At 42.1% G+C, this 60,948-nt stretch overlaps 1 protein-coding gene across 3 annotated transcripts; it reads left to right on the forward strand.

Moving 5' to 3' along the window:
* The first annotated feature begins 10,504 nt into the window (after nt 1-10,504).
* On the forward strand, nt 10,505-60,637 carry CHODL (chondrolectin). Of its 3 annotated transcripts, XM_065576217.1 has the most exons (8): nt 10,639-11,165; nt 48,846-49,158; nt 49,958-50,115; nt 52,669-52,716; nt 53,141-53,224; nt 56,604-56,706; nt 58,689-58,767; nt 60,090-60,637. In XM_065576217.1, exons 1-8 carry the CDS (start codon nt 11,075-11,077, stop codon nt 60,090-60,092), a joined length of 879 nt encoding a protein of 292 aa, XP_065432289.1. In that variant the 5' UTR covers nt 10,639-11,074; the 3' UTR covers nt 60,093-60,637. The 3 variants fall into 3 exon arrangements, with proteins under 3 accessions (XP_065432294.1, XP_065432289.1, XP_023957832.2); XM_065576222.1 differs by lacking the exon at nt 58,689-58,767 and having other exon boundaries at nt 10,505-11,165; XM_024102064.3 differs by lacking the exons at nt 52,669-52,716; nt 58,689-58,767 and having other exon boundaries at nt 10,672-11,165.
* Nucleotides 60,638-60,948: the final 311 nt, after the last annotated feature.

Genomic DNA, 60,948 nt, shown 5'->3' on the forward strand with positions numbered 1-60,948 from the left:
AAACTGGCAGAAAGATCCAGGGACAAGTGAAGTAGTTGAAACTGTTTTTTTAAAACTGGCTAGAAATCAAATTGATAGTGTCCATTTAAAAGGATTTAATAGATTCTTCAGATGAGAGTTGGGTGAATTTGGTAAACATATGGAAAAAACAAAACAAAGGCAATTATGGACAGTGCATGATTTTGGGGCAGATTAAAGAAGAGCTCCGAAGTGAGTAGGGAAAACTAATATGAACATGGAAAATAATCTTTGATGATAAATAAACTAAATATATGGCAATCACTGGTGTTTCTAATGAACCTGTATGAAAATGACATGTAAGCCACCACCTTTTTGCTACATCCAATGGACATGACAAAATGGTGCCCTGACTAAAGAAAAGTCATCCCTTTTATATGAGGACTTCCTGTACAGTCACAATTTAATTTTCTTCCTTTTTAGGCTTGTTTAGTGATAGATACTGCCTCTGCCACTCTTCCTGACTGACATCAAGTAGTACCTTACTACTGAGGTTGGCAGAATCTTGTCTTTAATATGTACCAAATAAAAAGCAAGAAAGAGAGGAATATTATATTTAACCATAAATGTTATACAGTAAAATACTGTAATATGTAGTAAAATGCTAATTAATTCAAACACAGATTTTTTCTGAAAGTTACAGAAACAAAAGAGTGAGGTTCTTGTAGAGAAACAGTGAAAGCCTTCATGCCACCTTGTCAGTGCTGGTACTTAAAGTTAGTCACCTCCGTATATATTTAAGCACTTAAATAAGCTTTTATTTTGGGGTCAGCTTTAGGCATCCAAGTATGAAAGGTGTGAATGCCAGAAAGGGCCATTAGATTATTTAGTATGACCAGCTGTACAACACAGGCCAAGAATGTCACCCAATTTTTCTTGTATTGAGACCAATAACATGGGTTTTTCCTGTATTGAGACCAATAAAGTGGGTTTGACTACCAGAAAGGCATCCAGTCTTCATTTGCAAGTTAAGAACCTAAATACCTGTAAAAAGAAGAACAGGAGTACTTGTGGCACCTTAGAGACTAACAAATTTATTAGAGCATAAGCTTTCGTGGACTACAGCCCACTTCTTCGGATGCATATAGAATGGAACATATATTGAGGAGATATATATACACACATACAGAGAGCATAAACAGGTGGGAGTTGTCTTACCAACTCTGAGAGGCCAATTAATTAAGAGAAAAAAAAAACCTTTTGAAGTGATAATCAAGATAGCCCAGTACAGACAGTTTGATAAGAAGTGTGAGCATACTTACAAGGGGAGATAGAATCAATGTTTGTAATGGCTCAGCCATTCCCAGTCCTTATTCAAACCGGAGTTGATTGTGTCTAGTTTGCATATCAATTCTAGCTCAGCAGTCTCTCGTTGGAGTCTGTTTTTGAAGTTTTTCTGTTGTAATATAGCCACCCGCAGGTCTGTCACTGAATGACCAGACAGGTTAAAGTGTTCTCCCACTGGTTTTTGAGTATTTTGATTCCTGATGTCAGATTTGTGTCCATTAATTCTTTTGCGTAGAGACTGTCCGGTTTGGCCAATGTACATGGCAGAGGGGCATTGCTGGCACATGATGGCATATATCACATTGGTAGATGTGCAGGTGAACGAGCCCCTGATGGTGTGGCTGATGTGATTAGGTCCTATGATGATGTCACTTGAATAGATATGTGGACAGAGTTGGCATCGGGGTTTGTTACAAGGATAGGTTCCTGGGTTAGTGGTTTTGTTCAGTGATGTGTGGTTGCTGGTGAGTATTTGCTTTAGGTTGGGGGGTTGTCTGTAAGCGAGGACAGGTCTGTCTCCCAAGATCTGTGAGAGTAAAGGATCATCTTTCAGGATAGGTTGTAGATCTCTGATGATGCGCTGGAGAGGTTTTAGTTGGGGGCTGAAGGTGACAGCTAGTGGTGTCCTATCTCGGGGCCTCTCCTTTTGTCCCTCCAGATCCATGAATATGATACAGTTCTGCGGTGACCTAGAATCCTACTTTCGACGTCTCCGCCTCAAAGAATATTTCCAACATACCTCTGAACAGCATACTAACCCACAGAATCCTCCCTACCAGCACTACAAAAAAAAGGATTCTGCATGGACTCCTCCGGACAGTCGAAACAACAGACTAGATTTCTACATAGATTGCTTCCGTCACCGTGCAAAGGCTGAAATTGTGGAAAAGCAACATCACTTGCCACATAACCTCAGCAATGCTGAACACAACGCCATCTACAGCCTCAGAAACAACCCTGACATCATAATCAAAAAGGCTGACAAAGGAGGTGCTGTCGTCATCATGAATAAATTGGAATATGACCAAGAGGCTGCTAGACAGCTCTCTAACACCACATTCTACAGGCCATTATCCTCTGATCCCACTGAGGATTACCTAAAGAAACTACACCATCTGCTAAAAAAACTCCCTGACAAAGCACAGGAACAAATCTGTACAGACACATGCCTAGAACCCCGACCAGGGGTATTCTATTTGCTACCCAAGATCCATAAACCTGGATATCCTGGACGCCCCATCATCTCAGGCAGTGGCACCCTAACATCAGGCTTGTCTGGTTATGTAGACTCTCTCCTCAGACCCTACGCTACCAGCACTCCCAGCTATCTTCGAGACACCACTGACTTCCTGAGGAAACTACAATCCATCGGTGATCTTCCAGAAAACACCATCCTGGCCACTATGGACGTAGAAGCCCTCTACACCAATATTCCACACAAAGATGGACTACAAGTTATCAGGAACAGTATCCCTGATAATGTCACAGCTAACCTGGTGGCTGAACTTTGTGATTTTGTCCTCACCCACAACTATTTCACATTTGGGGACAATATATACCTTCAAGTCAGCGTCACTGCTATGGGTACCCGCATGGCCCCACAATATGCCAACATTTTTATGGCTGACTTAGAACAACGCTTCCTTAGCTCTCGTCCCCTAACACCCCTACTCTACTTGCGCTACATTGATGACATCTTCATCATCTGGACCCATGGAAAAGAAGCCCTTGAGGAATTTCACCATGATTTCAATAATTTCCATCCCACCATCAACCTCAGCCTAGATCAGTCCACACAAGCGGTCCATTTCCTGGACACTACTGTGCTAATAAGCGATGGTCACATAAATACCACCCTATACCGGAAACCTACTGATCGCTACACTTACCTACATGCCTCCAGTTTCCATCCAAGACACACCACACGATCCATTGTCTACAGCCAAGCTCTAAGATATAACCGCATTTGCTCCAATCCCTCGGATAGAGACAAGCACCTACAAGATCTCTATCAAGCATTCTTAAAACTACAATACCCACCTGCTGAAGTGAAAAAACAGATTGACAGAGCCAGACGAGTACCCAGAAGTCACCTCCTACAAGACAGGCCCAACAAAGAAAATAACAGAACACCACTAGCTGTCACCTTCAGCCCCCAACTAAAACCTCTCCAGCGCATCATCAGAGATCTACAACCTATCCTGAAAGATGATCCTTTACTCTCACAGATCTTGGGAGACAGACCTGTCCTCGCTTACAGACAACCCCCCAACCTAAAGCAAATACTCACCAGCAACCACACATCACTGAACAAAACCACTAACCCAGGAACCTATCCTTGTAACAAACCCCGATGCCAACTCTGTCCACATATCTATTCAAGTGACATCATCATAGGACCTAATCACATCAGCCACACCATCAGGGGCTCGTTCACCTGCACATCTACCAATGTGATATATGCCATCATGTGCCAGCAATGCCCCTCTGCCATGTACATTGGCCAAACCGGACAGTCTCTACGCAAAAGAATTAATGGACACAAATCTGACATCAGGAATCAAAATACTCAAAAACCAGTGGGAGAACACTTTAACCTGTCTGGTCATTCAGTGACAGACCTGCGGGTGGCTATATTACAACAGAAAAACTTCAAAAACAGACTCCAACGAGAGACTGCTGAGCTAGAATTGATATGCAAACTAGACACAATCAACTCCGGTTTGAATAAGGACTGGGAATGGCTGAGCCATTACAAACATTGATTCTATCTCCCCTTGTAAGTATGCTCACACTTCTTATCAAACTGTCTGTACTGGGCTATCTTGATTATCACTTCAAAAGGTTTTTTTTTTTCTCTTAATTAATTGGCCTCTCAGAGTTGGTAAGACAACTCCCACCTGTTTATGCTCTCTGTATGTGTGTATATATATCTCCTCAATATATGTTCCATTCTATATGCATCCGAAGAAGTGGGCTGTAGTCCACGAAAGCTTATGCTCTAATAAATTTGTTAGTTTCTAAGGTGCCACAAGTATTCCTGTTCTTCTTTTTGTGGATACAGACTAACACGGCTGCTACTCTAAATACCTGTGAAGATCAAGGCCATGTGAGTTGTCCAAGTAGGGACAATTAGCCTGCTATTTTTCAGCTAACCTGAAGTCTCTGCCCAAGTCTCAAAATGAGAAAAGTGTCTCAAAATGAGAAAATTAAACATGGTAATGTGGCAAAGTAAATGATGTAATATAAAGAGTACTCCAGTATTTAATATCTTTTAAAGAAGTGTCTCCTAGAGGAATTAGCTATAACAATTTTGGAAAGCACTAAGTCTGCATTTGAGATAGGTTAGATACCTTAAGCATTAATGAACTAGAATTGTAGATATCCTGGGTATTCACTTCTTGAAACACATGTGGTTAGTTTGCCACTCTGAATATAAATAATGCCATTCATTGAACTTCTGGGCTGCTCAATGATTTGGCAACAGTGCTGCGTGCTACAGTATGCATCAGTCAGAAGTTGATCAGGTTGTCGACAAAACTGAGACACCAGCACAGAGTGAACACATTCTGAAAGCAATAAGCTTAGTCTCTCAGGAAAGAAGCAAACTGCTCATCGTCCTTTCAGTAGCCCTAGCTGAACACATACAAAGCTATACAGTTACCAGATCTAGAAGGATCCTAATGTAAATCAATTTTCTGTCACTGAAGGTGGAATCACTGATCCTTATAAAACGGAATATGCCAAAATTATGGAGTGGAATTATGGGTTGGAAAGATGCAGTAATAATGGGCCAAATCTTCTGCTGATGTGAATTGACATAAATTGAATAGGTGAGTAAAACTCATTTGATACAGTACCAAATCCCATCTGCTCCCTTCTTCTATGGGAGGGTAGCAGGTAGGTGTAAACAAGACAAAATGGGCCTGGAAAGTTTGTGCCAAGGGGAAATATAGAAATGTGGTAGCATCTGATACTAGAGGACAGCCACCAAGAGTCTTCCTCAGGAAATATATGGGAGAGGAAAAGGGGTATGTGGCCAGCAAGAAGGGGGCGGGGCGGGGTGGGGGAAAGTCAAGGAGCAGTCACTCTATGTGGCAAATTCTCCTTACAAACCAGCAGAAAGCATGTCAAATCATCAATTAATGCTGCATAATTTAATAATTCCTTTTTGTAAAAATCAAATCCGTCCCAGATGATTTGATTCTTATAAGCGGATGATTTTTACAAGCGGAATTGCAAAGAATAGATGAAACTGACCATTATGTTTTAAATAACTGACTTTGTTTATTCAACTGAGTAATGTCTCATTTACCATAACTAAATTCTTTAGACTTTAAACATAGATATTCAACATGGAACAAAACCACACCAACATTCTAACTGAGCAACATACTATTACTATATTATTATTACCCAATCAGTTAGCAGGTGTGTTTATTCAAGGCAATTATGAATACTGTACAGCATGTTACAACTTCACTCAAAGTGTAGGTTAGCGGAGCTATATACCTCTAGAGGTAAAGATCCAAAGATACAAATTTTAAAAATTGTTCAAATAAACTGCAACAAATATAACATATGAAAGTGCATTACACTGAGTTGTATAGCATAAATATAAATGCAAAACAACAAATAGATGTTTAACAGTATTGACTCACATTATTATTTATTTTGTAGTGTCACCTTCTGTCCCTGGAGTGGCAGGTCTGGCACTGTGAATGCATAATGCAATGGCACAGTCGCTATTTGATTACAAACTTGTCGGCTGTTCCCTGGATCATTGCATGATCCACGACATTGTTAACCAGATTTTCAAGGCAATGGAGGAAGTTAAAATCATTGAAGCCCCTATACAAGAGGCCATTTGCCAATTTTTTCATCACGTCCTTCATTTGGGTCAAGGATGGGACAATTACCTTGTCGTTTAGAGTCCGCCCCTGCATTATTTTTGGGTTTCACTTCAAATTGGTCTCAGATCAAAGTCACAATGTCCTCATCCAAGACAGGTTGTATAACAAAAGCACTGTCATCAATGTCTATCCACTCTTCACATTCGTGTGCACTGAGTTCTCTTGATGGCTCAGCAACAATTGCGTCCCTTATGGTGCTATGACTAGACTTCCTTTTTTCCAGCAATTCTGATTTGTTGAAGCATTGACATCACTCCAGACATTTGCAAGCATTAGAATGGCATCTAAAAGACTGATCTTCATGGCAATTTCCATAACAGTAACCTGGCTGTCCTTATCATCAGTGTGATGCACCACCATGTGAGCCATTTGCTTGTGATAATTCCCTAATCACATGGCTGAAAGATGGAAGTTGTGTTCTTTGGGAAGAATTCAAGTGGGATATTTCTCAGTGCTTCATCTTTCGTCATGTGGTCATGTGGTCTTTCCAGTTGTCCCAACTTTCAATTCCAGTCCTTCAGCTACTGACCGAATAGATGCCCCATCATCCAGGCAGATGAATTGGCAGCGTAGTGGATTGGACGATGTCTCACATTTTTAAAAGACCAGGGGTTTTGACTTTTCCCAGTGATTAAAAGGTTTTTTTTTCTTACCAGTCATGGAACTGATGAACAGAGCAGTAATTCTTTCTTTAGACTTCTTTCCTTCGTTTATTGTCTAATTTAAAGGCGAGAGTCCCACCAGGCGGGGCTCATAAGTAAATTTCACTTTCATCTGTATTCAAATATCTTCTTCAGCGAAATCATGTCTCATTTCAATCCACTTGTTTTCTAACCATTCTTCACATGACATAATGTCCGTGTCTTTGGGCTTCAGGCTTCTCCATGTATTTTCTTAAAATCAATCCCCTCTCAGTTTTTTAAAGGGCTCAAACCAGCCAGTGCTGGCCTTAAAGTCAGTAACGCCCAGGGCCACCACTAGTTCTTCTGCTTTCTGCATCACCAACCGTTCACCGGGGGGCGGGGAGGGATTTCTCTCTCTGGCATTTCTGATCCACTTTATAAGCATCACCTCGACCATAGGTGCCTTGCCTGATCACATTCTTTTTCTATCTCCTTCATTTTGTATGATGCTCTCCTTGTCTTTGAGAATCTTAGACAATAAAGGTGGTGCAATGCCCAGTTTCCGAGCTATAGTCTTGGGAAGACTATCATAGGACTCCAGGAGGTGGCATTTTTCATCTGAAGAAAGCATTTCTTTTTCCTGCCATGTTGACTCACATATAAACAGCACAACTTATTTTTTCTACACAGGGATTATACTTTTTGCGTGCTATATGCCTATAACATGAGATGTAATCAAATTCAGATTCAAAACAGCTTTATTGGCTTGTTACATCATTGCACTTGATCAAGTATCATATTACATGTAGTCAGTTTGCCCTGAAATGATTCTTATAAGTGGATTGCTTGATTCTTACAAGCGGGGTATTTAGCACGGTTAGTACGGGAATGATTTTGTCCCAGTGATTTTGATCACTATATGCGGTTGATTGTTCTATACACTTATGACATAATCTACTTTAAACTTCCCTATGTGAACCCTATTGGAAGGGTTATAATGGGAACCAGTGGAAGCATGATAAAGAAGCTAACCCATGCTGTCAAGTCCTGGGAGTGTGTCTGGAGCTGTGCAGAGGCATGGCAGATACAATTTCAATTCATTGAGACTTTATTGGCATAACAAACTATGCAAGTGTTGTCAAAGCATAAGAAAAAGAAGTCAGAATCTTCAAGTATTGGTGGCATGTACAGCTCATCTTGGATGGAGCTTCACACAATTTTAGGGGTTTCATCCCCTGCATCAGTTTATCATTATCATCCCTTCTCAATCCAGTGGCAGGTGGCTAAGTAGCACAATGCCGCTTTTGACATCTCTCTCTCTCTCCCTTTTCTGAACCATTGCTCTTTGGCTTTTCCTCATTGCTCTTTGATGGGACATGCACTATGATTTCTGATAATTTATAGAAATATCTTTCCCGCAATCCTTCAAGTTTACACACATGTGATAAACCTGTGGGGGTTTAGCTGCCATCATTACCTAGATATTGTTATTATAGCCATGCGTGGGTGGCCATGCTCCATCTCTTCCACAATGCCAATAGTGTCATAAGAACATAAGAACAGCCGTACCGGGTCAGACCAAAGGTCCACCTAGCCCAGTATCCTGTCTACCGACAGTGGCCAATGCCAGGTGCCCCAGAGGGAGTGGACCTAACAGGCAATGATCAAGTGATCTCTCTCCTGCCATCCATCTCCATCCTCTGACAAACAGAAGCTAGGGACACCATTCCTTACCCATCCTGGCTAATAGCCATTAATGGACTTAACCACCATGAATTTATCCAGTTCTCTTTTACATGCTGTTATAGTCCTAGCCTTCACAACCTCCTCAGGTAAGGAGTTCCACAAGTTGACTGTGCGCTGCGTGAAGAAGAACTTCCTTGTATTTGTTTTAAAACTGCTGCCTATTAATTTCATTTGGTGACCCTAGTTCTTGTATTATGGGAATAAGTAAATAACTTTTCCTTATCCACTTTCTCCACATCACTCATGATCTTATATACCTCTATCATATCCCCCCCTTAGTCTCCTCTTTTCCAAGCTGAAGAGTCCTAGCCTCTTTAATCTCTCCTCATATGGGACCCGTTCCAAACCCCTAATCATTTTAGTTGACCTTTTCTGAACCTTTTCTAGTGCCAGTATATCTTTTTTGAGATGAGGAAACCACATCTGTACGCAGTATTTGAGATGTGGGCATACCATCCATTTATATAAGGGCAATAATAATGAGGAATGGGTGGAATTTCAGAAGCCATGGAGGTTTTGTTTATTTTTGCACAGGAAGAGGCCATATGACCCCATGTGACTATTTTGAGACTGAAACACTGTGGCACTATAAACTTGGAAAATACTAGAGACCTCACTGGAAACTTGAAAACCATAGTGGAAAAGTCTGTATCAGCCAAGTAAAAACACAAATCCTATTATTAAGTAATAAAAAAAAGTTGGGAACAAAATGCTGTATATTTTAACTAGATTTCAATTACTGTTTAGAAACCTAACACTGGGGTTTTCAGTATGAAAGCTGGTCTCACATATTTCTAAAGCAGCTAGGAAATCCCTTAAGTTTTTGAAAATCCATTCTAAACTGAGATATATGCCTACAAAACCAGTTATAATAACTGTTGAGAGGAAAAGATTTACAAATGCCATACACATGGTTAGTAGCTGGAATCTGAGGGACAAGTCCCCAGATAATTTGTATAGAAGATGTCCACTAAACATGATGGTCTATATTAATCGTGCCCTGTAATCAAATAAACCACTCACAAGAACTGTACACGCATAAGCAAAACAGTTGAGACCATAATCCCAAACGAAAAGGCATTGGAGGTGTTCTTTTAAAGTGTATAAATATAATTATACATAATGTATCAAAATAGTAATCTGGATGTGGCCACAGTAGCCTATCAGAGAACTGAGAGATTCTTTTGTAAAAAATAAGTAGAAAATATACGTTTATTCATATTCTTATGGAGAAAAACCTTTAATGGCAAAAAATCCTTAACCATTTAATAGAGATGATCACTATAGGGCTCTAGGGCCTGGTCCCGAATATAATGAACTCAATGACAAAAGTTCTCATTGATATTAATGGTACCGGCTCAAATCCCTGTAGTGTAGGGGATCTACAGACATTATTCCAAATCTATGGAATTTAATGGAGAGTGACATGCCTGCTGCAGAATTCTATAGTTTGGCTAAACACTCTCCAGCTAGGATTTCATTCTCTAGTTGTCTCTATAGGACATTTCCATGGTGGTATAGCACAGTATGACTTTAAGATCTAGAGATGGGCCAAATGAAAAGCCCTGATTTGAATCCCCCGTCCCTGAAATATGGATGGGGATGGGTGAGTATCTCTCTTGGGTGGCGGCTTACAGGGAAAATCCCACGTTGTTCTCTACGGTCTGTTTCCATAACCATTCAACGAGGAAACCTGTTTGGCGGAGATCCCAGTTCCAGAATGCAAGAAAATCCTGCCCGGTATTGAATTCCCCGAGTCGGTTCCCTCTTGCCCTATCCATCTTGCCAGGTACCCGAGTGAGTGAAGCAATACACAGCAGCTAGGAGTAAAATGACACCCCCTCCCCCCAGCCCGCCACTTCCCTGCACATTCAGCAGTTTGAAAACGACAGGGAGCCAGCCTCCTGCCAGACTTTTATGGCAAAGCTGACACGGGTGTATGCAAATCGACCCCGAAGCGCTGGGTTCCCGCCTGCCGCACCGGAAGGTGGAGGGGCTGCTGCCGAGTCCACCCTTCTGGAGCGCCCTGGGTCCCGCTCTGTGCCATAAGAGCTGCAGTGTTGCGCGTGGGGCGGTTCACACCGGAGGGGACTGGCGGCAGCAGCAGAAATCAATAGTCTGGGGCTGGTTTTTCCCAGGCACAACATCTCGGGCTGGCTATATAACAAGGAGCATCCACACCCCTCTCAGCATCAGCGGGAGCCGCAGCCCCCGAGAGCGAGGCACAGGCAGGGCAAGGCACCGGGGGAGAGAGCCCAGCGAGGGGGGAGTGGGGAGTGGGCAGCGCGTTCCTCTGGCCAAGGGAAATGTGCGGAGCTGCAGCGGCTTGGGCTTCGCAAGGCGCGCTGCTGCTCTGAGAGCTCGCGGTGCTGGTGCAAGGGGGGACCTGTGGCTGCTGGAGCATCTCCCAGGGGGGAGCGGTGGGTGCAGGTGCAGCAGCCCGTGCTTGGTGCCGCCTTTGTTTTCTGTTGGGACTCTCCCGTCGCTATGAGCGCCTCTCCCTCCAGAGTGATCCCCCTGCTGCTGGGTGCCGCGATGCTGTGGGGGCCGAGCTGCCTCTCCCTGCGAGTCCTCAGCGGTGAGTGAGCCAGAGAGGGAGGGAGGACGTGGGGAGCTTCCCTCCGAGGCTGCCCGGCAGACACTGGGAAGGGAACTATCTGCACACCTGCAGCCGGTTAGGGCCAAATCCTCCAGCCAGCCCCGATGACCCAGAGCTTACTCAGACAACACTCCCACTGGCTGCAGCGGGAGCTGTGCCTGACGGGGGCTGCTGCTGGAAACCCGGTTTGATTAAGGAAAGGGGAGAAAGCAGGACTTATTTAACGCGGTTAGGGCCAAATCATGCGTTCCTCACTTCGGCCGAACTTCCACTGAAGTTTTGGCGGAAGCAGGACTGGAGGAACTAGCCTGAGAGTTCAGTTTAGAAGAGATCCATCTAGTGCTTCTAACCCACTTCCTCATCTGTCATCGCCTTTCTAACTGCCCCCATCATCACAGGTGCCAAAGTTGGAAGACGCCGTCTGTTTAGGGACAAATCCTGAAGTTCTTCCTCCGTCCCTTATACAGGCAAAACTCCCCCTTGGAGTCAGAGCTAAGGCTGCGGCGGGAAGACTGCAGGATTTGGCCCTTAAAATTTATATTGACATTGCTCACAATAGCCCCAGAGAGTCTAGCCTGGGTTAAAGAAATCAGAATATGCTGTTAAATTAGTTAATGGGATAGGGACCAATTAAAAATAAATGTTGTGACAATTCACACTTAGGGTAACTAATATGAAGTAATTTTATAATTTATTTATAATGTGTTGCGTCTCGTTTGCATTCAATCATTTTGATCAATGAAAATAAGCTAGTCAGGTTCACCTTTGTTTATAGTTGTCTTCTAGTCAATTGCACATAAAAGTTCTCATGCGGTGGCAATTGCTGCGGTCTGGATTGTAAGTAGCAGTCGTTTTTTTTTTAAATCAACTTTCCACTGATTTTTTTAAAAAAGAAATAATTGAAACATCCTCCGTAAAATTAAGACAATATGATAATGATAGTGAAGTTTGGTTTTTAAGGTACTGAGACCATCAGTGAGTTAACTTCCTTTACTTGCTGCAAACATAGGGACCTTTTTTTCTAAAAAAAGAAATTGATCATACATCATACAGGAGAGGCTGGTTCTAGAAAAATAATTAAATCTGGAACTTTATTTTAAAATAATGTTGAAGGTTTTGCTTTTATATATAGACATAGCTATAGATGGAGGGAGTGAAAATGTGAATTTAGTGATTGATTTTTGTTTTCCCAAAAACTTGAGAAAGTCAGTCTGGAAGTGCTCATTAAAGTTGGATGCATTGTAGCCAAGATGTTGTGCAATTTTCCCCTGCACGAGTCTGAAATTCACCTCATGTCCACTTACTGTGCATCTTTTGAGAAGAGATTGTTTGTTGTAATTGTCATTTTTGTAATCTGCATAATGACCAGCTAAATCTAAACAGAAACTGCCAAACTCATTACACTCAAAAGCAAATTTGATTTCAGATCTTCAGAGATGAAAAGCTAGATCAGCAAATCATTATGATACATTATGATCTGCAACCTCCCCAACATAACGTTTTCTAAGGCATTTTTTCTGCAACCAGAAGACAAGATATTTTTAAACATCTTGCTATGCTGGAAGATGTCACTATTTTTGTACCTTAAATTAATTATTTTTAAAAGGATAATAAAAGGCACATGCTGCGGCACTTCTTTGTGTAGGATATCTTTATATGCACATCTGTCTTTAGTTATATAGGATTGTTCCTTCTTTTTATGGTAAAGTTAGAAAAGACTAAAAAGAAAACAGCATAAGCTTTTCTGTATTGTTTATGTATCTTCATTTGCATTATCTTTTGTGCTACCCCAAAAAGAAGAAGACAAAAGCATAACTGAAACGTGAGTTCAGCCACAGTTCAAGAGGTTTACGATCCAGTTCTGCATTCCTGGCACACTCAGCATCTGATCCAAAGTCCACTGAATTCAATGGAAAGATTAACATTGTCTTCAATGGGTTTTGGATCTGAAAGCTGAAGACAATAGGAATCTTGGTTGCACAGGAATACAGAACTGAGTCCACAGATTGATCCTGATGTATGATGATTTATACTCTTGACTACACTTAAGAACATAAGAACGGCCATACTGGGTGAGACCAAAGGTCCATCTAGCCCAGTATTCTATCTTCCAACAGTGGCCAATGCCAGGTGCCCCAGAGGGAATGAACAGAACAGGTAATCATCAAGTGATCCATCTCCTATCGCCCATTCCCAGCTTCTGGCAAACAGAGGCTAGGGACACCATCCCTGCCCATCCTGGCTAATAGACATTGATGGGCCTATTCTCCATGAATTTATCTAGTTCTTTTTTGAGCCCTGTTATAGTCTTGGCCTTCACAACATCCTCTGGCAAAGAGTTTCGCAGGTTGACTGTGGGTTGCGTGAAGAAATACTTCCTTTTGTTTGTTTTAAACAAACAAATAATGTTGAAGGTTTTGCTTTTATATATAGACATAGATATAGATGGAGAGAGTGAAGATGTGAATTTAGTGATTGAGTTTTGTTTTCCCATAAACTTGAGAAAGTCAGATTGGAAGTACTCATTAAAGTTGGATGTATTGTAGCCAAGCTGTTGTGCAATTTTCCCCTGTACAAGTCTGAAATTCACCTCATGCCCACCTACTGTGCATCTTTTGAGAAGAGATTTGAGAAGAGAACTTCTTAAGTTTTTAGTTATAGGAGTTATGTATCTAAATCTTCACGCATGCAGATGAGAATATGCTTCTATACACAGATAGCAGAATGGTGGAAATGGTTTTCATATAAGATGTTACAAATGGAGTAATAGTATAATGATGGCATGTTTATAGAAAACATGGTTTCATTTTTAGTTTTTATTTATTTTGCGCACATTTATTTCGGAGCTGAAAAGTTCAGAATCACTTTTATCTTATCATGGTGCTAAGTACAGATGCTGTGTACTGATACTTGCTGTGAGTCAATATGTACCTATTTGAAGTAAGATTATGAAAGTAACCATAGCATGCTTTCATTTTTTCACACCATTAAAGTTATTTTTTTTTCAGGAAACAAGGCCCAAGATGCCATACTTTGGAAGTTCTTCTTATTTGAAAAGTCACACCTAGCTAAAGTGCATTCTAAGATGCACATTTGCATTGAAACCAGAAAGTTGAACTAGTAGCGTCTGAGTATAGATATGAATAAACGACTATGTGTTCTATCATAAGTGCCATATGGAAACTGAATAATTATAACTGCATTTAGTTTTCATGAGTGTTTCTTTTGTGTTATTTTTTTCTAAGGATGTACCGTATGTCCCATACAAGATTTGAGCACATAATCTTCAAACAGAACTATATCTTTTAGTGAAATTTGTGGCTATAATTCATAAAGGACCTCTGTGTCAATGTTTTCAAAATCAGGCTACAGTACTTATATTTTTTCAAACTGTGGTTCAAACCATTGTTAGATTCCTATTGAAAGGCACACTTACATCACACTATTTTTCAAACATAAAATCAATCTTGTATGTGATTATGCTATATGGGGTTATTTGTGTAACAAATACGTAAGTGTTGAAGCCAGTTGGAGAAAGGAAAAAAAACATTAAGGGTTGTATTGGGGTATCAGTAGTCAAAGCTAGCTTAATTGTGCAGGGGAGCGCTATACCAAGCAGCAGTGGCCAGAACACAGTGGCTCTGGGGTGCTGAAGGGAAACTCCTCCTTTCTGAACAGGGACCAAACTCCTGCCCTGCCACATACACTAGAACTGTCTAGTCCTATAGGCAGTGTTAATACTCCTGGGCACTCAGGATACAGAAGCACCAGCAGAGGTGTGTAGGGTACACTGTGCCATCCTCCCCACTCCCATCTTGCATATCTGCCCATGAGCAGCAACAATTTGGTTTTAGACATGTATGTGTGTAGATACGCATTAGTCTAAAATATCACAGAAGCAGAACTTCAGATGGCGATGATAAGAGGAACTGGAAAGTTATCAACTTCTGTTTTAATATATCACATTCATTAGGAATTGTGAATTTCCCCTCCCTCCCATTCCCTCCCAACATCAGTTACATTTTTTTAAGAACTAGAATAGAGAACATTCTTCATTATGGGCTTGATGCAATGCCTACTGAAGTCCATGGAAAGACTCCCATTGAGTTCAATAGGTTTTGGATCAGACCTAGTAATAAGAGTTACATAGCCACAAAGTGGCTATGATAAATGGCAAAGACTGTGAGATATAATGACCCCTGCTGTATTAGCATAAGTGGTAGGGGTCACAAAAAAGAATGTTCTGCTTTTTAAAATGGCTTTCAGATTTTTGGCTAATTTAGTTCTGTAATGGTTTTCCATTTTTTATCCTTTTCCCTCTAAGTTCATGTCTCTTATCCACTTGTTAACATATTGTTTTGTGAATAAGATCTAACTAGCTAGAGAAAAGCAATTGGCTTATTACTGTTTTCAGCAGATTTTTCACATTATGATGGCACATTAGCCATAATTATTTTTGATGTGCAAGCCGTTAAAGAAAAAAAAAAGTAAGTGCTCTTTACTTTTTAATATAGATGTATTGAGATTTTTGTGCGCTATTCTTACATCCTCATATGTTAGGATGTCTGCAGTTGGCAGAAAAAGAGGTTTTAAAGGAAAGTAACAAAGTAGGGGTAGGAAAAACTGCTGAGTGTTACATAGTCTGCATTGCTGTCCCATGACATCATAAAGAACATGAAGTGATGATAATGCAGTTTGCAAAGATGCAATTACTTTAAGTATCTATTGGGCAGGAAAGAAGCAAACTAATCTTATTACTAACCATTTAACAACCTATGTATTAATCATAGTCAGTATACCTTAATGACTGATGTTTGCTGTCATTTTATGTTTGCTTTTTAAATTATGACATTTTTCTTTACTATGGCAAGGTATGTGACAGTAGATTAAATATTAACATGGAATTTTAAAGCAGTAAATATATTTATTTGAATGGGGAAATATTTGGATGTATAAAGTATTTCCTGAGGTGAGAAAAATTAACATGCAGCAGATAAAGAAACAGCATAGTTGCTCTTAAATTCTAGGGCTATTTACTTCAAATATCTTTAAGAATAGTTTTTGTTCATTTATGTAGTTTATGATCTGATTTGCTGAAATACTACATTCTATGTATGATGCTCAAAGCGGTTAGATGGTTAAAGATGCATATTTTTGTACAGGATAACAAAATGAATAGAGATAAAGCCAATCCTTGTGTAAATAGACACAATTTCATTGACTTCGATGGCTGGCTTGCTTGCACCATCTCAAACTGGCTCACTGGGTTTTAATCAAGATATTTTTGAAATGACAATATCCATTGCTTTTTAATTATCTGTGTTATTTTTTTTAAGATAATTTTTTTGCAAGACTGTTAGGTTTAAAAGAAATTTGAAACAGTATGTAAAACAGTATTTTTTTTAAAAAAAGGCTAGTAACCTAGCCTAGGAAAGATATCCTACCATGTCTTTGGTATTTTTCAAATTGGTGAAAGTATGGTAGCTTCAGGGCCTGGCCCCCGGGAGATATCACTAGCAGTACTGGATGGCCTTCCAGGGACAGCTGAGTGACTTTCACCTGTAGCGGAAGAACCCACCATATGCTATACAGTGGCATGGCTGTTGCTACTGAATAGTGCCCACTCAGGCTTCACCAATTAACAACTCAAACTGCAGCTTTCTTGTTGCAGGTCCCTATTCAACTAATTGCTTAAACTGGGATTTTCAAAGGGTGTAAGGGAATGAGGTGCCCAACTCCCACTCAAAGGTGGGCACCTAACTCCCTTAGGCCTCATTGGAAATCTTAGGGTAGGATGGAATGTTTAGTCTTAAACATATACTTTAAACATTGACTTAATTGGGACTATTGACATGCTTAAGTATTTTGCTGAAACAGGGTGAAGACTGGAGAATCTATTTAGTAAACAAAAATACTTCTCATAAGCAAAACCAAGGAATAAGGCAACATTGTGTGGCAAGGCAGCTTATGCTAAGTACACTGGAAATGTCTGTACTTTGTTCCTGCAAAATATGTGGCGTATATGGATACTATACCAAAATACATAGTTTGTGTAACCTGAGATGCTTTGATGAAGGGGTTAAGTCCTGGTTGGGTAGGTTAGGAGTATCCTCCTCAGGGAGTTATTTGATGTTTGGTGCAATCTGTTCTAGTCCCAAAGTGAATGGATAAAGTATTTTAAAGAGATATTTATGTGAGTTTCAGGGATCAGTCATCTTTACTGGGGATGGTTTTGCAGTATCAGGACTGAAGGTGAACCCCATCAGAGGATGGGAAGTCAGCTTAAACCCTTACTTCAGTTTAGTGGCAGAGACTTGAACAGGAGCTCCCAAAAGCCTTTCCCCGTGCTTCATGGCACAGTAATAGTTAAAGCAAGTAAAGATGAACCTGGCTATGTGGGATACTTGTGTGTGTGGTCATTTTACAGCTATGCTATGGGGGTGAGGTAAAATGAATATAATTGGACTCAAATGAGCAAGTCACACCTTCCAGAACAACTTTCCCTTTTGAATAATCTCTCCTCACTCTACTCTGGATGAACTACACCAGGGGTCGGCAATGTTTGGCACGCGGCTCGCCAGGGTAAACACCCTGGCGGGCCAGGCCAGTTTATTTACCTGCTGACGTGGCAGGTTCGGCTGATTGCGGCCCCCACTTGCCGCGGTTTGCCGTCCTGGGCCAATGGGGGCGGCGGGAAGCCGCGGCCAGCACACCCCTCGCCTGCGCCACTTCTCGCCGCCCCCATTGGCCCGGGACGGCGAACCGCGGCGAGTGGGGCCGCGATCGGCCGAACCTGCTGTGTCAGCAGGTAAATAAACTGGCCCGGCCTGCTAGGGTGCTTACCCTGGCGAGCCGCATGCCAAACGTTGCCAACCCCTAAACTACACTGCACACTAAGGCTGGGTTTGTGGGACCCAGGCTAGTGGACTTGGTATTTCCAAGCCCATACCTGAGCAGCTGCACTGCATTGTAAACCTGTGTTTACAATTGCTGGACGCGGGTGTCACAGCTGCGCTGAGCTGGCCATACTGCATTATGCAGATCTTCTGGCTTGGGTCTGTGACTTGAGCTGCATTCACACTACAAAGTAACAGGGCTTAGACCTGAAGCACAGCAGGAACTGTGCTCTGACCCATCCCCCTAGCAGAGTCCTAGGACCACGTCCTGAGTGCTTGCTGATCCAAGTTAAACTGATTTATGTGTGGGCAAAATAGGGGCGTGAGCTGAAACCTGAGTCAAAGCCTGGGCTTAGTGTGCAGTGTAGACATACGCTAAGGCAGGGGTGCCCAACCTTATTATACAGGAGGGCCACATAAACCTAAACACAACCTTGTGTTGGCCAAACAGATATTCCATATTTTAATAAGTTTTAAATTCACCTATATTGATTTATATATTCAGTTCAGCTTGTTTCATATGTATGTAGATAGGTTGTTTCTATGTACAGTATTGTCTATTTACACACTCATGTAAATTAAAATGATGTAAACATGGCAACAAAAGGCTAATGAACTGGCCAGTAGTTTTTTTGTGTTGAAGCAGGCAGTGGGCCTTATGAAATACTCTGGTGGGCTGTGTAGGGCTCACAGGCCATAGGTTGGGCCCCCTGCCCTAAGGGGCTAGCAGCAACTTCACCACAAGTGTTTCTGCAGGATCCAACAATCTTCTCCAAAGCTCATTAGATATAAATGAATGCTTAATATTCTCTTGCTTGTAGAAATGTCATACCCTATTGCCATTGACAAAAGAGTAGGAACTTTTAGCACTACACAACAGTTACTATAAACAGAAGGAGTCTCTGCCTTACTATCACAAAAGGCCATATACACATTATTTAAGGTTAAAAGTTACCCCCCTACCTGAGTTTTGGCTTTATTACTAAGGGTAACTCAAACTAAACATAACAATATAAACTCCAACCTATGCCGTCTCCCCAGATATGACTTCGCCAACATTCCTACCTTGGGCCCCATCTGCCCGAAGCCCTAACGTTCCCCCTAAAGAGCTATTCTCACCTCTCTTATATACAGTGTGGAGTTTAACAAGCCACACCTGCATCACTGAGTGAGCAGGGATTAATTTACAAGGCCCAGAACCTAAAAGGTATGTAGGCATCCAACTCCAATTGATTTCACTGGAAGTTAGAAGCCTAAATAACTTTGAAGCTCTGGGTCCAGCTACCAGGGTGGAGTCACAGTAGAATGAAAAGTTTCAGAGTAGCAACCGTGTTAGTCTGTATCCGCAAAAAGAAGAACAGGAGTACTTGTGGCACCTTAGAGACTAACAAATTTATTAGAGCATAAGCTTTCGTGGACTACAGCCCACTTCTTCGGATGCATATAGAATGGAACATATATTGAGGAGATATATATACACACATACAGAGAGCATAAACAGGTGGGAGTTGTCTTACCAACTCTGAGAGGCCAATTAATTAAGAGGAAACAAAAAACAAAAAACTTTTGAAGTGATAATCAAGCTAGCCCAGTACAGACAGTTAAGAAGTGTGAGAATACTTACAAGGGGAGATAGATTCAATGTTTGTAATGGCTCAGCCATTCCCAGTCCTTATTCAAACCGGAGTTGATTGTGTCTAGTTTGCATATCAATTCTAGCTCAGCCAAGAATGTCACCCAATTTTTCTTGTATTGAGACCAATAACATGGGTTTTTCCTGTATTGAGAACAATAAAGTGGGTTTGACTACCAGAAAGGCATCCAGTCTTCATTTGCAAGTTAAGAACCTAAATACCTGTAAAAAGAAGAACAGGAGGACTTGTGGCACCTTAGAGACTAACAAATTTATTAGAGCATAAGCTTTCGTGGACTACAGCCCACTTCTTCGGATGCATATAGAATGGAACATATATTGAGGAGATATATATACACACATACAGAGAGCATAAACAGGTGGGAGTTGCCTTACCAACTCTGAGAGGCCAATTAATTAAGAGAAAGAAAAAACTTTTGAAGTGATAATCAAGATAGCCCAGTACAGACAGTTTGATAAGAAGTGTGAGCATACTTACAAGGGGAGATAGAATCAATGTTTGTAATGGCTCAGCCATTCCCAGTCCTTATTCAAACCGGAGTTGATTGTGTCTAGTTTGCATATCAATTCTAGCTCAGCAGTCTCTCGTTGGAGTCTGTTTTTGAAGTTTTTCTGTTGTAATATAGCCACCCGCAGGTCTGTCACTGAATGACCAGACAGGTTAAAGTGTTCTCCCACTGGTTTTTGAGTATTTTGATTCCTGATGTCAGATTTGTGTCCATTAATTCTTTTGCGTAGAGACTGTCCGGTTTGGCCAATGTACATGGCAGAGGGGCATTGCTGGCACATGATGGCATATATCACATTGGTAGATGTGCAGGTGAACGAGCCCCTGATGGTATGGCTGATGTGATTAGGTCCTATGATGATGTCACTTGAATAGATATGTGGACAGAGTTGGCATCGGGGTTTGTTACAAGGATAGGTTCCTGGGTTAGTGGTTTTGTTCAGTGATGTGTGGTTGCTGGTGAGTATTTGCTTTAGGTTGGGGGGTTGTCTGTAAGCGAGGACAGGTCTGTCTCCCAAGATCTGTGAGAGTAAAGGATCATCTTTCAAGATAGGTTGTAGATCTCTGATGATGCGCTGGAGAGGTTTTAGTTGGGGGCTGAAGGTGACAGCTAGTGGTGTTCAGTTATTTTCTTTGTTGGGCCTGTCTTGTAGGAGGTGACTTCTGGGTACTCATCTGGCTCTGTCAATCTGTTTTTTCACTTCAGCAGGTGGGTATTGTAGTTTTAAGAATGCTTGATAGAGATCTTGTAGGTGCTTGTCTCTATCCGAGGGATTAGAGCAAATGCGGTTATATCTTAGAGCTTGGCTGTAGACAATGGATCGTGTGGTGTGTCCTGGATGGAAGCTGGAGGCAAGTAGGTAAGTGTAGCGGTCAGTAGGTTTCCGGTATAGGGTGGTATTTATGTGACCATAAAGAGATCTTGTAGGTGCTTGTCTCTATCCGAGGGATTGGAGCAAATGCGGTTATATCTTAGAGCTTGGCTGTAGACAATGGATCGTGTGGTGTGTGAATAAGGACTGGGAATGTCTGAGCCATTACAAACATTGAATCTATCTCCCCTTGTAAGTATTCTCACACTTCTTAACTGTCTGTACTGGGCTAGCTTGATTATCACTTCAAACGTTTTTTTTTTTTTTTTCTCTCTTAATTAATTGGCCTCTCAGAGTTGGTAAGACAACTCCCACCTGTTTATGCTCTCTGTATGTGTGTATATATATCTCCTCAATATATGTTCCATTCTATATGCATCCGAAGAAGTGGGCTGTAGTCCACGAAAGCTTATGCTCTAATAAATTTGTTAGTCTCTAAGGTGCCACAAGTACTCCTGTTCTTCTTTAATTTTTTAAAAAGAGAAAGCTGAGATACTGGAAAACAATTTAGAGACCTGTCTACACCACATGCCCACACCCTTAACTGGTCCTTCCCATCCCTCTCAGTCTGTTGGGGAGGGATGAGCATGCCCTATACGCTGTGAAATGCTGGGCTAGATGATCTTGTTTTAAGAAGTTCTGCCCTAATATTCAAGCTCACGGATGCTGCTCAGTTTCAATGCACAGGAGCAGGCTGCACTGAGCACAAGGACTATGCAAGGCTAGCATCTATAGTGGTACTTTTCTCTTCAAAGGGAGGAGGGAATTTATAAGGGTATGAGACTATGAGATATGAGTTTATAAGGGTTTATGAAATTAAAAGGGTATGAGACTCATTTTCTCTACAGGATGCAGGAGAGCTGGACCTGCACATGATGGTGGAGAGCACATGCTACAATTTGCACCAGGCTGGTGCAGCCACTGTGCTCCCAGAACTCTGGGAGGTGTTTTGACTGCGTGAGGCATAAGAATCTCAGGGTGCCCCCTGTGACATTGCATTCTATATGACTTTATGAAAATATGCTCATGAGTATGAATATAATGTAACTGGAATATGCTTCATGCAAAATATCTCTTGTAAGATATCATTACAAAGCTTATAATCTATTGAGTGTGGTCATCCTACTTGTATAAAGGTATCACTCTTGTATCTGAAACTAGAAATATAAAATATAACTCTGAGGGCCTTATGCAAAGTGCGGGCCATTAATGGTGGTTTGGAATCTTGATGGCTCCCATTAACCAGGACAATTGACTGTGGATGGTTCTGTTTGCAGGCAGGCCTTCCTGTGAGTCAGGCTGGGAGGAATGAAGGCTTGAGGTCTTACAGTGACATGTGATCATGTCACCTGAACTGGAATCCATCTTTAACCTGGTGGTTTTTCCATTGAGAAGGAGGGGTGGGAACCCAGAGGGACAAAGGATTCCTGCCTTATGCAAAAGATATATAAGTGGGTGGAACAGAACAAAGTGGTAGGCATCATGAGAAATCCCATAGCTACCACCTGAGCTGGAACAAGGGCTGTACCAAGGGAAAGGATTGTGCCCAGACTAGGAAGGCAGCCAGTCTGTGAAAGAAACTTACTGAAACATCTCTGAGGGTGAGATTTTATCTGTATTCAGTTTTATTACTGTATTAGGCTTAGATTTGCATGTTTTATTTTATTTTACTTGGTAATTCACTTTGTTCTGTCTGTTACTACTTGGAACCACTTAAATTCTACTTTCTGTATTTAATAAAATCAGTTTTTACTTATTAATTAACCCAGAGTAAGTATTAATGCCTGGGGGGAGGGGGCAAACAGCTGTGCATATCTCTCTATCAGTGTTATAGAGGGCGAACAATTTATGAGTTTACCCTATATAAGCTTTATACAGGGTAAAATGGATTTATTTGGGGTTTAGACCCCATTGGGAGTTGGACATCTCAGTGTTAAAGACAGGAACACTTCTGTAAGTTGCTTTCAGTTAAGTCTGCAGCTTTGGGGCATGTGGTTCAGACCCTGAATCTGTGTTGGAGTAGACTGGTATGTCTGGCTCAGCAAGACAGGGTGCTGGACTCCCAGGCTGGCAGGAAAAGCAGGGGCAGAAGTAGTCTTGGCACATCAGTTGGCAGTTCCCAAGGGGGTTTCTGTGATCCAATCCATCACACCCCCATAACAGAGATGGTGCTGCTGTACACTGGCCCTTTATGTGGTAGGTGTCTGTCATGACCAGTCCTATGATTTATAATCACAAGGCCCATTTGGTCAAAAAGCGGTAAAATGCATTTATTACAGCTAGAGCTAAATGGGTCTCACATTTCCAATTTATGCAATGTTAAATATATGGAGCAGAACTAATGCCAAAAATAGACATTTTCCACTTAGATGAAAAAGCAAAACTGTCACGTTTTAATAGATATGGCAAAAAAAAAATGCTATCAGGCAATACCTCATGGATTCTTTTTCTTCATAAAGCATACCTCTTACACCAATGAATAAAACCATGTTTAATTTGTTCTTTCAAAATAGATATCCATTTCTTAGTTGAGGCAGCATTTACCTTGTATCGATTCAGGTAATTGTAATGGTATGCTTTTTCTGCAGGGGTAATCTATGAACGCTGAAATATTGATTAGCTTGTTCTAATAAGAGTTAGACATCAAGTCACTTCCTTCCATCTCCTCTAGATTTAGGTTTAGACTTGCGCAACATGCCTCTGTATTGAGAGTTTAAGGTGCAAATGAAATGGCCTACTATTCCCTTTGATCAGCGTACATAGCTCCTATTAGTACTGAGGGGAGATCATTATAAGTAGGGCCCTATCAAATTCACAGCTGTGAAAAATGCATCATGGACTGTGAAATCTGGTCTCTTGCATGAAATCTGGTCTTTTGTGTACTTTTCTCAAACTGGGGGTCCCAACCCACATGCTATTTTAAAGGAGCTGCAGTATTGTCACCCGTACTTCTATGCTGCGTGGCCCGAAAGTGGCGTCTGCTGGCCAGCTAGCCAGCTCTGTAAGCAGTGACACTGCCAGCAGCATCACAGAAGTAAGGGTGGCATGGTATGGAGGGGTGTCGTCACTTTTTTGGGGGGGTGCTATCATGGGCTTTACATGCTTATATTTTGTCATTTAATAATAAATATTCATGCTTTGTTAAGATTTAAATATCTGAAGCTGTGAAATTCAAGATTTTAAAAATGCGATAACTGTGAAATTTACGAAAATGGACCATGAATTTGGTAGGGGCATGATTATAAGATATTATAATTGATATTACTCCTTTCAGCATGTGGTGAATGTGTGTGCAATGCCCTGTATCTTAGGAAATTTGATACTGCATATCTTATGCACAAAGACCAGCTAGTGCTGGAACCAAACCCTCCCAAATTTTGAGAGTTCAGATAAAGTGGAATCTGGATTAGATCCAAATCTTTTTTGTTCAGCAAAACAAAAACCTAACCACAAACCACTGAACTTTTGTAAAATGAGAAAAACATGTTCGTGGTTAGCTTCTCTCTAATAAAAAACACAGTAAATGATTTCCCAAGATCTATACTAAGGCACATTGCAGACAAAGATCTATTTTGTTTTAATATAACATGGCAAATGCATTTTTAGGATGAATGTTCCTTAATAGCATTCAGAAATATGTCCTTGCTAAGTCTAGCCTGTATGCATGAAACCTTATTCAGTAATCCCACTGGGTTTCAAACTAAGCGGGGCTGGATGAGACCCATATGGGGATGGCAGAATCCATGGAACAGCTAGGTGCTGAAGAAAGTGGTGCTGGTGACTACAGAACACACTCTGACCAGGGGCGGCTCCAGGCACCAGCGCACCAAGTACGTGCCTGGGGCGGCAAGCCGTGGGGGGCGGCCTGCCGGTCGCTGTGGGGGTGGCAGTCCTCCCTCAGGCATGCCGCCGAATCTGCGTTACCAGCCGGACCTTCCGCAGGTGTGTCGCCGAAACCGTCTGACTGCCATGCTTGGGGCGGCAAAATACAGTCAGTACTGCCCCAGTGCCCCAGGCAGTGAGCACTAGTGTTAGAGGACACTGTACAGATGGAACATTCATCTTTCAGATTATTTTATATTGATCACCCCGACATATGCTAGGAACCTCACAAAAATGAGTAAGGACAGTTGCCTGTCCCTTGACATAACAAGTGAGGATCACAGATAAAAAGGGATGAGAGGAAGGATGTGGGTGACAAAAACTGATTGGGGTAATAATATGAAATTTAAGCCTTGACCCATTTGGGACTATTAAAAATCCCATGGCATGTTTCATAAAAGGAGGAGGTGTTGACTTGACCTCATTGCCTCTTGTGTAAGTATACTTTCTACCTATCTAAATTAAATCCCCTCTACAGTGTCAATGGGACACAGTATTGTTTTTCTACCTGCTGTCTTTAGCCATTGTATAGAGTATTGATCTGCACTACTAAACAGTTGGAGTGATCCCTAGAATTGGGGGCATTTCACTGGTGCCTGGTGATCTTTATTACACATGTCCCTTTCCTAATGCACAGGGTTATCATGAGAACTAATTGACTATGGTCAGATGGTGACTGGCCCTTGCATTGGGGAAGAGAACAAGACGACTAACCCTTCTTTATTAATTATTTTACTTATGGTGATATCTAGGACAAATCAAGAACAGGGCTCAATTGTGCTAGGTACCTTACAAACACAGAACAGTAACCACTTCCTAGCCTGAAGACCATACAATGCACAGATACTATTATAGACCTTGTGCCTTTCCTTAGTTTAATGACTGCTATTTGCTAGTAGCCCTGAGGTACAAGCTACCTCAACAGTTGTTGAGGGGAAGTAACACCAGGGCCCTGCCCCTTCTCAACACAAGCCAGCTGCAGTGGCTAGCCCTGGAGGGTAGCTCACACTGTAACCTCTTAAGGGGGTGGGTTGTAGCTCCCCTTCCCAGGAACTGCAGGAGGCATTGTGCCTCCCCGAGACACAGAGCCTCTCAGAGCTCCTGCACGATTGCCCCAAAATAGGCCTGCACTTTTCAGCCAGATTCTGATCCCCAATATATGTGCAAAACACTTTGAGATCCTCTGACGAAAAGTTTTTACAGAAATGCCAACTACTGTATTATTATTATTTTAGAGCAACTTTACTGAGATCAACATGGTGACTATTTGTGTTATTCCCTGAACCAGAAACCATATGAGTCCCTAGTGATTCATCTACCTTAGCAAACCCAAATAGTAAAAGATGCTTTTCTCCCCACCTCCCTGGGGACAGGAAGTTTGCTGTTAAAATACTAACAACATTGACTAATGTGGTATTAAAATCTATTTGCCAGTTTGCATCTGTGTGTCAAAATGAGTGACACTCTGATTTTCTTTCATTTGTCAGGAGCATAAACTAGGCAGCATTTGTGAATTGGACACTGCGACTCAATAACAAAGGAGAGATATGTCTTTGGAGACATACAAAACTTGGCAGTCAAGATGGTATTAGTCTCCATTTGTTTCCATTGCAAATGACGACAGAATGCAATTATGAAATCGTATTGCAGTAGTAATATTATTTTAAAAAGAAGTAATGCAATATGATTCATCATAAAATCCAAATTAAATTCAGCACACTAGCCAGCCGAGAACATGATACAGTAAAACATCAACAGTAGTAACACAGTATATCAAAACAAGACCCAAATTAAAGTGTGACAGGATGATACAAAGATCAGTTAACAATTGATGCATCAGAGTTGGATCAGAATGTGATTAGAAAGATTTATTACTTTTTATCAGCTTAGTGGCCACATTCTAAAGTGCATTATTAGGACTTAGCTTGGGACGGAGTATGACACATGAAAAGGTGGGGAAAAAACGTGGGCCAAATTTTTACCTGGTGAAAATCGGCATAGTGCCACTGAAGTCAATGACGTTATGCCAATTGACGCCAGCTGAGGATCTAGCCCAACATAAGTCTGCATACTGTGAGGGCAGCAAGATGTATACACTACGAAGTCTTATGTTTGTATGCAGTTCTGTCTCTAGGTTAGGTTTTCGTATTGGTACTTCAGCCAAATATGATTAGTTATCCCCCTGTCTCTATGTGTGTTCTTATTTACATTATTTTTAAAAGTCTACCATGTGCCTCTGTCTGGTCCTTGAACCTACAGTTTTTTTTTACCGTACAACCCATCATATCAAGGATTGCGGGATTAGAATTGGATAGGTCATTTTTTCCATGTGTGTGAGAGCTGGTTCTCCTGGTTGGGGAGACTTTGGGGGTGAAAAGCCTTGTAGGGCTTGGGAGTGGGGCATTACTGGTGCTGCTATGTAGGGGGTTTTGGGGGAATGGGGAGGCTAGTGCTTCTTTCTTCGGTCCACAAAGCACCCAGGTGCTTCTTCAGGCTGTGACGGTGGCTCTGCTGACTTAAGAAACAACCCTTCCTCTGCCTAGAGCTGTGCTCTCTATGAGCAAGGGGAGAGGAGAGCTCCAGTGTGATTGGCTTAGGCCAGGGATGGAAAAGATGAGGCATTGGGTGGCAGAAGGGGTGGAGTGGAGATGCTGGGAGCTGTTTTCTCCTCCCCCTCTCTGGGTTCTAGCTGGTCCTAATGCTGCAGGACTTGGCCAGAGGTTTTTTTAGCCATTGTCAGCCACCTGCTGGTGACCCCTTTTCAGGTCCTACCAGCTGAGTGGTAGGGATCTATACCAGTGACAGAGCAGTGGGCCTGGGGAGGAGGTGCAGCATTCCCATTCCAATCTACACATTTTTTCAGATGGTTTTGACTAAAACATTCAGGCCACTAGAACTAAGTGAACAATCTGTAATGACTAATATTCCCAACAGATTTCACCTTTTTCTGGTCACAAACTGTCTCCAAACATTTTCCCCACACCGAACTTCCCACAAGTCCATGCTCATTTTCAGTCTCCTCTTGGCCTTCACTGACCTCTACTTCTCCGCTCTTCTCTGCTACTTCTTGGCCTCCTGCAGCTCTTGGTCCTGTTTTCGTTCCTGAAAGTCTGCAGCCATCTCCCCCTTTCTTGTCATTTCCCAATGCCCTTTGCTCCTCCCTTCTCCATGTAGGCCTTGATCCCGCAAACTGTGGACATTGGGATCCACCTGTGTAGGTCATTTTGCAGGATCAGGGACTTAGTTCTTCCATTTTTACCTGGTCCTCTCTCCCCATCTGGATTCCTGACCTTGATTCTCTCCAGTTGCCCAGACTTTTGTTTCCTTGGTCGGTTTTCACCATTCCTTTTACCCCATGACTCCACCTGTCCCAACACTGGTTCTTCCAGATGGTCCTTCTTCCCTTGTGATGGGGGCACCAACTTTGGAGTCCAGTTTGGGGAGGCCCCAAAGCCCTCCACAAAGAAGGCCTCTGACTCCATTTTCTCCACCTTATCTGTCCCAGTCTCTCAAACGTCTATACCAGGCAATAGTCCCCACAGTCCTCTAGCTTCCCCTTGTATCGGGGTGAATGTTTTCCCACATTTTCCACCACATGTGATGGGGCGCGACTCACCACTGTGGTGCCTATTGCTGGCCGTCCTGGGAATTAGCTCTGGTTCACCGGTGCACCTTCATTTAGTGGTGCCGCCGCCGTAGCTTTTGTCATCAGGACCCGTGTTGCTCTCAGGACCATGGTGTCCTCTGCTGGACACAGCCCTCTTGCTGTGCCCCACTCTATTCTCTCCCTCCACTTCCGGGGGGCTGGCAGTCCTCTGTCCAGCCACTTGCCTCAGTGGCAGGCTGCAGTCTAGGGTCTAGCCACTCCCCTCATGGCAAGTAGGGCCAAAGGGGGGGGGGGGGACTTGCCCCACCCACTACTCCAGGTCCCAGCCCAGGGACCCACTAGCTGGCAGCCATGCACTGCGTCAACACCAACACCTTCTGTTTCCCTGGGCCACTTCTCCATAGCCCTAGCACCTTCTCCGCCCTTGAATCAGGGCCTCAGTCTGGCAGCGGTCAACCAGGAGCTCCTCTGACCCCACCCAGCACTGTTCAAACCATGGTGCTGTCTCTTCTCCCTTCTTCAGGGAAGCCAGTCCTCCCTCCTCGAACTCAAGGGAATGACTGCCACTGCTCTGTTCAGCAGCCCTTCTTATATGGCCCAGCCTGGCTCTGATTGGCCATCTCTCTAAACCTTCCTAATTGACTGTCTCCTGTGCAGCCTCCCCGGGGCTGCTTTAACTACTGTTCTGCCAGTGTGGGGCAGATGCCCCAACACATCCTTCTATCCCATTCCCTTTATCCCTCCTCCTGCCCTCTTGCTCCCCTGGATCCTTATTCCTTTTCTGTCCAGTGTCCTCACCTTCTCTGACCAGTTGCTGTACTGAAGAACTGGGGAGTTTTAATTCATGAATTATGGACACAGTAGGCTCATCTAGATTTGAAGGAACATGGTGATCTTGAGTTAACGCTCAACTGGGGAAAGGATGGCTTTAGGCCACCTTTGTGCCTCCCCAATCCCTGGGCCTGCTGGGGGCTGGTTCAGCTCCCAATGGAAGCCAGAGCATTGCCAACAATCACAATTTTGTCACATGTCTCATGATATTTGGGTTTTATTTCTTAAAGCCCTCATTCCTGGAGTCATGTTATTACATGGGAATCACAGATTTCAGTATTTGTAAGTAAGTTTTTAGCTCTCATGGTAGCAGAGAAAAGCATGAAAATGTAACCCCTTAAGTCTCAACAAACAGAAGGCAAAGAATTTTGAGCCAATCTCAAGATTTTTGGGGCCAGACTCATGATTTTTGAATGTTGGGGGTGGGCAATACTGAGTAGCCTAAGAGCTGCTTTAACTCATGGTACCTGTGGTAGCTCCCGAGGGGTTATGGCAGCTGAGGATTGCAAGGTCACAATATGCCCAAGCCATGCCTTCCCCCAATCCTCTACATAAGGTATTGTAGAAGAGTGACATAAAGCTGGCTATGCTATGACACCAAGGAGTTCAACAAAGACAGGGGAAAGCTCGCTGCTGATTCAGAGGAGATACTTTGTACCACCAGACCAGTGGAAAACAACCTCACTGGGCAGGGGCTATGGTCCTGATGTATTAACATGTTTGATGTATAATATTTCATACAATAATGTATGTGTTCTAAAAATCCTTCAGAAAGACTGATCATTGCGCACAGGTCTTTGAAAACTCAGTTCCTTAGCTGTTTGCATGATGCATTTTTTTTAATGACACCTCCCTCCCTTGCCCAATCCAATCACATGGATTGATGGATTAGATAAATTGTGTGCTTTAAACTGGAGCCATTGTTGACTGCTGCGAGTTGAAAAGAAAAGAAAAAGAATCTGAAGCCACAAATATTTTTCATTCATCTTTAAACTTAGCCAAACTAATTTGAGATCCCTATGCCAAGTTTCAGTCCAAAAAGAAGCCTTTATATTCATGTTATAAATAGCTGGGGAAACTGGCCTATTATGGAAACTCTTGCACCATGCCAACTGCATCAGCAACAGTTAATGCAAATTTCATGTTAGAGCATATATGGCAACTGCTGAAAAATACTGGCACTATGGGATCTCACACTAGGGCACATTATGTAGTGGGACCCTTCTATCACAAATGCTCTGATTTAGGGTCTTATTCTGCAATCACTTTCTTGTGAGCAACTGGGACTTCTTCTAATAGTAAGCACAACACTTAGTAGTAAGTGTCTGTAAAATGGGAACAGTGGATGAAATTAATCTCTATGCAGAAGGCCAGCACCAGGCTTGTGCATGACTAAGTCACACTTAAACCTGTATTGGCTCCCCGTACAGGGGTAAATTTCACCTTTAGTGATCATTTTAATTAATATTTCCCCTTCACATGATTTAGTGTATCAGAATTTCTGCTGGTCAACATGTTTTCTGTTCTAATAAACAATGTCATAATAATATAAGATGTCTCAATGGCACAAGATTTTAAATGAAAATGTCACTAATTAGTAGGCAAAGAAAAACATATGAAAGCCCTATGAGAAGTTATCACATCAAGTCATCTTTCCACAGTAGTACAGCTACAAACGTTTTCTAATTTGAAATTCAACAAGAATGTACTTTGATTAACATTATTAAATAAAGGAAGATTTAGATTTATATGCATGTCTCTGTACTTCATTCCACGCTGTATGCCTATGTTACAATATTTTCTGACATTTCATACCTAAATTAGAGGAACAAATTTATTTGAGCTAGTGAATATTTCATGGGGAAAAAAAATCATGCTAGAGAGGAAATATGGTCTGTGGTTAAGTGCATTCAATTCCAGGCTCTGCCATAGTTTTTCCATGAGACCTTGGACAAGCCACTTAAATTTTCTGTGCCCCAATTTCCGATCTGGAAAACAATACTTCCTTCCCCCACCTTTCACTGTCTTGTCTATTTAGATTGTAAAGTCTTTGGGGCAGGGACTGTCTCTTAGTATGTACACTACCTATAATGATGGAGCTTTGATCTTGGTTGGAGAATCTAGGTCAGCAAATCTCAACCCGAGGCCCACAGGCTGCATGTGGCCTAATTAGCACACATCTGTGGCCCAGCTCAGCTGTGTGCTAAAGGCTGGGGGTCTACAGGTTCCTGGCTGCCCGGCGTGGAGGGGTCCAGCCTGCCTCATGGGGTCGGGGCTGCCGGCTGGGCCTGCAGGGTCGGCGGTCCGGGGCTCCTGGCTGGCCCCATAGGGTCAGGGGTCTGGGACTCCCAGCCGGCCCTGGGGGGGTCAGGGACCCAGGGTCTGGGGCAGCCGCCCAGTCCTGCAAGTTGTGAGGTCCGGGGCAGCCAAGTGGCAGGGGTCTGGGGCCCAGGGTATGGGGCAGCCGCCCAGCCCTACGAATTGCGGGGTCTGGGGCAGCCGCGTGGCAGGGGTCTGGGGTTGGGGCAGCTGGCCAGCCCTGTATAATGGGGGTCCAGGGCTCCTGGCTGGCCCCACGTACTCTGTGGTCTGGGGCAGCCGCGCAGTGGGAGTCCAGATCAGCTGGCCGGTCCTGCCTGTTCCACCCCCCAGGGCTACCGGCCAGCCCTGCAGGGTCAAGGGCTGGGGCAGCTGGCCAGCCCTGCGGGGTCTGGGGCTGCCAACCAGCCCTGCAAGCTCCGGGGGCCGGGGCAGCCATGTGGTGGGGGCCTGGGGCAGGCAGTTGGCCTGCCCCACATAGCAGGGGTATGGGGTCAGGGCAGCCAGCCAGGCCCACAGGTTCCGGGGCAGCTGTGTGGGGCCTGGGGTCTGGGGCAGATGCCCAGGGTGGACAGTGGGCTGGCCCCGTGCGGTGGAGGTTCGGGGTTGGGGTCTGGGCTGCCACTGCATATGCAACCCACAATGTATAATAAGTTGAAGACCACTAGTCTAGGTGCTAATATAATACAAATAATAATATGATTTCACAGTATTATAATGCAAATTTCTTTATTTTCTCCTCAATCCTTCTGTACAGGATTGTATTTGTAAATGTCCAATTCATGCTAAATTCACTATCCTACTCAGTACTACATCACCTGCAAAATGTCTGAGATGCTTGAAAATGATATACTGGCATTTCTGGTCCTTTCCATAGACTGATATTTGGATGGTATATGTATCTTAATCTTTCAAGTTAGAGCCTATTAATAATGGTCTATATTTTTTATCCTTTTCATACAACGTCTATATTTCCCACATCTTATCACATATGATAGTACCACAAAAGCAGGCCTTTTTTTTTTAGGCTATAAAAAAGTATTAGCCTATGGCTAGTCAAGTGGACAGTTGCCTTAATACACACAATGTACATCCTTCAAAGTGCTAAAGTGCTTAAATTCTGACCAAATCGGTCATTTGCTGTTTTATATGATCAGACAATGAATTCTGCCACAAGGCTAATTCTATGGGATCCCATCAATAAACCATAAAAAAGGGTTAAAATTTTCAAAAATTACTAATGCAAACTAACGTTTCACTACTCATATAGGGACTGTTTTTAAAGATTTGATAGTATTTAGAAGTTGCAAAGAAAGCATTTTTCCTTGTCGGTAAGCAAAGGCACTTATTTTATAGTACAGTAGCCCTATTATGCTAGGTGCTGTACAAAAAGAGGTAGTCCCTGCCCCTAGGAGTTTACACTGTAATGAGAAAGGATCTTAAGGACATTGGGGAATACTAGGGGTAGTAAGTTAATATACTAGCCTCTCACTTCTGAAGACCTATAGGGGAATCCTATTTTGGTAATAATTAGGACCATTGTTGGGATAGCTTTCACAAAATCTGACTCGGTTATGCCTAGTCAGTTCTAGCCAATACAATTACTCATGCACTTTAATAATCATCGCATTGCCCACAATTTTTTAAATTAAAAACCACTCACTTATTTTGTTTTTTCCAATAGATAATATAGCTGAGGTAAATGAAATTCACCGTCAATACAGAAAATTTATGCCTTTCATAGGAACTTAACCAAAGTCTTCCACTCAAACATATGTGCTAGGTTTTAATTTGAAAATTAAAAACCTGTAAAGCCAGAATAACTTCTCAAATGATTTAGATCAGGGATCGGCAACCTTTGGTGGGCCGGGCCGGTATGTTTACCTGCCACGTCTGCAGGTTTGGCCGATCACGGCTCCCACTGGCCGCGGTTCGCCGCTCCAGGCCAATGGGGGCTGTGGGAAGCGGCGCGGGCCGAGCGATGTGCTGGCTGCCACTTCCTGCAGCCCCCATTGGCCTGGAGCGGTGAACCATGGCCAGTGGGAGCCATGATTGACCAAACCTATGGACGTGGCAGGTAAACATACCGGCCCGGCCCACCAGGGTGCTTACCCTGGCGAGCCGTGTGCCAAAGGTTGCCGATCCCTGATATAGATGAACTCTTTCTCTTTCCTGACTTTTAGTGACTAGCTATCCATACTGTATATTTTAGGTACACTCCAAATTATTTATTGGTTTGGGATCACAAAGGTCTCATGAATTCATTCTCATGAATGAGACCAGGGGTATGAGGTGGACGAGGCTTTCTTCTGGCAACTAACAGAAGTTACTAGATTCCAGGCCCTAGATCTCATGGGAGACTTCAATCTTCCCTGGTGACAGGTTTCAGAGTGGTAGCTGTGTTAGTCTGTATCAGCAAAAAGAACAAGGAGTACTTGTGGCACCTTAGAGACTAACACATTTATTTGAGCATAAACTTTCGTGGCCTAAAACCCACTTCATCGGATGCATCGGAGAAAAGCTTATGCTCAAATAAATGTGTTAGTCTCTAAGGTGCCACAAGTACTCCTCATTCTTTTTGCTGATACAGATTAACACGGCTACCACTCTGAAACCTGTCACCAGGGAAGAATTAGTAGGGGAAGCAAAAGTGGATGGGAATGTGGGAGGCAGTGACCATGTTCAGGATTCTGACACAAGGAAGAAAGGCGAGCAGCAGAATACAGACCCTGGACTTCAGAAAAGCAGACTTTGACTCCCTCAGGGAACCGATGGGCAGGATCCCGGAGAATAACATGAGGGGGAAAGCAGTCCATAAGAGCTGGCTGTATTTTAAAGAATCCTTATTGAGGTTGCAGGAACAAACCATCCCGATATGTAGAAAGAATAGTAAATATGGCAGGCGACCAGCTTGGCTTAACAGTGAAATCCTTGCTGATCTTAAATACAAAAAAGAAGCTTACAAGAAGTGGAAGATTGGACAAATGACCAGGAAGGAGTATAGAAATATTGCTCAGGCATGCAGGAGTGAAATCAGGAAGGCCAAATCACACTTGGAGTTGCAGCTAGCAAGAGATGTTAAGAGTAAGTAAAATAAGGGTTTTTTCAGGTATGTTAGCAACAAGAAGAAAGTAAAGGAAAGTGTGGGCCCCTTACTGAATGAGGGAGGCAACCTAGTGACAGAGGATGTGGAAAAAGCTAATGTACTCTTTTTTTGCCTCTGTCTTCACGAACAAGGTCAGCTCCCAGACTACTGGGCTGGGCAGCACAGCATGGGGAGGAGGTGACCAGCCCTCTGTGGAGAAAGAAGTGGTTCAGGACTATTTAGAAAAGCTGGACGAGCACAAGTCCATGGGGAGGGATGCGCTGCATCCGAGGGTGCTAAAGGAGTTGGCGGATGTGATTGCAGAGCCATTGGCCATTATCTTTGAAAACTCATGACGATCGGAGGAGGTCCCAGATGACTGGGAAAAGGCTAATGTAGTGCCCATCTTTAAAAAAGGGAAGGAGGAGGATCCAGGGAACTACAGGCCAGTCAGCCTCACCTCAGTCCCTGGAAAAATCATGGAGCAGGAACTCAAGGAATCAATTCTGAAGCACTTAGAGGAGAGTGGTCAGGACAGTCAGCATGTATTCACCAAGGGCAAGTCATGCTTGACTAACCTAATTGCCTTCTATGATGAGATAACTGGCTCTGTGGATGAGAGGAAAGCAGTGGATGTGTTATTCCTTGACTTTAGCAAAGCTTTTGATACAGTTAGGGTGACTGGATGTCCCGATTTTATAGGGACAGACCCAATATTTGAGGCTTTTTCTTATATAGAAGCCTATTACCCCCCACCCCCTGTCCCGATTTTTCACACTTGCTATCTGGTCACCCTAGATATGGTCTCCCACAGTATTCTTGCCGGCAAGTTAAAGAAGTATGGGCTGGATGAATGGACTATAAGGTGGATAGAAAGCTGGCTAGATCATTGGGCTCAATGGGTAGTGATCAATGGCTCCATGTCTAATTGGCAGCCGGTATCAAGCGGAGTGCCCCAAGGGTCAGTCCTGGGGCCGGTTTTGTTCAATATCTTCATTAATGATCTGGAGGATGGCATGGACTGCACCATCAGCAAGTTTGCAGATGATACTAAACTGGGAGGAGTGTTAGATACACTGGAGGGTAGGGATAGGATACAGAGGGACCTAGCCAATTAAAGGATTGGGCCAAAAGAAATCTGATGAGGTTCAACAAAGACAAGTGCAGAGTCCTGCACTTAGGACAGAAGAATCCCATGCACTGCTACAGACTAGGGACCGAATGGCTAGGTAACAGTTCTGCAGAAAAGGACCTGGGGTTACAGTGGACGAGAAGCTGGATATGAGTCAACAGTGTGCCCTTGTTGCCAAGAAGGCTAACAGCATTTTGGGCTGTATAAGTAGGGGCATTGCCAGCAGGTCGAGGGACATGATCATTCCCCTCTATTCAGTATTGGTGAGGCCTCATCTGGAGTACTGTGTCCAGTTTTGGGCCCCACACTACAAGAAGGATGTGGAAAAATTGGAAAGAGTCCAGCAGAGGGCAACAAAAATGATTAGGGGGCTGGAACACATGACTTATGAGGAGAGGCTGAGGAAACTGGGATTGTTTAGTCTGCAGAAGAGAAGAATGAGGGGGGATTTGATAGCTGCTTTCAACTACCTGAAAGGGAGTTCCAAAGAGGATGGATCTAGACCAACGTTCGGCACGTGGCTCGCCAGGGTAAGCACCCTAGCGGGCTGGGCCAGTTTATTTACCTGCTGACGCGGCAGGTTCAGCCGATCACGGCCCCCACTCGCCACGGTTCGCTGTCCCGGGCCAATGGGGGCAGTGAGAAGCGAAGTGGGTGAGGGATGTGCTGGTTGCGGCTTCCCGCCGCCCCCATTGGCCCGGGACGGCAAACCGCGGCCAGTGGGGGCCGTGATCGGCCGAACCTGCCGCGTCAGCAGGTAAATAAACTGACCCGGCCCGCTAGGGTGCTTACCCTGGTGAGCCGCGTGCCGAACGTTGCCGACCCCTGATCTAGACTGTTCTCAGTGGTAGCAGATGACAGAGGAAGGAGGAATGGTCTCAAGTTGCAGTGTGGGAGGTTTAGGTTGGATATTAGGAAAAACTTTTTCACTGGGAGGGTGGTGAAGCACTGGAATGGGTTACCTAGGGAGGTGGTAGAATCTCCTTTCTTAGAGGTTTTTAAGGTCAGGCTTGACAAAGCCCTGGCTGGGATGATTTAGTTGGGGATTGGTCCTACTTTGAGCAGGGGGGTGGACTAGATAACCTCCTGAGGTCCCTTCCAACCCTGATATTCTATGATTCTAATGCATTCAAAGTAAAAAATCAGATTCATATACCCATTCCGCCCAGCAGCCATTTTTAGGGCAGAGAAATCATAATTCATTATACAGCATGCAAATAGTCTTCCTGATTGCGGTTTTATCTGCACCCAAATTAGCTTCTGCATTTATAAGGGGTAACACATTGTTGGTCTTTAATTTTAAGGGAGTGATTATGAATATTATAGTAGTCTTTTGTCAGCATTTGTATATAATATGGAGGGGTTCAATGGAGTTAAAATAGAATATTTTAGCTTCTTTGCACCTCTCCACATTCAATGGTTGGCAAAAGAATTAAAATGAAATGGTCACAGGGAAAAGTGCAAGAGGACATAGCCTTGGGGGTTAAAGCTCTGAATTGCAACTCCAGAAATTTGGGTTTGATTCCCAGGTCTGCCACAGTCTTCCTGTGTCATCTTGGCTAAGTCACTTAATCTCTCTGTGCTTCAGTTTCCCATTTGTCAAATAGGGGTAATAATGTTGACTTGTCTATTTAGATTGTAAAGCTTTGAGGCAGGGATGTACATTGCCTGGTGCAATAGGCCCCTGTTCTCACTTGGGACCTGTAACAGATTCTTACCTGTCTGACATCAGTTTGTATATTCTTACCTCAGTTTCCCTGCTGTGTCTCTGGTTCCCTTCTGATAATATAGGCTCCCTCTGACCGTAAAATAATTCATACCTCAGTTTTCCTGTGACTTTTGGTGCTTCTGTTCCTCCAACAAAAGCAAAAGTCCTCCCGTTCCAAGGTAAACAAAACAAGCTTCAGCCCCTCTTCCCTGGATCTCCCCTGGCTCAGTAACCCTTCACCCTTCCCCAGGTCTTCATGCTGATGCAGAGCTGGTGGGGGAGTTTCCTTCCATCCTATTCAGATGTCCCAGCCTGGGGCTCTTAAACAAGGACTTGTGCCAGCTTCAGCCCTCTCTAGATTCTTCTGTCCCCTGACTCTCATTAGGCTCCCTCCCAGGGCCTTTCTGGCAGCCAGCCTCTCCTTGCTCTTTCTCCAGCCCTCTTGATGAAGAGGAACCTCCCCTCACAGGTCTTGCCTTGACCCTAATCTTCCACACCTGAATAGAAAGACCCAGAATAATTCTGACAGCTCCCTGAAGTATCTGCTTCCTATGGCTTTATATAGTCCTGCTCCCAAACTATAGTCACATGATCCCTAGAGTCTGGGGTTACATCCTCCATAGTTACCTTCGGGGGAGAGTGAAAAGGGCATGTGCTTTTATTTAAAGCTAGCACATGATTTCCCATGGCAGATGCACTGTGGAATATTTACAAATGCACATAACTATTGTATTGTATAACCAAATCTCTTCAAACTGCCCAGAGCATATACTGCTTATTATGGACTATGTGTACGTAAGGCTTTTGTTTGTTTGTTTTGTTTTTTATTATGTAAGGTTTAGATATTACAATTTCAGTCCCAAGGATGGAGGGAAAGTAGAGAGAGATGCAGATGGAGGTTAGGAGAGGAGCAAGAGAAGGACCAAAGTCTTTGCAAACAAGAGCAACTTTGCTCACCAAACACGAGGTAAAGTGATAAGAGGTGAAATGTAATGAGGACGTGGAAGAAGTTGGGTGGTTGAGGGGGCAAAGGATGAAGCAAAACGCTTATGTGAATAACTACAGTAATTGGGCCTTGGATAAAAGACTGCAAATAGCCCAGTTTGAAAGGATGATAAGGCAGATTTAAAAGCAGGTTAGTCAACTTGCTAGGTTTTTCACCCAGGGTGTTCACTCAGGAAGATCAGCTCACTGAATTTAACAACAGAGGTAATACAGAGCCAACAGACAGGAGAAAATAAGAACTCGGATGAAAGAGGAGTATTAGAGCCAATGGAAAATATCAGGGCTCAATGAAAGAAAAGGTCAAGAGATGTTAAATTAAAGTAAGATGCTAGGGACTTTAAATGAGAAAAAGAATCAGAGTATAGGAACCGAGCTGAAGACAAGTGGTTCCATCAAGTGAGTTAGTGGGAAGAACAAGAAGGGAGTGAGAAAGGGAGAGGAAAGGGAAGAAGAAATTGATCAGGCAGGAAAGAGCACAGGGTTTGGGTGGAGGGGAATGATGGCCAAAGCAGTGTATCTCTGAGTTAGGGAAGAAACAAGAAGAGTGAAAGCAAAAGAAGTGTATGATAAAAACATGAGTTACCTATTAAAGTCACCCAGAAGGAAATTTCCTCAAGGAATTAAAATGATAGGATATGATGTTGACCAGCAATAGCAGTGAACAAGCTGAAGGAAGGGGGCAGCTGAACAGTGTAGGCTTCATATCAAGTGGGAGGAAATTAGAACAGAAAGAACTGAGTTAATGAAAACCCATACCTCCTTTAAAATAGTTAAGGAGGTGAGTGGGAACAAAGTATAATTTCCCACAAGTCAAAACTTCAAACGAGCAATATGAGCTAATTCAAGTGAGGTCCAAGCTAGGAGTGACATCTGATCATATGAAACTAAGAGACTTTACTTCTGATAGAGCATTGCTACTGTCTGGTATAACACTGAATTCTTAAGGCTAAATTTCATGAGGACAGTCCAACAGGTATTAAGTATCCAGTTTTCCTTTGCAACAGTTCCAACCTGTTTTCTTTTTACTGAAAATAGGTTTTTTTAAATGACCCATGGCACAAAAAGATAATGGACTATGTCATGGTAGGTCCTATGTGGCTGCACAATATGAGGCGGGAGAGGGAATTAAGACGCTGCTTCCTGCTAATACCCCTGTGAGTGCTAATGGAGGAAGGGAGGATGAGGTGAGGGTTGGGCTCAAAGGAAGGGGAGCACACCATTCATTGAAATGGAATCAGAGCTTCTGTTGTAGTGTGCATTTCCTGGGAGGACTTGTGTGAGCCAGTATTCTTCATTGCTGCGGCAGGATCCCTCTGAACATCCATGGCCACAGGCAGTGGATTAGTAAATAGTGACACTACAGGCAAAGACTGTCCAAGATTTCCAAAAGTGACAAGTAATTTTGGGTGCCCACCTTGAGACATCTAAAAGGCGCCTTGTTTCAGAAACCGCTGATCCCCTAGCCTCTAGAAATCAGGCCCTTTAATGTGTCGTAAGTTAAGCATCTACAAATTAAATGCACCCCAAATCACTGAACACTTCTGAAAGCCTTGGCTACAATTCCTTGAGCGGTGCAGTTCTGATTGATGATCCTGGTTCTCAGCAAGATTTTGGCAAAAGTTACTTATAAGTGCAGACTTAAAAGCATTTAGTATTCCCATTTAATAATGCATTACTATGCCAATATGAAATTAATTGACCTCCTGGAACCTAAATATATAAAAGCACTACTGAATTATTGTCTTTGTTTCCTCGTTTTTTTCTTTCAGAGAATTGCTTTGCTGACATTAATATTAGTAGAATTTTTTAAATTAAATTTAAAATATTCAGATGACAATTGCTTTTTTTTTCTGATTGGTGTTTGTCTTCAAAATATCATGTCATTGTGCTGGTACTTGAGCGCCAGGACAGGAAACTGACTAGCTTTTTTGCAATAGTTCAGTTTGAATAAAGTACAAAAAGTGAATAATGTAAGTGTTGGATATATAAATTGAATGTTTTTTAAAGGGTTCCAGTTTTAGGAATGGAAGGTGTTAATAATAGGGGTAAGGACATTTGATTTGTAAAGCAAGTTTCAGTAGGATTACGTCTGTTTCACAAGCATGTAGGATGAAAAAAATGATTCTTGGGGAAAAAAATTAAGGGCAAAATCCAGTGCTTGCTCCTCTCAGTGGTGTAAGGTTAGTAAGAATGGAATGTTTTGAGCTAGTCTGTCTGTACAAGGCAGGATCGCTCAGGGAGCGGGGCTGGAGCGTGATGTAACACACTCCAATAAAAGGAACTGTATACGTTTCTGTTCTTCTGCCCACAGTACCTGCTGCCTAATGGTAAGAAGACAGGGGCCTGTCTATAGCCTCAAGATGGCTGAACATGTCATATGATAATAAAAAGAGCACATATTTGGGTCTTATCTGGTACATTAGTCAGCCTAGTGTTCAAGGGAATACAAGATCTGCATACTGCCCTATCCCTGCCCAGGTGCCCAGTTGGGGATGGAAGAGATTTCTTGTGTCCTCTTCCATCATTCATGCAAGGCAGTCCAGATTTTTGTCCTTAGGTAATAAGGTCCTGATCCTGCCACCTATATTGCGATTGAGTAGTATGTTATTTTGCAGTAGCCTCCTTCATTCCAATAAAATTACTTGCAAAATTAGGGTCTACTCAAGAATTATAATGGTGGGAGAATCTGATTCTAAATGTATGACATAGAATTATCCAATATATTACTTTAAATTAATTGTGGGTAGTTACCCATTTTAAAGTTCTTGTTACGAAAAGGTTAAACAGCTCATAGTCAATGTTTTACTACCCATTTTGTCTGCAACACTGTGTGCAGTACACTCTACCATTTTTCACTGTCAGATCATTTCTGCTTTGTAGATGATGAATAACAGAGAGACAAAATTGCTAAAAATGAAACTCAAGCAGCTGACATCGCAGCATGCTCAGAGAAGGGCACTAAAATGTCAGCTGATTTACCAGCCATTAATACACAATTCCAGATTTCCATTAGCACATTGAATGACTTCTGCTGCAGCAGCCAAGATGATGAAACTCCTCTTCAGAAGCATAAAAGAAGAGGATTTAGAGTAGGTCACTGCTTGAACGCCAGGAACTAATTTAGCTAGAGCACAGAGGACTTCACAACCTTCTCTGAAGAACTTACCATCTGATTTCAGGTGTTTCATTTGCACATGAGGGGCTGGATCCCAAAACATGCCACTTATAGCTATTCACAGACTGTTTCCTCTGTGGTGTTCTATAGACACTGTGCCTTGGGAATAGCTATTAGCCTGATATTCTAAGGAACAAAACCTATGCCTTTTGCCACAGCTGCGAAAGGTACCAGATGAAGGAGAGGTTACTTTAAAAAAGTGAATGAGTTAAACCAGTGCATACTCCAGTGTGGACATGCATATTGACTAAAGTAATACAAACAGGATTTAAAATTGGCATAAGAGTGTCCACATACAAGGTTGCATGGGTTTAACTAAATGGGTTTAGAAATCTCATGGTTAGTTAAACCTGTGAAACTTTGCACATAGAAAAGGTCTGAGGAGCCTGCACATTCCTTTATATTTTGCACACCAGCTCCACGGGGGCTCACTCTGCAACTCAGTACAGTGGCCTTTGGGGGAGGAGAGATTCAGTGTATCCATCATGATTTGGATCCACTTAGGTTTCACAAACAGGGGAACAGCAATAAGGACTGAAGTAACATCTCCAGAGAGGCTCCACTGTTTTTCCATGGCCTGGGATGTCTCTCTCCCCATCACAGCCCTCAGGAAGTATTCCCTATTGTGCCAAGCCTGGCTGCTCCAGCTTGATAAGGGGGATGCATTTGACCTTAGGTGATGAAGTAACTCTTGTGAAATCATGATTATCAGTAATCTATTATCACCAATACATCTCCTATTAAGGTCTCAGACTTTAAGGCCCAAAGGGACCATCATTATCATCTAATCTGACTTCCTGCACATTGCACAGAGCCTCACCCACCCCTACTGCAGTAGGCCTATAATCTCTGGCTGAGTTACTGATGTCCTGAAATCTTGATTTAAAGATTTCAAGTTGAAGAGAATTCACCATTTACTCTAGCTCAAACCAGCAAGTGACCCATGCCCCATCTGCAGAGGAAGGTGAAAAACCCTTTCTTTCAATGTGACCTGGGGGAAAAGTTCCTTCCTGACCTAAATATGGCGATCAGTTAGACCCTGAGCATGTGGGCAAAACCCAGCAGCCAGACCCTGGAAAGGTTTCTCTGTAGCAACTCAGAGCCCTTGCTCTCTACTGTATCATCTGTGGCCATTGGAGATATTTGCTAATAGTAGTAGTGGATGGGCCATATGCCATTGTAGGCAACCTTATCATACCACCCCCTCCATAAACCTATCTTATATTAAGAGTGAGATTGATAAGTTTTTTGCCCTCACTACTCTCCTTGGAAGGCTTTTCCAGAACTTCCCTCCACTGATGGTTAGAAACTGTTGTCTAATTTCAAGCCTAAGCTTTTTGATGGCCAGTTTATAGCCATTAGTTCTTGTACCAACATTGGTCCTTAACTTAAATAATTCCTCTTCATCTCTGGTGTTGATTCCTTTGACGTATTTATAGATAGCAATCATATCTCCCCCCCAGCCTCCATTCTGTTAGGCTAAATAAGACAATCTCCTTAAGTCCCCTCTCATAAGATAGGGTCTCCATTCCTCTGACCATCCTAGCAGCTCTTCTCTGCATCTGAATTCACTGTCTTAAACATGGGAGACCACAAATGCACACAGTATTCCAGAAGAGGTCTCACCAATGCCCTATATAATGGTAATAACACATTCCTAGCTCTACTGGAAATACCTTGCCTGATATACATCCTTGGATTGCATTTGCCTTTTTCATGGCTGCATCACATGAGCAGCTGATAGTCATCCTATGCTAGACCAATACACCCAGATCTTTCTCCTCCTCCACAGCTTCCAACTGACATGTCCCCAACATATAGCAAAAATTCTTGTGGTTAGTACTTAAGTGCATGACCTTTGCACTATTTACATTTCTGCTACTCCGGTTTTCAAGGTCATCCAAATCTTCTTATATGATATTCTTCCTTCTTCCGTATTATATTCAGGTCCTTCTCCATATTGGCAATACCTCCCAATTTGGTATCATCCACAAATTTTATTAACAAATCCCCACATTTTATGTCAAGGTTATTGATGAAAATGTTAAATAAGATTGGTCTCAAGATCAATGCCTGAGGAACTCCACAAGTAACCTCCCTCCAGCCTGACAATTCATCTTTCAGTATGACCCATTGTGGCCTTCCCTTTAACCAGTTCCTTACCCACCTTTAGATTCTGATATTAATCCCCATTTTCTCCAGTTTGACTAATAAATTCCCATGTGGAACTTTATCAACTGCTTTACTGAACAGATTAGATCGTTTGCATTTCCTTTGCCTAAGTAGTATCCCAGTAGAGCCTCTTTGACCTTATTTCTCCAAGTGATTGGGATGCAAACAGATTCTGTTTCATCCATTCCATCACTTCTGATTTCTTTACAGTCTACCTCATCATTAATATTGTGGCAGAGCTCTGATCTTGTCCCTGTGGGTCCTGCGCTTCTAGGCGGTATATGCTAGCCTCAGTGGCTCTCTGTGACCCTCCCCGTAGCCCTTCTCTCTCTAGGGCCAGGGTTACGATCCACTGAGCTCTTTTCATCATAAGCCAGCAAGGAGGTTGGTGAGAGAATTCCCACAGTCTCTGTTGTCCCTAGGGCTTGTTTTAGAACAGTTTAGCCTCCTGTCCTGACAGGGGCCTGACTTTCCCTCCCAGGAGGTGTTCCTGAAGTGGTGGGTTGGGGGGAACCCAGGCCCGCCCTCTACTCCGGGTTCCGGCCCAGGGACCCTAATGGTAGCAGCTGTTGGCAGCCAACCTTTCACTGCCAGAGTTGCTACATTTCCCTGGGCCACTTCCCCACAGCTCTCCTGCTTCTCCCTTACCTTAGGGTTCCCTTATCAATAACTTGAGGGTGTCTTCATTAACCAGTCCTTCAGCCGCACTTCCTCTCCCCTAGCTCTCCTCTGCCTGACTGGAGTGAGCCCTTTTTATAGTATCAGCGGGGCCTTAATTAGAGTCAGGTGGTCACATTAGCTTAATGGCCTCACCTGACTCTTTGCAGGTTAATTGGAGTCAGGTGTTCTCATTAGCCTGGAGCAGAGCCTGCTCTGGTCAGTCAGGGAACAGAAAACTGTTAATCCAGTGGCCAGTATATCTGCCTTCTGCTATTCTGCTGTACCCAACTGGCCTAGGTCTATCACAATATATAATACCATTCTACCATCTTTATCTTTATTTCTGTCTTCCCTGAACAGCACACACCCTTCAATACTTGTATTCTATTCTGTATTCAGGACTACTATTCCACCATGTGTCCGTTATCCCTATAATAGCTGGTTTTGCTTCCTGTACCAGTAGTTCTAGTTCCTCCATTTTGCTACCCAGGCTCCTTGCATTGGTGTGCAGACATCTTAGTTGTTTCTGTTTGGCTTCACCCACATTCCTCGCTCTATTAGGTACAGTGATTTCATTGTTAGTATCAGCTACTTGACTTTTACTGTCATTGATATTGGCACCATCTTTCCTCTTGATGTCCAATCTCCTACCCTCTGTTGTTCCTTTTTCCAATGCTGTATCCTCTCTTACTTGATTTTCTTCCCACTCAATGTTAAAGGCATGACAATTACATGAGCATTTCCCAACTGTCTCCCCCAAATTCCTAGTTTAAAGCTCTTTTAATCAGTTGTGACAACCTCCATACCTGAAGTCTATTTCCCTCTCTACTTAGGTGGAGTCCATCCTATGAGAAAAGTCTTCTGTCCATCATTGCCTCCTAATTGTTGAACATCCCAAAGCCCTCCTTATAGCACCACTACCTGAGCCATCTGTTGATGATCATAATCTAGTCTTGTCTTGTTTTCTCCTCTAGAGACAGACTCCCACTGAAGATCACTTGAGCCTCCATTTCTTTATGTGTCTTCCCCAGCCTGGCATAGCCTTCCTTTGTATGTTCTGGCAAGAATCTATTCAAGAAGGACAATCAGTAGATTCTTTCCTGCTCTAGTTAGTATCCTCTTCAATCTCAGGACCACATCCTGAATCACAGCTCCCAGCAGATAGCACACATTTCTATTCTTTGGATCAGCTCTGGTGACAGGCCTATCTGTTCTTAATAGGGAGTCCCCATCATGCAGACCTGCCTCTTGGGAGCCAGGTGCACAGAAGAAGAGGAGAATAAATCCCTAATATTTAACTGGAAAGTTAGAAGAATAAGTCACTGGGCAAATGAGTCTTCAGAATCTATATATATTTTTCAATTCAAGTTTATAGGTTTACCTCTCTATTTAGATCACCTAACATTTTCCATTATAAAGATTCTTGCAACCTAAATAATTTAGTATTGATTTCAGTCTTGGGATATTTTGCATTAAATAAGGCAGGGGCTACTCACTGAATGGTGAGGATAAAAATATTCAACAGCTGTTGCCTTTCCTGTGCATGGTCCATCTTGTGCACTGAATGAGGCAGAGGTCCAGTGGAAAAAATAGTATGTGATTATATAATTAATGGCTGTATGATAATGCATGTGTACAAATGGCATAAGTTAAGTTAAATGGCACAGGGCAATATTAATGTTCACATTTCCTAACTTTTGAATGCTTGACTTTGCAACTTTAATAATGTTTTTTGACTGAATTATTGTTTTTTTAAGGAAAATAATTTTTAAAAGGAACTGGGTAAAAATCAAATTCTGTTATGCACATCTATAATAACTCCTCAATGTGCATCATTATCAGGGTTTGAACCCTGACTCTTCAGCACTGCAGCACAACTAGAACTACAGGACTTATTTTTTTAGCAGGAAGGAGGAAAAAGCTATTATCTTGGGAGAGGAGACGGGACTGGACCTCTGGAGCCATGTGCAGAATCTGGGAGACATTGTCAGGGCAAGTCCCCTCAGAATTTCTGTCCCCCAACTCTTGAGGAAACTGTCTTCTTGAAGGGTTGTCTGTGTAGTATGTGGAGCTGGTGTAAGCCTGGCCTTAGGTTAGAGTATTCATGTTGGGTTATTATTTTGGCAAGCTGTCACACTTTTGCTGCCTACCAAAGTGACAGAAGGGAAATGATGATTTTTCTAAAGTTTATACCACCACCAAACCTGAACAGAATTTCATCGGACAAAGAAAAGGCACTTCTGTAACCTGAGGGATTTCTCCCTATTGAATTTCAAAGGCCTACTTCAAACAATGGAAGTATTAGGGCTTTTCCAGAAAGGTCACAAGAATAATTTATAATGTAAAGAGGTAGCCAAACTAAATATAGTGGTCATCCCTACAACACAGAGGAGCCACATTTGTTTTTCATTGAAAATCTGTAGCAATGGGAGTCACCTTTGGACTTAGCTAGATGGATTAGATCATACTAACTATTGCTTAATGAATTCTGGCCATTAGCTAGAAGTTCCAGGAATTATGCTCTATACACCTTTAAATGGAGAGAAGCAGCTACTATGCAGGATGCAAATGCAACCTGCTTCTGAGGAATCGTACACAGTATGCCTGATTCTACATTTATGTGAATTAAGGATAACTTAATGGAAGGAAATCAGACCCACTGCATACTCACTCTTTTATGAAGACCTACTTTTGTTATTTCCTGTTTTGTCATTCTCTTAATATAGTATAAAGGCCATTTTGATTTAAAGAATATGGTTACACTTTGTGTATGGAAAAACATTTAGGGAAAATTAAATTTAAGTTGTATGATGATGTCCTAATTAAAAAAACATATACATTTATCAAGTTAAATAGGATAAAACTTTTTCAGATATAAAATCACTGGGGTGTTTACCTAGATCTGTTAACATTTATTATGGTTAAAAACTGAAGTATACAAAAGAGGTGGATTTTTTCAAGTAAAAATAATAATTTATGCTCTTCTTCAACAAATATGGCTTATGAACAGCTTATTTTTTACAGGTTTAATGGTAAAATTGTTTTCTGCTTGTGTTCAAACAGTCTAGATAATTATAGTAATTTCTTATTACTTCTGTAAGGCCTTTGTTAACTTTACAAAATACTATAATTTGCACATTTTCTGTGTTGGAATTGGAATAGACAAGAAAAAATGATTCTTTTAAAAGAGGCTTTTAGTTAGTCCAACTACAAGAAGTCTAAAAGAAATTGTGTAAAGTTTTAAGATAAAATCAAGATCACTATACATACAGCTGGTACATTTTAAAACATGAATGGGCTTCAGCAGCACTCACCACGTTATAAATACAGATCACACCACTGATTTGCTCTGATTCGAATCATTTGTCATTTTAGATTCAAAGCATAAGTTCTAAAAGAGGTCAATAGCAAATACAGTATGGTAAGCACACATTTCAACTGCTTTTGGAAGAAAGTAAATATATAATAAGTGCAGTTTCACTTTCTTTAACTTGCAGTTTCATAAAAAAAAAATCATTGGATCGTTTGGTTTGATCCTTTAAACAGATTTATCAACTGAAGTTTAAATAAATATTTGTTTGTGGGGACACATTAGGTTTGATGCTTTCTGAAAATATTTTGATTATATTGTTCTGCTTGGCTATGTATTGTTATGGTCTCAGGTGCCAACTGTAGTTTCCATTGACTGCATTGAACATGCCAGGACATAGAGGTAAAACTATAAATACTGGGGAATCCAAACAAGCAGGATTAGATAACCGACTGAAGAAACTCATGACTTCCTTTTTACAATGGAAATTTAGAGCCTAATTTTGTGTCTATTAAAGTCAAGTAGAGTTTTGCCATTCATGCCAATAGAAGTGGGATTGGTCCCACATACAGTATTTTTAAAAAAACAAATACTACTTTTAAGGAAGGGGCCCAACCCAAGCAAGGAAAATTCCCATAGTTGTCAAAGGGATTCTCAATGGTTTTGATGGGACTTTCATCTACTTAGGGATTTTAGGACAGGGACCAAGATGTGCATGACACCAGCAGTGTTAAAATTGAAGATGGGGGTTCAGCAGCATTAACGCAATCAAAATAAAGCATCACTTCCTTCAGCACGTGGCAAGTAGAAATATTATTCATCTTCTTTGTCACTGTATTTAAGGTCAAAAAGTGTGTTATGGAGAAATCAAGCATCCCTGTTACAAGATAGCCTACTTCCAGGACTTGTCAAGACGTGTGGGCTTCCAGGAGGCCCGCCACGCCTGTGAAATCGATGGTGGTGTGCTTTTAAGTCTGGAAAGTGAAGCTGAACAGAAGCTCATAGAAAACATGTTACAAAACCTCACTAAGTCAGGCTCTGGGATTTCTGATGGTGACTTCTGGATTGGATTGTGGAGAAGCGGAGAGGGACAAGCAACATCGAGTGCTTGCCCTGAGCTCTACCAGTGGACTGATGGAACCATTTCATCATTCAGGTGAAAGTCTGGGAGATTGCCTATAGTTTCAAGGGTTTATGGAGGGAAACACAGTGTGTGCAGCACCCAAAAAAGTCAAATGTTTTGTGAATTGAAGCATATAGAAAAGTTGGTCAGTGGGGCTAATAACATGCCCCTGCTTCTTCTTCACACGAAGAGGAGGCTGAGCCAATGGATATGCACTTGGAGATGTGGAAGGATGTCTCTGCGGCATGCTTGTCTCAGCCCCTACCCCCAGCCTCATAGAAGTAAGGGCTCCACAGGCTTCCAGCTCTGGTGGAGTTGGAAGGAGGGGGGTGGGGAGGAAATGGCAACTAAACTCTGCTGGATTCTGGCCCCCAAACCAGAAGGCCAACAGCTGCATAACTTAGTGCAGACTATTTAGAGTAACTCACTCTGCCCACACCCCAGATTTTGGAAACCCCATTAGATTTCCTGATTCAGCTAAAGACCAGTAGAACAAATGGCAACATTCAGGAACCATAATCTGCAGGGCATCTGTGGGTAGGTGGCAGGGAATGCAGGCGTCAGAAGGGAAGGAAGGAACATCTGCATGGATGCTTCTTGACTGCAGGAAGATGCTCCAAGATCTGCAAGACTGGTAGTAGACCCCCCTCTGTTCCATGCAGGAGATGGAGGGAAATGCAGCTTATTCTGCTTTAAGGGACAATGGAGCCTATGTACTATAACTTTCACTAGATTATGGCATTTCTGGATGCTTGTGAATGGTTCTATTAGATGATATGGTGGGCCTTTTATCTGCAAGATTTTGAACATTTTGATTTATATGCACTGCTAGAAATTGGTATACGGATGAGCCTTCCTGTGGAAGTGAAGCTTGTGTTGTGATGTATCATCAACCAACTGCAAACCCTGGCCTGGGGGGGGCTTACCTTTACCAGTGGAATGACGACAGATGCAACATGAAGCACAATTTTATCTGCAAGTATAGTCCAGGTAAGAAAAAGCTAAAGTCAGATTTCACATGTGGTAGATGTTAACAGAAAAGTCACTGCTTTGGCAGAAAATGTTGGGGATTTTGGGATCCTCAATATTTTGAGGAAAACTGTACTGAAAGGACTTGAAAACTGCGACTGTTTTCATGTGAAATGTTGCCAAAATATTTTCACCATTTTCAAGTAATGCTAGTTCTCGCTGTCTGGCTCTGTCACTGACTTTCTGTGATGTCTTGGAAATGTCACTTAGCCGATCTGTAAAATGAATACAGGTCAATGGAATTCAGGGAGGTCCAGCGCAACAGGAAGAAAATTACACACAGGCACACCAGCTCAGATGAGGACACAAGAGGCCAGGGATTTTTCAGTTTGGCTTAACCTCCAGAAATGACATGGGAATCTTTTCTGGATCCTGCATATTTCAGCTGAGGAGACTTAAAACTGGACAGCCAGAACAAGGAAATTGGAAGCAAGCTTGAATTTGAGGCTATAATGGTTTTTTAGTTATAGTAGTCATGCTTGGCAGTAGATAAACACCACATTTCTTACCAGGATTATGGCACTCAAAGCATTACTGAGTCTTAAATTGTCCACTGTGGCCACAAAGAGAACATACAAATCCTAGTATAAATTTAGCCAAACTGCATACAAAAAACAAACAGGTTGTAAACCATCCTCATCAGAGCCCGGCTACATGTAAAACCCCACACTGAACCAGAGTTTCAGTGTTTAATCTGAACCTGCAGAGATTCCCATCCAATTGCTTCTTACACAATCAACCTCTAACCACAAAAGTGACAGGTGTATATTACAAACTGGAATGTCATTTACACCTTATAGACAGTAAGTCTCAACAGTCTGCGTGAAGATTAGGGTCACTGTTTCAATTTCAGTGAGAGTTACAAATTTAGAAAAATCAGAGTAGGAAAACCAATTGATCTCCATTCCTCAAACTTCCTACTTCTGAAGTACTTAAACATGTCTTGTTTTTTCATCTTTACAATCGAACTATCAAAATTCATGCTGTGAGTATGGCTCTGTGATTCATTAGGCAATCTTACTCAGCCAGCCTCCAAGCCTAATTGACATATGTTCACTTGCAATTTTTTGTTTCCTATCTAAGTAATATCTTCAGTGGTGGGGTGGAAGAGCCTCCCTTGATGATGTTTAACGTCACAGTACTAGCTGTGGGTTTGAATCTCATTTACCTTGAAAGGATGTTGATCTTAATTATATAATAGTAGCTGTAATCACATTTAGTTTCTGAGCCAACTCCTCCTGCAGCTTGATTTTCAGATCAAATTAAAAATTAATCCACCCTTTCATGCTCCACAATTAGCTACTTCTAGAAGCAATAGTTTCTAGTACTTTAACATTTTTCTCCAAGCCATGTTCCAATTAACCAGTTTTTATCTGAGAAGCTGAAGTAAGTGTTACTGTTGTAGTAGATTTTATTACCTCTTTGAACTCTGAGCATTACTGTTTTGAGATAAAGACCAGTAATACAACTGGTGTTCATAATCTTATAACATGGGAATTGTATACAAATAACCATACAGATTCTACTTCTGTGATCATACTCTCCATTCAAAATAATTTTAATAATCTATGGAATCCTTTAAACATAGATAACACTACTCTCCCATTTCTACATCCAAACTGGCCTTTGCTGCATGTCTTATAGTTATAGTTTCCAATTGTCAGAGGGGTAGCCGCGTTAGTCTGGATCTGTAAAAAGCAACAGAGAGTCCTGTGGCACCTTTAAGACTAACAGATGTATTGGAGCATAAGCTTTCATGGGTGAATACCCACTTCAGACGCATGCTCCAATACATCTGTTAGTCTTAAAGGTGCCACAGGACTCTCTGTTGCAGTTTCCAATTGGTTATCTCTAATTAGAAATGGAATATTAACCGCCTCTTCAGCAATGATTGCATTTCCTTACCATCCAATTTCTAATAGTTCATTGATGTATCCTTTTTTTGATTTTAGGGATGTCTGTAGCAAAAAAATAAAAAAAATCTGCCCTCAAAACATCTGGTTCATACTTCTCACTGCTCCACAGCTAATTTTTTGATAATCATCTTGGAAATAAGAAAAAGTTTCTTTAGCCCACACTATCAAGACCACTGCCCATTTTAGTATGTTCTAGGATCCTCTGACTAGAAGAGAGGTGAGAAAAGCTATATTCAAATTATATCTGACACAAGAAAAGGGTGGGCTTCAATTATTCATCCGACAAACTAGTAGATGCCACCAGAAAAAAAAATTGCTTAAGGCAAAACTGCAGCATTCCTATTTATCTAGATTTGTACAGAAGTATGGACTAGAAGTAGTTTGATACCAACCCTTAACTTTAATGTTTTGTGTCAAACAATCTTCAGAAAGGTGCTTGCCAAATATTGAAATATGAAGTTAAAGAACTCTGCAATAATTGTGTTTTGTAATGAACGTGGGAGCATAGTTTTGAGCTATGGCACTATGTGTAAAACAATGTAAAAGACGTCTGTTTTATTACTCTTACTCTTTCATTGTCAAACTATTGATTTAACAGATAATGTCCTAGAAAAAGAACTAGGCGACAGAACAGACACAGATTATGGTAAGAAACTTTAAAAAAAAACTTTTAGCTTGAGTTGCACTGGCAAAGACATAATCTCATGAATCATTTACAGGCTCCAGGAAAGTTACATAGTTTTTTATTTTTTTAAACAGACTTGTGTTAGTAGTGGAACATATTAAAAGAGAATCCTGCAGAGAGGAATATTTGCAGATGTAGTTGCAAATATATGGATGTAGTTCAAAACACTGCTGCTTTTAATTCCTATTCCATATTTAATCCTAACAACACACTAAAGTTCTGTAGACACATTTACTTCCAATAACGTATTAAATGCTGAAACAGTTCACATAACAAATATGAATCTGTTTTAAATGTAAAAAAACTATGAACAGATGCTACAATATGTAATAACCCCTCTTTCTATGGTTGCTATTTTAAAAATCTGTTTAACTTCTTTTTCCAGAGGTTTTTCCATCAGTGGCAGCAGGAAAGCCTTATGATGAAAACAAACCAGAAGATAATTCTCATGTAGTTGTTACTGAAACAGGTAATGTATTCATAGGGTTTTAATGTTCGGAGTAAAATAGTAACAGAGGATGGAGGGAATTAGAATAAGATATGCAACTTCCCCCGTTGATGGGAATTAGTTTATTCCCAAGACCTCTGCTGAAAATATACCTGTAAGGGGTGGCATCCACTTCTCATGAGTGCCCCCTGGCCAGGTTCATGTGCCTTCACTCTCTTAGTCTGTGGTGACCTCTGTAGGTGGTTTCTTAGGCAGGTTTTCAACAACTCAGCCCTCTGGCCAAGTCACACATACAATCTGTATGTGAAACAAAACAGACTCCTTCTTGTGTATACAGTCCACCAGGGGCCTATCCCAGTACCCCTCCATTGGTATTTCTGTAGTCCTCCCTGGGCTCAGTCTTTAAATAGTCTCAGCCCTGGTATGGGGCCAGACCCTCCAGGGCTTCCTCCCTGGAGGCACTGTCTTCCTGCAGCCCTCCCTGGGCTCAGTCCTTAATCAGTCTGGCAGCCCCTTCTGGGCTAGCCTCAAATAGTCCCTCAATCCTGGTATGGGGCCATGCCTCCAGGGCTTCCTAAACTCTTTACCCTTTCTGGCCCCAGCTGTTCTTCTAGCTTCAGTCCCAGCAGCCAGCCAGGAGCTCCCTCTTGCTCCCTGGTTCTTGCCAGCAACTGATCTGTCCATGGTACTGCTGCTCCTTCAGCCAGCCAGGAACACAGTCCTCATTCCTTCAGCTCCAGGCAGCAACTACCTAACTCTGGCTCTGCAGCTCCTTTTATATCACCCTCTTGGGCCATGATTGGCTGCTCCCTGCAGCCTCTCTCATTGGCTGCTTCTCTCCCCGGCCCCACAGCCTCTCTAGGCCACTGGGAGGACTCAACTCCTCTCTGAGATGGAGTGTGGTAGCACCCTGAGGTCTCCAGCAGTGGGCCTCTGAGCCTAGTTCACCCCATCACAATACCTTTGACTAATAATTCAAGACTTTTGATCAGTTTCTCTTAGTTGTTCTTGCAGGAATCAATGGCTGTGATTGGCTTTCTGGGAGGGAATACTCAACTATTTCAAATATTGCTACTGTGTCTTCAGCACTGCAATTGGATCTGCATGAACCTGGATCAGACCTTTGCCCCTCACCAATGCCCCACTGAACTCAGTGGGTCTCTAACAGGGCACAGGGTTCTGCCACTGTGGATCTGATTACAGGATCAGGCCTCAAATATCTCTGATACAGTCAAAGCCAGAGATGTGTAAAATAGTCTAACACAAACATAAGACACTTGTTTTCTCTTTAGAAACTGAATTTTAGTGCTCACAAAAGGTGCCAGATTGATAGTTCTAGGGACTGAAGTGTTGTGTTATCTACCCAATAGCTCCAAGGTACAGCAAGGTTCCCCATGTGCCCCAACCCCTATCAGGAGGGATCATCTCTAGGTTGAGAGCATCTAAAAAACTGCCCAGAAAAGTGCCAACTCTGGTGTTGTTTTTTGGGATGGGGCCATCTACCCACTAAGAACTGCTCAGAGACCCACCAATTCATTTAATGTATAGGTTGATATCCTGCATGGTTCCAAGCAGTTCTTGAGAGGTGCTAAATTCCCTCAACTCTCATAGACTTCAGTGGGCATTGACGGCACTCAACATCTCTCTGGAGCAGCTCAACATCTTGCAGTATTGGGTCCTTGGTTCACTGAACAGCTGACAGATGGCAATAACGTTCCACTACTGTCCATCTCAGCTGAATTTGAATCAGTTCCCTTGTTATGAATGCCCACGTGTCCCATTACCTGCCCCCCAGGATACTTTTACATGAATCAATGAATTATTTTGTTGCCATTGTTGTCATTTTAAAGAATAACATTTTATTTTAAAATGTCATCATTGTTGTGCTGCTCTCTGAATATATAACGAGAATGCTAATAGACCGAGAAAGGAAAAAAAAATCCTGAAAAATGCTAGCTAATGGAGAAGTAAGTAAAACATGGGGCTTACAATGGTGCATGGGAAAGATAAGCAACAACAGTCACCACCAACTATTGATCTCCATTTACACTTGCTTAGTTTCTCAGAGCAATTTTTCATCTGAGCACTCAAGGGCAGATGCTGTTATTATAAATAAATAAATGAAATAAATAAATAGGTACTATGCTTTTCAATGCATGGCATGCAAAGAGCCTGTGTTTAACACTAGTGCTATGGTATATAGAAAGCCAAATTATGATTAATAAATAAATTGGCCTTAAGCATTTTCTCGTGCAAGTGAAAATATATTCAAAAATAGTTGTATACAGAGTTCCAGTTTGTGGGTCAGGTTTAGACAACTACAAGTACCTTGTGTATGGTAATAAAATGTGGGTATAAAGCTATTTAACATGTAATCAGTTTCTCTCTTGAACCTGGAAGCTGATCCTATTAAACATAGCTATACAATAATGATTGCTTGTTACTACATGGTGGTCAGTAAGCAGCGGTATGTTAAGTGTATGTTGGAACTGTCCTCTGTTCCTTCATTAATATGCCTTCACACACAACAGCTGTCTCTGGAGTCTAAACATCCCTCTTCCTGAGCCCCCTGTAAGCATTTGGGTGGAAAGGGCCTCACCTCTTCCTATATCAAAGGAGACAATGCTTCAGGAATTGTTTTTGTTCTTTAACTGCTATACTGAGAAAAGAAAAAAAGTTCAAATGACATAAGGACAGACTGTAACTTTTCAGTCTAGCCTGAGTAAGGAGCAACACGTAGCTGTGCTGGTCCAGTAGCAGATCAGAGAACCAATGGGGACTCAGAGCCACAGTTCTGCCCCTGCTTCCCTATTGCTCTGTGGGAGGAGTAAAATACTTCACCCCTTTTCATGGAGCAGCTTACTCCCCACTGAGTACCAAGGTAGATACTGTGACTAGTGAATAGGAGAGGTGAATCCAGGGCTCCTGATACCCTCTATCCATTCCTTTCCATTTTTTCACTGCAGAGTGGGTCAGATGAGTAGCTCCTGCTCTCCCCCTCTCAGCCAGAAAGAGTCACAGTCATGAGGGCTGTAAATGGGAATGGGGAGTGGACCTGGGGCTTATGCTCTCTTACTCCCTTGCATGGTTGAATAAGAGCTGTGACTATTCAGCCCATAGTATGTAATCGAGTGTATATTTTAGCTGCAGTGTAAGTATAATGAGATATGAATCTTATAAGGAAACTACAGTATGCACCTTCTGGACATCATTTTAATAAAATATTGGGAGCTTATTCTTATATTCCTAATATATTCACATCTTCCTTTAAAATTGATTAGCAGTCTTTCTACACAAGGAATTCAGAATTGAACTATGTGGGCATATAGATAGATATAGTGAGATGGGACAGTGTCTTTCAATACAGTACGTACTAATGAGAGACTTTTTTTCCTTGTAGGTATAATTCCAAATTTAATTTATGTTGTTATACCAACCATACCACTGCTGTTGTTGATATTAGTGGCTTTTGGTACGTGCTGTTTCCAGATGCTAAACAAAAGGTAAATACTTTCAATACACTGGAATTAAATTGTCTTATAATGATGAATTCAGGTTTCCATTAGTAAGCTCTTCATACATAAAGAATGCTTACATCTCTCCCTTGCTTCCTTCTCAGTTGTACTGTATGCATCTTGTCCCTGAAAATCCAAGCAATTTCCTTATATCTGACAGCTGAATTCATGTTCATGGCTTTTCACCAATGAAAAGGCTCTGGCCTAATGTAGAGCCACAGATCCCTTAAAACACACTATGCTGCCATAAGGAATTTTTCCAGTTCCAAGGAGGACAGTTTTTTCTGCCTCTACTGTTGCAATTTTCCGTTACGTCCTGCAACCTGATCACAATCTATATTGGAACTGGTCTCTTGGGAATGACATTGGGAGGCTTCACTGACATGGAGAATGCAGAAGGAGCACCCCACTCCCCCAACTTTCTGCATAAAGGGTGAATTCTTCCCTGGCTGAATGGGCATAAGTTGTTAGGAGAAAAACTTAAAGGGGTAGCAGCCTGATAAGTCTTGATTCACTAGCCATCCAGGAAGAGCAAGAAAGACGCCACCAGAGCAGAAGAACTTTACAAAAACAAACATGTTTATGGGCAGCATAATTACCTGGATTCCAGCACTCAGCACTGAAATCACAGCAGCTAACATTTAAGAATGCATCTGTTTTGACAGTAGTAGTCAGCACTTTTGTAGCATATTGATTGGTGGTGGCGTCTCCCTTCTCCCAAGCACGTACATATGACTGTGATGCTAGTACTTCATTCATGGCACTCCTCTGCGCCTGAATGTCAGCTTTGGTGGGAAGGCAGGATTACTAACAACTCTGAGGACCCAAGGAATAGCCGATGGAAGAGTTTCTGTAGTAAAATGGGGCGATGTTCCATGTGGGCTTTCTTTTAGCTTTTTTAAAATTTGGAAGGCTATATTTTCTCTTTTTTGGTGGGTTTCAGTTTTAATTCTTCCTTGTGAAACAGAAAACAAAATAAAAGGTAAGCAATTTCTGAAACTTTTAAAAAAATATTGCCCCAAATGGGAAACAATCTCCTGATATTTATGTAAACTATCACTGCGGTATTCCCTGGCATCACATAGTTATTTAGTAACCCTATCCCTCCAGATGCATGAGCCCTATATTAGAACATGTAAGGTATCCTAATGACGTGCACTTCCATATAAAGAAGTGGAAGATTTGTATTTCCCAACCTCAGCAGTAGTAACACGTCAGGCAAATCCATTCCTACATACAACCACTGTGATTCCAACGCTGACCAACAGAGTCTTGGTAGATTCCATGAAGGTTGTGATGAAGGGCGCCCATCCATAACATTGTAAGGATTAGGAGATATATCTCACCAACAGTGGGATTAGCCTTCTAGGTAAGGTACAGTCATGAAGTCATGATCTTTTTTTTTTTTTTTTTTTTTTTAGCAGCTCATTCCACACTCTCCGCTACCATGCAAGGGGTTTTAAAGGCTGAGTTCAGGCCTTGCCTATCTTTCCAGATAGACATGCAAGAATGTGAATGTGTGATGCATAGCCCACTGATGTCAATGGAAAGACTTGTTGACTTCAGTGGGTTTTGGATCAGGCCCCTGAAACTATAATAATTCATCCAAGAAAAGGACTTTGCACTTTCCAAGAGCTAGAAAGAGCAGAGCACAAGAAGTTGGGAACTCCAGTGCTTTATGTGAGGAGTTCTACACTGAAAGGAAGTTCCCAACTTACAAATGAGTCTCTTCTCCCTTTTTCTTTTGTAGGCTTTCATGGGAGGATGACCTTTCCTCTGAAAGGTTAGCTTGCTGTGGAGCCATAATCCATGGTCTTCCAGGACTTGCTTATCTTGGAAGAACATGGACAGTTTTGGCTGGTTTGGGTTCTTACAGGGTAGTAGTAAAGGGAAGCAGAGCATCTCTCCTGTAATTAGTAGCAACAATCAGCTCATTCATGCTTAGATGCTCTCCCTTTCCTTTCTTCCAGGGAAGCAAGGAGAAACTGCTTCACAGACCCATCTCCATTATCATCTGAATGCCTTGCAGAAAGTTTAAATTCCAACCTGGTATATGTCTCAGTTTCTATGATTGTATTTCACAGTCAAAGCAACAATTTTAGACAATATCCTCAAACTATTTATTGCTCCCTACTTAACATTAGTCCCGGAAATTGCATGCAGAGTCAAATCCTCCGCTGGTTTCAATAGCCACAGCTTCATTGAACTCATTGGAGATATACAGCAACTGAGGTTCTGATCCATGATATTTAGACATGTTATATTGGAGAGTGCATATTTTTAACTGCTTTTTGCTTAGATGACTTTCCATTCAGGGTACCTCAGACATAAATGAACAAAATGGGCTGGATTCACTAGTGTAAAACGGGAGTAAAGTTGGAAGCATACAGCCCAGCTCCAAAGCCCACTGAAGTAAATGGGAATCTTTTAAATTACTCCAATTACCCCCAGCCCCTTTGGCAAAAAATAAAAAACTGAAATATTATGTCTGGGAACCAAAGCGTTTTGATTTTGAACTGCTGCCATGGTGTCACATAGGCATTGTAGTTTGCTCCCATTGTCCTGTAAAATCTGGGTTTCCTGATCTGACATCATCTCCCAGGATGCACCTCTGGGTGAGGGGAAGTGATGCATCATGTCAGTCGCATGGTTGAGGTGCCACAATATAACATGCAAGATGAAGTCTGGCTGGGGATCCCAGCCCACAGAAGAGAATGGGAATGTGAGGTGCTGTGGCGGCATTTCAGAATTGACTTTTTCAGACTTCCTTTTTTTGATGAAAAATAATGTTTTTCAGTGGAAAGTAAACACTTTTTATTACTCAATACTCAAATTTTCCATGAAAAAACAATGTTGATGGAAAATTTTTTGGCTAGCCATAATTAGGACTTTTCTACTGTGGTCAGTTCATCGCTAAGGGTCTTCTCCAATGCCCATTGATTTCAGTACAAAATTGATCAAGTCCTAAAGGAAAGATTTTGTCCTGCTTGTTCATGATGAAGAAAACCTTGCCATGGGACTTCTCTCAGCATAAGATACTGCTTAACGTAAGGAAGGGTGGCAAAATCTGAACCTAAACAATATAGTACAGCATGGACAATCTAAGTCTACAGGGAGACAATGTAATTTACCCTCCTTTCAAGCATAATTTAGTGGCTTCTTTGCCTTTGCTGATCACTGTGGTGATGCATTTAGGCAGAGTTTGTGTATAACTTTATTGTAGGAGGGGACACTACATTAAATCAATAACAGAGGCAACTCTGAATTAACGGATGGATGCAAGTCTGATATACCCTGACCTACCCGCATCCTCAATCTGAGCCACGGAGGGATCAAATGAATTGAAATTATTTTATATTTTTATTTTTCAGTAAAGGAAGAACAAAAACCAGCCCAAACCAGTCCACATTATGGATTTCAAAGAACCCCAGGAAGGACAGTACCATGGAGGTATAACAATTTAATGACTGAAAACAAAGCAAAAATAATATTTTACAGTCGGGCTCTATTATAATGTCATCTCAGCACATTAGCTTGGAATGGCTTGAGATTGCAATGGATCAGCAAGATGAACTGTAAGCTCCCCCTTGAGGCAACTATTCAGATCATTTTTGTATGTAACATTTGATTATTAATTAAATGAAACATGTCATGCTAAATAAAGAAAGAGGATGTGTCTATTTTGCTAAGGGAAGTAACTCGGCTACAACTGAGCAATGGGATGGACAATGCATTTGAAGTTTATAGGGGGAAATATATACAATATGTGTCAGTTTTCAAATTGTTTGTAGTAATCATAACATTTTTATTTCCTGTAGTCCCTCATACATTCTACTTTAGTTGATGTACTGTAAATTGAGTGGACATAAATTTACAGTGTAACAAAATAATTTATCTTTGCATAAATATTTGATAAAAATGGATTGCTCGGTTATTTATTTGCACATTTTCAAGACCGCTCTTCATTCTTTAGGCACAGATTTTATTTTTATCCTGTAGCTCATGCTCATTAGCAGAGACAGTTTCCAATGCTGTGATATTGATCTGCAGTGGCAAAATTCAAGTATTCAGGAAAATCACTTGATGCTGCATAATGAGTGTACTTTGCTAGCGGATGGCCATATCTTTTTGATACATTTCTCCAGAGTAGACATAAATCACTCTGCCAATCATAAGATATGATTTAAATGCAGCCTTTAATAGCTATACTGGAACTATATTAATTTTTAT

Source organism: Chrysemys picta, chromosome 1 (assembly GCF_011386835.1).
Source record: "Chrysemys picta bellii isolate R12L10 chromosome 1, ASM1138683v2, whole genome shotgun sequence".
NCBI lineage: Eukaryota > Metazoa > Chordata > Testudines > Emydidae > Chrysemys > Chrysemys picta.

Excerpts from the sequence above, each read along its gene's own strand:
- CHODL (XM_065576222.1), top strand. The coding sequence starts at position 11,075 with ATGAGCGCCTCTCCCTCCAGAGTGATCCCCCTGCTGCTGGGTGCCGCG. Across the intron at positions 49,159-49,957 it reads GGAACCATTTCATCATTCAG|AAATTGGTATACGGATGAGC; the intron begins GTGAAAGTCTGG and ends ATGCACTGCTAG. Across the intron at positions 52,717-53,140 it reads CAGAACAGACACAGATTATG|AGGTTTTTCCATCAGTGGCA; the intron begins GTAAGAAACTTT and ends TTCTTTTTCCAG.